The sequence below is a fragment of the Rutidosis leptorrhynchoides genome, chromosome 5, assembly GCF_046630445.1.
Source record: "Rutidosis leptorrhynchoides isolate AG116_Rl617_1_P2 chromosome 5, CSIRO_AGI_Rlap_v1, whole genome shotgun sequence".
NCBI lineage: Eukaryota > Viridiplantae > Streptophyta > Magnoliopsida > Asterales > Asteraceae > Rutidosis > Rutidosis leptorrhynchoides.
In genome coordinates this window covers 460,809,222-460,881,310 of record NC_092337.1, presented here as the reverse complement: position 1 = coordinate 460,881,310, position 72,089 = coordinate 460,809,222, and the positions used below count along the sequence as shown (strand labels likewise).

The window sequence follows — 72,089 nt, the reverse complement described above, 5'->3', positions numbered from 1 at the left end:
CCTCAACCCTGTATAGCTAACTCCAACATTCACATATAGAGTGTCTATGGTTGTTTCGAAATATATATAGATGTGTCGACATGATAGGTTGAAACATTGTATACGTGTCTATGGTATCTCAAGATTACATAATATACAATACAAGTTGATTAAGTTATGGTTGGAATAGATTTGTTACCAATTTTCACGTAGCTAAAATGAGTAGTTTTTACCAATTTTGTTTTGCTCGCCATTTCTTCGTTTCTAATCCGTTTTGAGTGATTTAAGCGGCCACAGTTTCGTATTGAACTTGACTTTATGAAACTAAAAAGAAAAGGTATAGGTTTATAGTCAGAAATACAAGTTACAAGTCGTTTTTGAAAGAGGTAGTCATTTCCGTCGAAAGAACGACATCTTGATGAGTGTTTTGAAAAACATACTTTCACTTTGAGTTTAACCATGATTTTTGGATATGGTTTCATGTTCATAAGAAAAGTCATTTTCCCAGAAGTATAGATTTTAAATCAAAGTTTTTCATAGTTTTTAATTATCCAAACCAAAACAGCCCCCGGTTGTAACTACGACGGCGTAAATCCGGTTTTATGGTGTTTATCGTGTTTCCAGGTTTTAAATCATTAAGTTAGCATATTATATAGATATAGATCATGTGTATAGTTGATTTTAAAAGTGTAGTTAGAAGGATTAACTTTATTTGCGAACAAGTTTAGAATTAACTAAACTATGTTCTAGTGATTACTAGTTTACCACTTCGAATATGATAGCTTTTTATGTATGAATCAAATGATGTTATGAACATCATTACTACCTTAAGTTCCTTGGATAAACCTACTGGAAAATAGAAAAATGGATCTAGCTTCAACGGATCCTTGGATGGCTCAAAGTTCTTGAAGCAGAATCATGACACGAAAACAAGTTCAAGTAAGATCATCACTTGAAATAAGATTGTTATAGTTATAGAAATTGAACCAAAGTTTGAATATGATTATTACCTTGTATTAGAATGATAACCTACTGTAAGAAACAAAGATTTATTGAGGTTGGATGATCACCTTACAAGATTGGAAGTGAGCTAGCAAACTTGAAAGTATTCTTGATTTTATGTAACTAAAACTTGTAGAATTTATGAAGAACACTTAGAACTTGAAGTTATAACTTGAGAGAGATCAATTAGATGAATAAAATTGAAGAATGAAAGTGTTTGTAGGTGTTTTTGGTCGTTGGTGTATGGATTAGATATAAAGGATATGTAATTTTGTTTTCATGTAAATAAGTCATGAATGATTACTCATATTTTTGTAATTTTATGAGATATTTCATGCTAGTTGCCAAATGATGGTTCGCACATGTGTTAGGTGACTCACATGGGCTGCTAAGAGCTGATCATTGGAGTGTATATACCAATAGTACATACATCTAAAAGCTGTGTATTGTACGAGTACGAATACGGGTGCATACGAGTAGAATTGTTGATGAAACTGAACGAGGATGTAATTGTAAGAATTTTTGTTAAGTAGAAGTATTTTGATAAGTGTCTTGAAGTCTTTCAAAAGTGTATGAATACATATTAAAACACTACATGTATATACATTTTAACTGAGTCGTTAATTCATCGTTAGTCGTTACATGTAAGTGTTGTTTTGAGACCTTTAGGTTAACGATCTTGTTAAATGTTGTTAACCCAAAGTTTATAATATCAAATGAGATTTTAAATTATTATATTATCATGATATTATGATATATTAATATATCCTAATATGATATATACATTTAAATGCCGTTACAACGATAATCGTTACATATATGTCTCGTTTCGAAATCCTTAAGTTAGTAGTCTTGTTTTTACTTATGTAGTTCATTGTTAATACACTTAATGATATATTTAATTATCATATTATCATGTTATATATAATATAACAATGTATTAATATGCTTCATATATATTTAGTAAGACGTGGTTATAACGATAATCGTTATATGTATCGTTTCGAGTTTCATACGTCAATAGTCTCCTTTTTAAGTATATAACTTATTGTTACTATTTTTAATGAGATACTTGATGATCATTATATCATTTTAAACATATATATTTATTCATTTATGTATCATCATGTCATATACAACTTATAGCGTTCGTGAATCAGTGGTCAAACTGGGTAATCAGACGTTTACAAAATTTCCGTTTCAATTAACCAAGTCTTAACAAGTTTGATTGCTTAACATGTTGGAAACATTTAATCATGTAAATATAGTTTTCATTAAACATATAATCATAGAAATGTTCGAAAAAGTTCGGTTCACTACACTGGTTGCCCTCACTCGATGGTTTGAGCAAACGAAAGCCGTTTTTAGCTTAAGCGGTTGCCGGGACCAAGACAAGGTCAAGTATTCCACCCACACTTTCGACGGTATCGCTCTCACACCGTGGAATACATATGTACAATCGGTGGGTACCGATGTAGCCCACACACTCTCTTGGGCCGACTTAAGAGAAAATATGATCACCGAATACTTCCCACGTGAAGAGACTCGAAAGCTCAAAAGCGATCTAAGAAGTTTAAAAGCAGTCCGAAATGACCTCAAAGCTTATAATCAACGGTTTGCCGAGCTAGCCTTAATGTATCTGGCCCTCGTGACTCCCGAATCCCTAAGGGTTGAACTCTACATGGATGGCCTCCTTAAGAGCATTAAAAATGGGGTAATGTCATCCAAACCCGCTAACCTACAAGAAGCTTTAAAGATGACCCGCCAATTGATAGAAATGGTGGATGAAATTGAAGTACTGGTACCAAAGGCCGAGGATAAATTAGGTGGCAACAAAAGAAAGTGGGAAGCCCCTCAATCAAGCAACTACAGCAACAACAACTTCACCAAGAAGCCTTTCACTTTCGACGGCAAGAAAGGTTATGACGGAAATTAACCATTTTGCAACAAGTGCCACCAACATCATTATGGTGAATGTGGCATGTCATTTTGCAACAAGTGTCAAAGAAGTGACCATGTGGCCAAAGATTGTAGAAATACCGCCCCCGTCACTCAAAAGGGGCCCATTGCACCAAAAACAGGTGTTTGTTACGAATGTGGCCAACCGGGTCATTATAAGAACGCATGCAAAAAGAAGAAATCTAACCCCAGTGCACGCGGCCGAGCTTTCAACATTAACACCGAGGAGGCCCGAGATACCACCTATAATGACCCGTCCTAATCCCTCTGGACGAATACATTACATTTGGTTACATCGCGAGGTACTTGACCTCTATATGATACATTTTACAAATATTTCATTCGTTTTTAAAAGACAAACTTTCATTACATCGAAAGTTGACAGGCATGCATACCATTTCATAATATATCAAACTATCAATGACTTAATAATAACCTTGTTGAACTCAATGACTTGAATGCAACGTCTTTTGAAATAAGTAATGAATGACTCCAAGTAATATCTCTAAAATGAGCAAATGCACAGCGGAAGATTTCTTTCATACCTGAGAATAAACATGCTTTAAAGTGTCAACCAAAAGGTTGGTAAGTTTATTAATTTATCATAATCAATCATTTCCAATAATATAATAGACCACAAGATTTCATTTTTCATAAACAATATTCTCATATCAGACATTTCGCAAACTGCATAGAGATAAAAAAATCATTCATATGGTGGACACCTGGTAACTGACCTTAACAAGATGCGTATAGAATATCCCCATCATTCCGGGACTCCCTTCGGACATGATAAATTCGAAGTACTAAAGCATCCGGTACTTTGGTTGGGGCTTGTTGGGTGTGACGACCCGAAAATTTCTGACCAAATTTAAACTTAATCTTTATATAATTCCGACTTGATAAGCAATGAATTTTAATAAATCTTGAACCTCTAAAAAGAGTTTTACACAAGTTTTTGGTCACCCTTTTATTCCGACGATTCACGAACGTCATAACTTGATTTAATTGTTTAATTGTTTAAATATTGTTTATATATATATATATGGATTTATATATATTTAACTTGAAAATATGATAATTAAATATCTCATTAAGTACATTAACAAAGTATTATATATATATATATATATATATATATATATATATATATATATATATTCATACTACTAATTTAAAGAGTTTTCAAACAATATATATTACCATTTAAACGACGTAATTAACTTATGTTAAAATGTATTTACAGGTAATGTATTACGAGTGTAAATACATCCTTACAAGTATTGAATACACTTTGTAATATACCAATACATATAAAGGATAGCTATACTCATATTTCCGTTCAATTTCCTCAAAGAATTCTACTCGAATTCATACGGTATTTTTACCCGTATTATACACAGCTTCTAGAAGTATTTACTATTGGTATATACCAATAGAAATCTGCAATTATTTGTGTAATATGTCATCCATGACCTAATCAATTTAATATGTCATTCATGACTTAATACAATTTAACTTATCTTAGATATTTTCACTAAAAGCCAAAATTATAAGCTTATAAATAAGGACCATTTTAACTCATTTTTACTCCACATTTTCTTAAACTAAAAACATACACTTGAATGCTCTCATATCATACTTTAATCTCAGCAACTTTCCTCTTCATAATCAAGGTAAAATACTTCTCAAAACCCTTGTTCAATTCCTTGTATAGTTGCTATCTTATTATACTTATAAAACTTGTAAAAACTAGAACTTGTTTTGGTGAACACCAAGCTTGTTTGAAAAACTAATCTAATATTTCTAACTTAACTCTAATAACACTTATTTATATGTATTATGATGTTATATTAAGTTAATATAAGAACTTATAACTTGTACATATGAAGAACACCTTGAAACTTAACATATATCCTTTAATCTCCATTCGGTAAAAAAACGGGCTGTTTTGGGTTGGGAATTAAAACCCTATCTTAGACTTTGAGTTTGAGGTTAAGACTTTGGAAATATGTTAATATATGTAAATAAGACTTCCAGTATTTTTTTCATGATTTTAGACAAAGTGGAAGTATTTTATCAAAAATCATATATTGGGTGGATGCCGGGATTTTTTCAAATCTGTTCACCGACACAAAAAGAGGCTAAAGCTCTAAATATTACTACTTGGGATGAACTTTTCGAATTGGTTTTATAAAATTTACTTCTTAATGAATCCATAGGAATTTTATTCTCTTTAAACAGAGTTGTAATGAATATTTGGCGAGCAAAACAAAATCTGTTAAAATTAACGTTGTATGGACGAAATTTATATTATAAAAACTATATTAACCATATCCTTGTTAACTTTTCCTATATCCTATATATATTTGGACATGTTATCAGTAGTATAACAAAATATTATAATCTTGGTTAATTCTGTGATTGTATATATATGTATAATAATATTCTTGGTACGTCCTAACACAATAAGTATACAATACGTTTTGATAAATCCTAAGACAATACGTACACAATACGTCTTAGTTAATTCTAAGACAATACGTATACAATACATCTCTGGGTTGATGCAAAGACAATACGTATACAATACGTCGTGGGGTAATTCTAAGATTATATATATATATACCAATTATTGGACTGTTGGACTTTTTGGACTATTTTGGACTACTAACAAAGGACTACTAACAATGGACTACTAACATAAAATGTTAAAAATTATTATATAAGTATTCTATGAACTTGCTTTATTTTATTCATATGTCGTATTATTATCTGAATCGTTATTATTGTTATAGGTTCGTGAATCCAAAGACGACGGTCATATTTTTAATAAGTTGAAAACTTATTATTAATATACTTTTACTACTGTGAGTATATAGTCCCATTTTTAAACTCTACAAATATTTTGGGATGAGAATACATGCATTTTATGTTTTACGCCATAGACACAAGTACTTAAAATATATTCTACGTTGAGTTGTACCACTTTGCATATTTTTCCCTAATAGCTTGGTAACTAATATTTACATGTTGTAAGAGCATGTAAGCGCGAATCCTATTGATAGATCTATCGGGTTTGACAACCCCAACCAGGCTAGTCGCTCTAGTATCATAAATGGTTGCATAGTACATCGTTTTTACTACACTTGGTACAGTGTAGGAAGATTTCATAATAAAGGGAATATGCCACATTAATGGTTAAGTATGGTTACCGAAGCGCTCAACAACTTATAGAATACTTTTATACACTTGCGAGTGTACATATATTTATAACTATGAAATCTTGTGGTCTATATTTATATCGATGATAACCCTATATATATCACCAACCTTTGTGTTGACTGTTTACGCATGTTTATTCTCAGGTCCTTAAGAAAGTCTTCCGCTGTTGCATTATCTGAGCAAGCTGTGCATGGAGTCTCATACTTTTATTTAAATAAAGTGTTGCATTCAATAAAACCTTTGTCATGTATTATATTCGACTGTTACGTCATGTGTGTAGTATTTGGAAATCGATGTATTTTGGGGATTATTTCTTAAATAATCGCCTACTTGTTTAAAACATGCATTATGTATAATAATGATGTGATTTTTATGAAACGAATGCAATATTTTCTAAAACGTATCATATAGAGGTCAAATACCTCGCTATGGGACCAATGAGAACGTACTGTATTTATAGTAATATGGACGGGTCGTTTCAGTTGGCATCAGAGCAGGGGTCTTAGCGAACCAGGTCTTGCATTAGTGTGTCTAACTGATAGATGTTAGGATGCATTAGTGAGTCTGGACTTCGACAGTATCTGCATGTCAAAAGTTTTGCTTATCATTTCTTGTCGAAAATTACCTACTTATCATCTTAAGTCTAGATGCGTCTTACTACATTTATTGCATAGATAATGTATAGACAAATTTCATATCTTAAGCATATCTATTACAGTAAACTCTGTCTAACATCTTCCATAAAATCCTCTGTAACTTATGGGATTCTAGTATTATAAATACATATGTAAATTATGTATTGAGGAATACCAAACTAGTCCTATAATTTATTTCATTTCAAAATTATTTTCCCTACTCTGTACGAGATGGATCCTTCAACTGGTTCAAGTTCATCGGATTCCGACAGCTATTCCGATATGGATATCCACCTGAGCTCCAAAAGCAGTGTAACCAGAATGGATCAACCGATTAGCCATCATATATTCTGGAAGGATTGGGGATGGGTTCGTAGCAGACTCATTCAATGGAGATGAGAAGAAGGCGATCCCTTCCATCCACCACATTTCCCTCTTGGCGAAGAACCAGAAGCACTTACCGGCGAACCTGTCCGAAACATTATTTTCTCTCTCATTTCCAGAGTATCTCGTCACGATTATATACTATCTCAAATTCTAGATCTTATTCATCCGCTCGTCCGAACCGCCAATCATTCCGGTGTACTAGAAGAAGTCAACGAGCTTCGCGCTAGAGTGGTGGCTTTGGAGAATATGATGCAGAACTTACAAGCATCACAAGCCCCACAAGCACCAACTGCACCACCCGCATCCACACCAACAGTACCATTACCACCAACAACAACATCCGCATCGCAAGCCCCAACATCACAATCTGTCCCACGAGCATCAACGTCATACGCCCTGTAGATACCAAGGAATACCAACAACATCAAACGATGAAGTATTGATTCGTAACTTCATCGGAGAAATATTCTACGGTGATTATGTAATCTCTAAAGTTTTAGAGATTATTTATTCTAATCATAACCGTATATCAAGATGAGTGGATGGATAGAGATGATAGAGGGGAGAATAGAAACCCTGACAGGAATGGTGCGTGCGTTACAAAATAGACTTGTTATACAAGCAGCACCAGCAGTACCGAAAACATCACTAGTACCAGCAGCACCTACAACATCACAAGCTCTGCCAGTTCCATAATCACCGACATCATCACAAATCAACAACGAGCATATTGTATCAACGAGTTATGAAGTATTAACTCATTCCCTCTGAAAAATTTATATGTATATATTTTATATATATATGTGTTTTTAAACCACAATATATCTTTTCGTACTAAGCTATTACGTGTGAATGTTAAAGGGTAGATACTACTCGGTTAATTCATATTACTAATATGCTATGATGTACATCCTTCGTTAATGACTTAACAATCATTAATTATAATCTCTGCTTCAACTCAATAGATTCCATTTCATAATAAACCAAGTGTATTGTTCGAGTACGTGTTAGATTTCACACTTTCATTTTCGATGTACTCGAAACTTTCTAGAAAATGTCATTCGTGTCTTGCGAAGTTCACAAGAATTCTACGAACACCAGCATCAATCACCGAAGAAATATCAATAAAAATGAATAATGAAGTATTGATTCATAATTTCATTTACGTTGAAGAAATACTTCGCAAAAATTATGTAATCTCTAAAGTTTTAGGGGTTATTCATTCTAGCTCCAGCAAAAATCAAATGAGTTTAATAGTATATTAAATCTATATTACATCTGCAGAAAATATAAAAACATATATTTTCATAAAGACTGTAATAAAAATTCTCTTGTACAAAATATTACTTGTGAAACTTTAACGGGCAGGTAATACCCGAGAATTATACAAATTCACAATTAATATGTTATACTGTACATTCTTTAATTCTGATTCAATAATCATAAACCATACTCACTACTTTTACAACAATATACATTCTTTCATAGAAACCAGAACAATCATTCTCATTCAAATTTAATTATATATTCTGGTTTTGACAGATCAGAATTCAAGTCAAGATTAAACAGATGACATCACTCTTAGATTCCTACATCCTTCAAAATCATACTTTAAATTCAAACTATACTAGAACATCACTTTCATTCACAGAACTCATAAAGATATTCGTATCATTCAAGATTCACGACGAATTCATTATACGGATATTGACGATGACAACCTGCGTCTAAACCCTTCAAAATTCTTGAAAACATCTCAACTAAGGAACAATCGAGAGAATGAACCAATCACACGATACATACGAAGAATATATGCATATAGATATGCACTCAGAGGACACTTGAACCTAAGCAAAGGTTCAACACGTATCCGTGTCAGATCCTTTAGCATTATTATTACCCAAAATAACTTTACTATCCCTTTTCAAAATAGCGAATTTTATCACAGCTCCAAAAAGACAACTTCGACTTTTCATCAGGAGTAGCCTTATTATAACCTTGATATATACGTTGTCTTTTCGCCATCGTTACTGGGGAACCTTTTATATTCCACCACATTAGTAGTAAGATTACCAGCAACTTTATTGCTCTTTGACTTAAATCTCTCTGAAAGATCACTATAAAACCTTGTCATGTACCCATCTACATCTTGTAACAATAATTGTCATACCAAACCCCAGGAAGCATCAATAATTATTCTTGAATCTCGCATCATTTCTGCATATACATATAACGTTATTTCCTAGAATTATAATTCTGAAATGCGGAATAGCACTTCAGCCTACGAATCAGTACTATGAAGTTTTGAAAAAGCTGAATGAAGCAGCAGAAACTGTAGACAACCGTAACAGTCAAAAGTTGATGATAAAGAATATTGTGTTAGCAAAGCACAGAAAAAGAGAAGGTTTGGAACTGGAAAACGGATTGAGCAAACCCTGAAGGAGGCTGTGGACAAATCACAAGTACGAAATCTACCTTCAAAGAATCCAAATGATTCGGTGTCTGCTAAAATCCTTAGCAAATACCTTGCTCCTTACTCTAAAACCCTTGCGGACAATATTCTTCATCATCCTCTTATCTTAAATATTCTAAGATATCATCGTATCTTCCATTATAAATATCCTTCATATTTCTGAAGATATTTTCATAACCATTCTTATCTGAAATCATTTATTCCTTCGCGTTATCTGTATCACATCATAAAGAAAACTTTTTTAGTTTCTAAATATCTGAAACCTCTGAGTGTAAAGTATGAATGTTTTTGAAGTAATGTTGGGAACTGAAGCATGAGTTAATATAATATAATGACACTTGATCAACGTGATTATATTACAATAAGTCATGCTGAGTTTCTAAATGGAACGTAATGATTCACAGACCATAACGTCATCATGTGCCATGTTACATGACTCTTACATTCAATCTAATCTCAAAACATATTAACAACATATTCTATTGATAGTTCTATCTTTTCCTTTGGATTCTGGTAATTTCACAAGTCAAATTGTGCTATTACAATTTCTCTCTTAGAGCGTTAGCTATGAATTCTAGACCATTATTCGCTTGACTTGAAGTCGGGAAAAGAAGACGGAAGCATGAAACTCCAAAATATAAGGAAAAATATAAGCACGAAGACAACGCAGAAATTACAAACCGTGTATATCGATGCGTATAGCAATATAAAGACACGGGAAAACTAAGAACACTATAAACCCAAGAGCATAGTATAAATTAACGGATTCCTCCGGTGGAAGATGAAAAAGAAGAATGACAGATGTGATAGTCAAGAATATATCAAGAATTAAAACTGGATGGAGCATATTGATGAATGTTTTGGAAGTACGAAGAAAGGAAGAAAGTATAAATATGGGAGATGTGGAAATAAGGAAACGTAGGAGGTTGATTTATAGTAAAATATCCGACAGAGAAATCGAGACAGATTATTGCATTAAATCGAAGAGGATCATAATTTCCTTAATCACTGAAGAATCAAATCTTATATAGATTACAAAGATTTTCTTTAATCCGGAGATCAACCCTGATGACGTCAAAAGATAAGACAAATCCCTATTTTCTCATTTCACTCTTTTACGATAGCTTCACTCATACGTTTTGAGTAATCGAATTATTTTATCCATATTTCTAAATCATGATAAAACCTTATGAATCAACTTATATTCATCATAATAACATTCTTATTGTTAGCCATGACGACCTCGATCAAATTTCGGGACGAAATTTCTTTAACGGGTAGGTACTGTGACGACCCGAAAATTTCCGACCAAATTAAAACTTAATCTTTATATAATTCCGACTTGATAAGAAATGAATTTTAATAAATCTTGAACCTCTGAAAAGAGTTTTACACAAGCTTTTGGTCACCCTTTTATTCCGACGATTCACGAACGTCATAACTTGATTTAATTGTTTAATTGTTTAATTATTGTGTATATATATATGGATTTATATATATTTAACTTGAAAATATGATAATTAAATATCTCATTAAGTATATTAACAAAGTATTATATATATATTTTCATACTGCTAATTTAAAGAGTTTTCAAACAATATATATATATATATATATATATATATATATATATATATATATATATATATATATATATATATATATATATATATATATATATATATATATATATATTACCATTTAAACGACGTAATTAACTTATGTTAAAATGTATTTACATATAATGTATTACGAGTGTAAATACATCCTTACAAGTATTGAATACACTTTATAATATACCAATACATATAAAGGATAGCTATACTCGTATTTTTGTTCAATTTCCTCAAAGAATTCTACTCGCATTCATACGGTATTTTTACCCGTATTATACACAGCTTCTAGAAGTATTTACTATTGGTATATACCAATAGAAATCTGCAATTATTTGTGTAATATGTCATCAATGACCTAATCAATTTAATATGTCATTCATGACTTAATACAATTTAACTTATCTTAGATATTTTCACTAAAAGCCAAAATTATAAGCTTATAAATAAGAACCATTTTAACTCATTTTTACTCCACATTTTCTTAAACTAAAAACACACACTTGAATGCTCTCATATCATACTTTAATCTCAGCAACTTTCCTCTTCATAATCAAGGTAAAATACTTCTCAAAATCTTTGTTCAATTCCTTGTATAGTTGCTATCTTATTATACTTATAAAACTTGTAAAAACTAGAACTTGTTTTGGTGAACACCAAGCTTGTTTGAAAAACTAATCTAATATTTCTAACTTAACTCTAATAACACTTATTTATATGAATTATGATGTTATATTAAGTTAATATAAGAACTTATAACTTGTACATATGAAGAACACCTTGAAACTTAACATATATCCTTTAATCTCCATTCGGTAAAAAGCGGGCTGTTTTGGGTTGGGAATTAAAAACCTATCTTAGACTTTGATTTCGAGGCTAAAACTTTGGAAATATGTTAATATATGTAAATAAAACTTCCAGTATTTTTTTCATGATTTTAGACAAAGTGAAACTATTTTATCAAAAATCATATATTGGGTGGATGCCGGGATTTTTCCAAATCTGTCCACCGACACAAAAAGAGGATAAAGCTCTAAAAATTACTACTTGGGATGAACTTTTAGAATTGGTTTTCTAAAATTTACTTCTTAATGAATCCATAGCTATTTGATTCACTTTAAACGGAGTTGTAATGAATATTTGGCAAGCAAAACAAAATCTGCTAAAATTAACGTTGTATGGACGAAATTTATATTATAAAAACTATTTTAATCATATCCTTGTTAACTTTTCCTATATCCTATATATATTTGGACATGTTATCAGTAGTATAACAAAATATTATAATCTTGGTTAATTCTGTGATTGTATATATATGTATAATAATATTCTTGGTACGTCCTAACACAATAAGTATACAATACGTTTTGATAAATCCTAAGAAAATACGTACACAATACGTCTTAGTTAATTCTAAGACAATACGTATACAATATGTCTCTGAGTTGATGCAAATACAATACGTATACAATACGTCGTGGGGTAATTCTAAGATTATATATATATATATATATATATATATATATATATATATATATATATATATATATATATATATATATATATATACCGATTATTGGACTGTTGGACTTTTCGGACTATTTTGGACTACTAACAAAGGACTACTAACAAAGGACTACTAACAATGGACTACTAACATAAAATGTTAAAAATTATTATATAAGTATTCTATGAACTTGCTTTATTTTATTCATATATCGTATTATTATCTGAATCGTTATTATTGTTATAGGTTCGTGAATCCAAAGATGACGGTCATATTTTTAATAAGTTGAAAACTTATTATTAATATACTTTACCTCTGTGAGTATATAGTCCCATTTTTTAAATCTATAAATATTTTGAGATGAGAATACATGCATTTTATGTTTTACGCCATAGACACAAGTACTTAAAATATATTCTACGTTGAGTTGTACCACTTTGCATATTTTTCCCTAATAGTTTGGTAACTAATATTTACATGTTGTAAGAGCATGTAAGCGTGAATCCTATTGATAGATCTATCGGGTTTGACAACCCCAACCGGGCTAGTCACTCTAGTAACGTAAATGGTTGCATAGTACTTCGTTTTTACTACACTTGGTACAGTGTAGGGAGATTTCATAATAAAGGGAATATGCCACATTAATGGTTAAGTATGGTTACCGAAGCGCTCAACAACTTATAGAATACTTTTATACAATTGCGAGTGTACATATATTTATAACAATGAAATCTTGTGGTCTATATTTATATCGATGATAAACCTATATATCTCACCAACCTTTGTGTTGACTGTTTACGCATGTTTATTCTCAGGTCCTTAAGAAAGTCTTCCGTCGTTGCATTATCTGAGCAAGCTGTGCATGGAGTCTCATACTTTTATTAAAATAAAGTGTTGCATTCAATAAAACCTTTGTCATGTATTATATTCGACTGTTACGTCACGTGTGTAGTGTAGTGACCCGAACTTTTCCATGTTTATATATATTAAATGAAATTGATATTTATAGGATTAAGTGTTTCCAACATGTTAAGCAATCAAACTTGTTAAGACTTGATTAATTGAAATAGGTATTATATAGACAATTGACCACCCAAGTTGACCGGTGATTCACGAACATTAAAACTTGTAAAAACTATATGATGTCATATATATGGATATATATAGTTAACATGGTATTATGATAAGTAAAAATATCATTAAGTATATTAACAGTGAACTACATATGTAAAAACAAGACTACTAACTTAATGATTTCGAAACGAGACATATATGTAACGATTATCGTTGTAACGACATTTAATTGTATATATATCATATTAAGATATATTAATATATCATAATATCATGATAATGTAATAATTTAACATCTCATTTGATATAATAAACAATGGGTTAACAACACTTAACAGGATCGTTAACCTAAAGGCTTCAAAACAACATTTACATGTAACGACTAACGATGACTTAACGACTCAGTTAAAATGTATATACATGTAGTGTTTTAATATGTATTTATACACTTTTGAAAGACTTCAAGACACTTATCAAAATACTTCTACTTAACAAAAATGCTTACAATTACATCCTCGTTCAGTTTCATGAACAATTCTACTCGTATGCACCCGTATTCGTACTCGTACAATACACAGCTTTTAGATGTATGTACTATTGGTATATACACTCCAATAATCAGCTCTTAGCAGCCCATGTGAGTCACCTAACACATGTGGGAACCATCATTTGGCAACTAGCATGAAATATCTCATAAAATTACAAAAATATTAGTAATCATTCATGACTTATTTACATGTAAACAAAATTACACATCCTTTATATCTAATCCATATACCAACGACCAAAAACACCTACAAACACTTTCATTCATCAATTTTCTTCATCAAATTGATCTCTCTCAAGTTCTATCTTCAAGTTCTAAGTGTTCTTCATAAATTCTATAAGTTCTAGTTTCATAAAATCAAGAATACTTCCAAATTTGCTAGCTTACTTCCAATCTTGTAAAGTAATCATCCAACCACAAGAAATCTTTCTTATTTACAGTAATATATCTTTCTAATACAAGGTAATACTCATATTCAAACTTTGATTCAATTTCTATAACTATAACAATCTTATTTCGAGTGGAAATCTTACTTGAACTTGTTTTCGTGTCATGATTCTGCTTCAAGAACTTTCAAGCCGTCCAAGGATCTTTTGAAGCTAGATATATTTTTCTCATTTCCAGTGGGTTTATCCACAAAACCTGAGGTAGTAATGATGTTCATAACATCATTCGATTCATATATATAAAACTACCTTATTCGAAGGTTTAAACTTGTAATCACTAGAACATAGTTTAGTTAATTCTAAACTTGTTCACAAACAAAAGTTAATCCTTCTAACTTGACTTTTAAAATCAAATAAACACATGTTCTATATCTATATTATATTCTAACTTAATGATTTAAAACCTGAAAACACGAAAAATACCGTAAAATTGGATATACGCCGTCGTAGTAACACCGCGGGCTGTTTTGGGTTAGTTAATTAAAAACTATGATAAACTTGGATTTAGAAGCTGTTCTTTTGGAAAACTTATTTTTCTTATGAACATTAAACTATATCCAAAAATCATGATTAAACTCAAAATGGAAGTATGTTTTCCAAAATAGTCATCTAGACGTCGTTCTTTCGACTGAAATGACTACCTTTACAAAAATGACTTGTAACCTGTATTTTTGACTATAAAATTATAATTTTTCTGTATAGATTCATAAACTTAAGTTCAATATGAAACTATAGTAATTGGATTCACTCAAAACGGATTTAAAACGAAGAAGTTATGGGCAAAACAAGATTGGATATTTTTACTTGTTGTAGCTACGTGAAAATTGGTAACAAATCTATACAAATCATATCCTAGCTAACTTATATTGTATTATACATGTATTCTAATATATTAGGCAATCTTGGGATACCATAGACACATATGCAAATGCTTTGACATATCATATCGACCCATCTATATATATTATTTGGAACAACCATAGATACTCTATATGCAGTAATGTTGGAGTTAGCTATACAGGGTTGAGGCTGATTCCAAAAATATATATACTTTGAGTTATGATCTAGCCTGAGAAATGTATACACTGGGTCGTGAATTGGGTCAAGATAATAATATATCAATTTATTTCTGTACACCTAACTATGGACAACTAGTTGTAGGTTACGAACGAGGACAGCTGACTGAAAATATTTAAAACATTAAAATGTATTAAAAAATGTTGTAAATATATTTTGAATATACTTTGATATATATATGTACATATTTGTTATAGGTTCGTGAATCGACCAGTGGCCAAGTCTTACTTCCCGACGAAGTAAAAATCTTTGAAAGTGAGTTATAGTCCCACTTTTAAAATCTAATATTTTGGGATGAGAATACATGCAGCTTTATAAATGTTTTACAAAATAGACACAAGTATGCAAAACTACATTCTATGGTTGGATTATTAAACCGAATATCGCCCTTCAAGTCTGGTAGCCTAAGAATTAGGGAAATGGGCCCTAATTGACGCGAATCGTAAAGATAGATCTATTGGGCTTAACAACCCCCATTCAGGTTATGGATGGTTTAGTACTTCGAGATTATTATACAGACGAGAGGTTCTGTTTTGGGGATATTCTATGCATTAAGTTAACGTCTGTTACCAGGTGTTCAACATATGAATGATTTTTATCTCTATACAGTTTGAGAAATGCCTGATAAGAGATGTGTTATAAAAATGAAATCTTGTGGTCTATTATTATGATTTAATATATGTAGGTTAAACCTATAACTCACCAACAATTTTGTTGACGTTTTAAGCATGTTTATTCTCAGGTGATTATTAAGAGCTTCCGCTGTTGCATACTAAATTAAGGACAAGATTTGGAGTCTATGCTTGTATAATATTGTTTAAAAACTGCATTCGAAGACTTATGTTGATGTGTAATATTATTGTAAACCATTATGTAATGGTCGTGTGAAAAATACTATATTTTAGATTATCATTATTTGATAATGGTCGTAATATTTTAAAGGTTATGGTTTGTTTTAAAATCGAATGCAGTCTTTGAAAAACGTCTCATATAGAGGTCAAAATCTCGCGACGAAATCAATTAATACGGAACGTGTATAATCAATATGAACGGGACATTTCAGTTGGTATCAGAGCGTTGGTCTTAGAGAACCAGAAATTTGCATTAGTGTGTCTTATCGAGTTTGTTAGGATACATTAGTGAGTCTGGACTTCGACCATTTTTTCTTTAAAAACGATTGCTTAACACTTTTGTTGGAAATTATATATTATTAACATGTAAATATTATGTGATATATTAACCTCTTAATGTGTTTGATATTGTATGATAAATGTCTACCACTAGTACAAATCCCATCAACTCACCTAATAATAATGAAGAGTCGAATATAATTTGGGAAGATTCACAAATTCCCGAAGAGGAACCGGAAGAAGAGGAACCGGAAGAAGAGGAACCGGAAGAAGAGGAATCAGAAGAGGAGGAACCGGAAGAAGAAGAGGTTCCAGAAGAAGAAATATTGATAATTATAGTAAATCGATTAAATAAAAGAAAATTCTCAACCAACGGACCAAAGTTAATAATGGTCAATGGTGTTTCCGCCGAGGAAGCAAAATATTGGGAAGATTATCAATTTTTCGATGAATCGGATCCCGATGAGGATTCCGATGATGTTATAGAAATTACCTCGACCCAATTTAATAAAGTGAAAGAAAATAATAAGGAAAAAGATATAAAAATAGAGAAACCCGATTCCAACCCCGATGAACTTTATATGTATCGGCAACATCCGTATTTCCTAAAATATAACAATGACCCGGGAACCTCTAAACCACCAGGTTTTTCTAAACCATTGTGGAAAATGACAGCTCGTATTAGGGGAGCATCATATATCCCTAGGAAATTAGCAAAACGAACCAAGTCCGAAGAAGAAGAAGAAACGAGTGAGTCGGATTAAAGAGTTGTAATCATGTTGTGTAATATATGTAATATAGTGTGCTTGTACTTTTATGTTCTATGTAAAAATTGTTTGTGTTGTTTGTTAATTATCTTTTATGAATCTAATCCTTGTCTATTTTATAGTACAAAAACAAAATGGACGTTAAGGGTAGACAACCGAATATTTTAGAAGACCTACCAGAGGATATGATTGAGGAAATCTTGTCTAGAGTCGGTCAGAATTCATCAGCACATTTAGTTATGGCGAAATTAACTTGTCAAACATTTGAAAGACTTTCCAGAAATGCCTTAGCTTATAAAAGGCTTTCCTTTGATAGGTGGGGTATATCACATTGGGGAGACCGTAAGTTACGCCGTGTTTTCTTTAAAGCGTTAAATGCGGGGAACCCAAATGCAATTTTACGCTACGGGTTAAGAACCTATTTTGACTCAACATATCCCAACATAGGATTTCATGAGTTAGAAAGAGATTCTAACATGCAACACAAAGAAGTATGCTTACGGGTTAATAATGTTCGCTTCTCATCAAATTGAGAAAAAGAACATTGGGTTGCAACTTTTAAATAAAACATTCCCACAAGTGATGGACTCGGTAGTTGAGATGAGAAACAAGGTTTTTAGATTATTACAGGGCTGTTGGACATTACGAAACCCTCATCCTTTTGACGACATTACAACATGCTGTCTTGTCAACGGTCACAACGGTTATGTTCCACAAGACCAAGGATGGGAAGTAGTCATAGTAAAACCAGAATGCATGACTTGTTTCTGGACGTATGAATTACGTGTCTTTATTGCCTTTGTTGAACGACTTGCGTATTAACTAGAATTGTCTTCGCAACTGTTTTGTATCAGAGTTTTTATGTGCTATATTTCATGCTATATGTAAAATAGCGGTAATGTAAGTTTGCAAAATATTGTATAAAAGTTTGAATGTGAAATAATATTATAATCAGTTTTCATATAGAATTGTAGTAGTTGAATTGTATGTTAGCTACTAAGTATGAACTTAACGGGTAGGTACTGCCCGAATTAAAACTTATAAAACGCTAATATGAAGAAAAAGCTTTTATAAATGAGTTCATATTATGCTACAGAATACTATTGACTACTCTTAATATTCTATATGATTAACTTAATTCTTTTGGCTATTTTTGAAGGAAATGACACCGACTACTCGTCAGAACTTGAACATGAGTGAGGAAGACTTCCGTGCTTTCCTTGCAGCAAATATAGCTGCAGTACAGGCTGCAATACAAAACAACAATAACTCAGGGTCTAGCAGTGGAGTTAACTCCACAGGAAACCGTGTAAGATGCTCCTACAAGGCTTTCACTGCCTGTAAACCTCTGGAATTCGATGGAACTGAAGGACCAGTCGGACTGAAATGATGGACCAAAAAGGTCGAATCTGTGTTTGCTATAAGCAAATGTGCTGAGGAAGATAAGGTAAAGTATGCCACGCATACCTTCACAGGTACTGCGTTAACATTGTGGAATACCTATCTCGAACAAGTGGGACAAGATGCTGCTTACGCACTACCGTGGTAAGCTTTCAAACTCTTAATGAATGAGCAGTACCGTCCCAGAAACGAGGTCAATATTCTCAAGGTAGAGCTTAGAGGGTTACGAACACAAGGGTTTGATATTACCACATACGAACGACGATTCACATAGTTGTGCCTATTGTGTCCGGGAGCGTTCGAAGATGAAGAAGAGAAAATCGATGCATTTGTAAAAGGGTTACCGGAAAGGATCCAAGAGGATATAAGTTCACACGAGCCCGCCTCCATACAAAAGGCAAGTCGAATGGCTCATAAACTTATAAATCAAATTGAGGAAAGGATTAAAGAACAGGCGGCCGAAGAAGCCAATACGAAACAAGTCAAGAGGAAATGGGAAGAAACTAGTGACAAGGGTCACAATTTCAATAATCAACCCAACAATCATAACTACAATCGCACCAATTTTTGCAACAACAAACGCAACAACAACAACCACCCCAGCAACAACTACAACAACCGTTTCAACAACAATAACAACCGCAACAACAACAATCCCAACAATAACAACAAGAGGCAGAAATTCTGCCAGAGATGTGAAGGATACCATCCAACTGGGCTCTGTACAGCAGTGTGTACTAAGTGTAATAGAAAGGGCCATGGTGCGACAAAGTGCAAAATCTACGGATCAATGGCTAAGGGAACAAATAATGCCGGAACAAGTTATGCAGACATTACCTATTTCGGATGCGGGAAGAAGGGCCATTACAAAAATATGTGTCCAAATCAGGGGGATAATAGTGGGCAAGGCCGAGGAAGAGTCTTCAACATTAATGCGGTTGAAGCACAGGAAGACTCGGAGCTTGTTACGGGTACGTTTCTTATTGACAATACATCTGCTTATGTTTTATTTGATTCGGGTGCGGATAGAAGCTATATGAGTAAGGATTTCAGTGCTAAATTAAGTTGTCCATTAACGCCTTTGGATAATAAGTTTATACTAGAATTAGCAAACGGTAAATTAATTGCAGCAGATAATATATGTCGGAATTGAGAAATTAAACTGGTTAGCGAAACATTTAAGATTGATTTGATACCAGTAGAGTTAGGGAGTTTTGATGTGATAATCGGCATGGACTGGTTGAAAGAGGTGAAAGCAGAGATCGTATGTTACAAAAATGCAATCGCATTGTACGAGAAGAAGGAAAACCCTTAATGGTGTATGGAGAAAAGAGCAACGCGAAGCTAAATCTTATTAGTAATTTGAAGGCGCAAAAGTTAATAAGAAAGGGTTGCTATGCTGTTCTAGCACACGTCCAGAAAGTACAAACTGAAGAAAAGAGCATCAATGATGTTCCCGTCGCAAAAGAATTTTCCGATGTATTTCTGAAAGAATTACCGGGATTACCTCCACACCGATCCGTTGAATTTCAAATAGATCTTGTAACGGGAGCTGCACCAATAGCTCGTGCTCCATACAGACTCGTACCCAGCGAAATGAATGAACTTCAAAGCCAATTACAAGAACTTCTAGAGCGTGGTTTCATACGACCAAGTACATCACCATGGAGAGCTCCTGTTTTGTTTGTCAAAAAGAAGGATGGTACATTCAGGTTGTGTATCGACTACCGAGAGTTGAACAAACTTACCATCAAGAACCGTTAACCACTACTGAGAATCGACGACTTATTTGATCAATTACAAGGCTCGTCAGTTTATTCGAAGATTGATTTACGTTCTGGGTATCATCAAATGCGGGTGAAGGAGGACGATATTCCGAAGACTGCTTTCAGAACACGTTACGGTCATTACGAGTTTATGGTTATGCCGTTTGGATTGACTAACGCACCAGCTGTGTTCATAGACCTCATGAACCGTGTGTGTGGGCCATATCTCGACAAGTTTGTCATTATTTTCATTGATGACATACTTATCTACTCAAAGAATGATCAAGAGTACGAAGAACATTTGAGAAAAGTGCTAGAGTTGTTGAGGAAAGAAAAACTGTACGCTAAGTTTTCAAAGTGTGCATTTTGGTTGGAAGAAGTTCAATTCCTCGGTCACATAGTGAACAAAGAAGGTATTCAGGTGGATCCGGAAAAGATTGAGACCGTTGAAAAGTGGGAAACCCCTAAAATTCCAAAGCATATACGCCAATTTTTAGGACTGGCTGGTTACTACAGAAGATTCATCCAAGATTTTTCCAAAATAGCAAAACCCTTGACTGCATTAACGCATAAAGGGAAGAAATTTGAATGGAAGGATGAACAAGAAAAAGCTTTTCAATTGTTGAAGAAAAAGTTAACTACGGCACCTATATTGTCATTGCCTGAAGGGAATGATGATTTTATGATATATTGTGACGCCTCAAATCAAGGCCTCAGTTGTGTATTAATGCAACGAACGAAGGTAATTGCTTATGCGTCTAGACAATTAAAGATTCACGAGCAAAATTATACGACACACGATTTGGAATTAGGCGCTGTTGTTTTTGCATTAAAGACTTGGAGGCACTACTTATATGGGGTAAAAAGTATTATATATACCGACCACAAAAGTCTTCAACATATATTTAATCAGAAACAACTGAACATGAGGCAGCGCAGGTGGATTGAATTGTTGAATGATTACGACTTTGAGATTCGTTACCACCCGGGGAAGGCGAATGTGGTAGCCGACGCTTTGAGTAGAAAGGACAGAGAACCCATTCGAGTAAAAGATATGAATATAATGATTCACAATAACCTTACTACTCAAATTAAGGAGGCACAACAAGGAGTTTTAAAAGAGGGAAATTTAAAGGATGAAATACCCAAAAGATTGGAGAAGCATCTTAATATTCGGGAAGACGGAACCCGGTATAGGGCTGAAAGAATTTGGGTACCAAAATTTAGAGATATGAGAGAAATGGTACTTAGAGAAGCTCATAAAACCAGATACTCAATACATCCTGGAATGAGGAAGATGTACAAAGATCTCAATAAACATTTTTGGTGGCCAGATATGAAAGCCGATGTTGCTAAATACGTAGGGGAATGTTTGACATGTTCTAAGGTCAAAGCTGAGCATCAGAAACTATCAGGTCTACTTCAACAACCCGAAATCCCGGAATGGAAATGGGAAAACATTACCATGGATTTCATCACAAAATTGCCAAGGACTGCAAGTGGTTTTGATACTATTTGGGTAATAGTTGATCGTCTCACCAAATTAGCACACTTCCTGCCAATAAGAGAAGATGACAAGATGGAGAAGTTAGCACGACTGTATTTGAAGGAAGTCGTCTCCAGACATGGAATACCAATCTCTATTATCTCTGATAGGAATGGCAGATTTGTTTCAAGGTTTTGGCAGACATTACAACAAGCATTGGGAACTCGTCTAGACATGAGTACTGCCTATCATCCACAAATCGATGGGCAGAGCGAAAGGACTGTAGTGACCCGGAAAATTTCGACTAATTTTAAATCAAACTCTCGATACGATATTGTATTTTCAACACGATAAGCAAAGTCTGTTAGGTTGGATCTCAAAAATTTTGAACTGTTTCATATATTCAAATGACCTTCGACCACTCCCGACGATTCACGGACAACTATTTGTAAATAGTTACATATATATTTAAATATATATATATATATATATATATATATATATATATATATATATATATATATATATATATATATATATATATATATATATATAATATTACTTGTAAATATATAATATTATATTTAGTTGTTTAAAAGAATATAATTAATATATTTATTTACTTAAACTTGTTAATTAAGATTTGATATATATATATATATATATATATATATATATATATATATATATATATATATATATATATATATATATATATATATATATATATAATGTGTATATTGAAAATGAATGATTTCGAGCCTAATTAGTAAACGTCAGTAACACTCGGTTGACGTTTCGTTAGTTTTAATATAGATATATTACATGATCATGAAGGACTAAAATAAAAGTTGAACTGTAAATCGATTATGAAGATGTTAGATTTGTTAAAAATATTTTTACCTTTTTAAGCTTAAATATTAGTACTCCGTACATATAAATTGGAACAGAAAATAAATAATTATCGAACCTTTTTTATCAGGTTTCAAACAGTTAATGAGTGAAATAATTAAATATATTTAATCTTAAAATCTGGGATTTTTAGGGACACTTTTATACGTTAACTGTTTAGCAATGGACACTATATTGCATTCCGTGACAAACTGTCGGTAGAGAAGACAAGAGAGACTGTCAACTACTTTTCTTCTTTACACGTTTTTGTTATTGAATGTTATTATTAATATTCTTATGTTAAATTATTACTATTTGATTTAGTGTGGTCCAATCACAATTATTAATCTATTGCTATATATAATATATACTTACATGTATTCAATGCATCAATCAATCTATCTATTTTGATATCACTTCTATCACTTTTATAATACATATATCACATCCACAATATACAGATATGGTAACTCATATACCTAATCAATCTCCTTCTCCATTTGACTCACCACCACTTCACGACCACCATCAAGCCACCCTCACCACCATAAACCACCACCATCATTCATCACCTAGTTGTTTCTGTTTCTTGATTCAATCGCCAACAATCACCATGGACTCACCACCTCAAACCTTTGATTACCATCAACTTAAACCGAAACCCACTTGGGTTTTTCTGCTGATCGAACAACACCAACATCACCTTCCTAATTCGATCAGATCTCACTGCTACTTCGTATTTCTGTTTTCTGTTTGGTTCAGGAGCCAACATCATAACCATCATCACTTGTTACTACCATCACTAGTTTTTGTTTTATGGTCCTGTTGCTAACACTATCACCATAATCCACTCAAGAACCATCACCATCACCTTTGCTACTCGACAACTATCGACAAAACATAAAACCGAACCTTTTCTACCATGCATCTGTTTCGATTAAACTACTGCAGCTGTTGCAGTCTCCACGCCATCAAAAACAACCATTCAACACATCAAACAACCACCACTCGTGACTCACCTTTGATGCTTAATACCTTCTGTTTTTCTGCTGTAATAAACTGTCCTAAACCCTCGCAAACCTCCATCAATTATCAACTGTTTCTGTTGTCATGTTGCAGCTGAAATCGTCACCTTGCAGCTGGCTCGTTTCTATTTTTCTGAATAAAACGACACCCCAAAACACACCCTAAAAACACACTTATGCTACTGTTAAGTTCGTGTCTACTGTTACTTTTTTAAATCTTCCCAAACCACCACGTTATGGTCACTGTTGCAGCTGTATGATGAAGATGTTAGTCATGAACAAAGAATAGTAATGAGAAGTTAAAGATGATGAAAGATGAAGAGGATATTAAATAGTTCTGGGTGTTGTTTAGGTGGAATAAATAAGAAACTGAATAAACGGGTTTTATAATTAAAAGAGGATATTAAAACAGAAAAGGCAGAATGGTGCAGTGGTCTGGTTGTGTTAGGGGTGAGCAAGAGGTTAGAGGTTCAATCCCCGGCCATGGCAAAATTATTTTTTAACTAATAGCAGATTTGTTGGGCCGAGAAATCTAATTTGTTAATTGGGCCGAGACCAAATCTAAATGGGTATATACTCACGGGTCTGGAATAAAATAGAAAGATAGTGGATGGAGCTATGGTTAAGAGTGTTTGCGGGTGAGCGAGGGGTCGCGGGTTCGAGTCCCGACTTGGGCAGATTATTGATTATTTTTTTTTAGCTTTTAGAGGTAGTTCTCTTTTTTCTTCTTCTTTTCTTTTATTATTATTATTATTATTATTGTTATTATTATTATTATTATTATTATTATTATTATTATTATTATTGCTATGTTGTTATTAAGTATTAATATTATTATTATTATTATTATTATTAGTATTATCATTATTGTTAAAATTATTGTTTATCATTATTATAGTTATTGTTATAAAAAATAATACAACTTTTATTATAGTTATTGTATTATGGATAAAATTAGTATGATTATGTTTATGATTAGGTATAACATAACAAAGGGATATAATTATATAGTATTGATAAATATAAATATAAACTTGATACGCTCATGAAAACGTGTATGACATATAAAAGTGTAAAATGATTACAATTACACTTAATAATATGATTAAAATATTAAGTATTAAGAACGAAGTTAATATTATATAAACTTGACAAAAAGGAATGTTATAAGTTATAGTCATAAAACTTAATCGTTAATATTATTAAGTATTATCTTTATTATCATTATTATTAGTACTAAAACTATTATTACTATTATTAATATACTTATTCTAATATTATTATTATTATAAATATTATTTTGCAAACAAAAGAAATGTCTATAAAGACATATTTAAAACATACGTATACTAATATTACTTAATATCATGATATAATATTATTTATATTGATATAACAAAATCTAAATTACATATCGAATAGGTATTATAATATAGTATAAGTATTAATAAAATTGTATATAAATATTAATTTTAATACATAACTAAATATATAAATTTCTCGATTACGATTATACGTTTTATTATATATATATACAAATAATATAGGTTCGTGAATCCAAGGCCAACTCTATACTTGTTCAATGTCGTCATATGTATTTTTACTACAAAATACAGTACTGTGAGTTCATTTGCCCCCTTTTACTCTTTATATTTTTGGGACTGAGAATACATGCGCTGTTTTTTACAACTGCTTTATTAAATGCTTTTGAAATACATTTTGAACTACGAATACATGAAATGCTTTTATAAATGTTTGACGAGATAGACACAAGCAAAACATTCCACAAATGAATTATGTGGACGTGATAATTGCCACCATTGAATTATGTGGACGTGATAATTGCCACAATTGATATGAATATTTTTCCCCTGATTATTATTGCTTGGTAACCTAAGAATTAGGGAACATCACTAATTTTGAGAATTAGTGCAGGCATAATTGACGCGAATCCTAAAGGTAGCTACCGGGTTTAACACCCCCACCCATAATGTTCACTAGATGGAAGGGCTAGTGGGCGTGGTGTTTAGTACTTCGAAGTTTATATGATTATTATACAGACGAGATGTTCTGTTTTGGGGATATTATTATGCGCATTATATGTTAAGGTCGGTTACCAAGCCAAGCTATGAAAGCAATGAAAAGTGAATGTTATGTATCGAGAGAATGATTTTATACACAGGTTATGTGTATGTTATTTTTGTGCACGAGATATGTGTACGGTTACTAAGATTAAAAAAAAAAGGATTTCGTGCACGAGAAATGTGTACTGTATTTAAAAGATATCGCATGTACATTACAGGTGGGTATAGAATTCGGGCTCATTTGTACCATGCAGCATTTAAATCTTGTGGTCTATCAAAATGATGAATTTTACTGTTTATGTTAAACTTATGAACTCACCAACCTTTTGGTTGACACTTGAAAGCATGTTTATTCTCAGGTATGAAAGAAATCTTCCGCTGTGCATTTGCTCATTTCAAAGACATTATATAGAATCGATCCTCGCAATGGGACCAGATGTTGGTGACTTCGTCCAGATGGATTAGGATGGGGTATGACAAGGACGATACAGACTCTTGAAGACATACTACGAGCATGTGTTATTGATTTTGGAAACGGTTGGGATCGACATCTACCATTAGCAGAATTTTTCTACAACAACAGTTACCACTCGAGTATCGAAATGGCACCGTTCGAAGCACTTTATGGTAGAAAGTGCAGATCTCCAATTTGTTGGAATGAATTGGGGGATAGACAAATTACGGGTCCGGAGATAATCCAAGAAACTACAGAGAAAATCATCCAAATTCAACAATGGTTGAAAACCGCTCAGAGTCGATAAAAGAGCTACGCGGACCTTAAAAGGAAAGATATAGAATTTGAAATTGGGGAGATGGTCATGCTTAAGGTTTCGCCTTGGAAAGGCGTTGTTCGATTTGGTAAACGGGGGAAACTAAATCCAAGATACATTGGACCATTCAAGATTTTAGATCGTGTCGGACCAGTAGCCTACCGACTTGAATTACCTTAACAACTCGCCAATGTACATAATACCTTTCACGTCTCGAATCTGAAGAAGCGCTTAGCTAAAGAAGATCTCACTATTCCTTTAGACGAAATTAAAATCAATGAAAAACTACAATTCATTGAAGAACCCATCGAGATAATGGATCGTGAGGTTAAAGGCTCAAGCAAAATAAGATACCAATTGTTAAGGTTCGATGGAATGATCGTAGAGGACCCAAGATCACCTGGGAACGAGAAGATCAGATGAAGAAGAAATACCCGCACTTATTTCCAGAAGATACGTCAACACCTCCAACTGCTTAAAATTTCGGGACGAAGTTTATTTAACGGGTAGGTACTGTAGTGACCCGAACTTTTCCATGTTTATAAATATTAAATGAAATTGATATTTATAGGATTAGGTGTTTCCAACATGTTAAGCAATCAAAGTTGTTAAGACTTGATTAATTGAAATAGGTTTTATATAGATAATTGACCACCCAAGTTGACCGGTGATTCACGAACGTTAAAACTTGTAAAAACTATATGATATCATATATATGGATATATATATATATATATATATATATATATATATATATAGTTAACATGGTATTATGATACGGAAACATATCATTAAGTATATTAACAATGAACTACATATGTAAAAACAAGACTACTAACTTAATGATTTCGAAACGAGACATATATGTAACGATTATCGTTGTAACGATATTTAATTGTATATATATCATATTAAGATATATTAATATATCATAATATCATGATAATGTAATAATTTAACATCTCATTTGATATAATAAACAATGGGTTAACAACACTTAACAGGATCGTTAACCTAAAGGCTTCAAAACAACATTTACATGTAATGACTAACGATGACTTAACGACTCAGTTAAAATGTATATACATGTAGTGTTTTAATATGTATTTATACACTTTTGAAAGACTTCAAGACACTTATCAAAATACTTCTACTTACCAAAAATGCTTACAATTACATCCTCGTTCAGTTTCATCAACAATTCTACTCGTATGCACACGCATTCGTACTCGTACAATACACAGCTTTTAGATGTATGTACTATTGGTATATATACTCCAATGATCAGCTCTTAGCAGCCCATTTGAGTCACCTAACACATGTGGGAACTATCATTTGGCAACTAGCATGAAATATCTCATAAAATTACAAAAATATTAGTAATCATTCATGACTTATTTACATGTAAACAAAATTACACATCCTTTATATCTAATCCATATACCAACGATCAAAAACACCTACAAACACTTTCATTCATCAATTTTCTTCATCAAATTGATCTCTCTCAAGTTCTATCTTCAATTTCTAAGTGTTCTTCATAAATTCTAGAAGTTCTAGTTTCATAAAATCAAGAATACTTCCAAATTTGCTAGCTTACTTCCAATCTTGTAATGTGATCATCCAACCTCAAGAAATCTTTCTTATTTACAGTAAGATATCTTTCTAATACAAGTTAATACTCATATTCAAACTTTGATTCAATTTCTATAACTATAACAATCTTATTTCGAGTGGAAATCTTACTTGAACTTATTTTCGTGTCATGATTCTGCTTCAAGAACTTTCAACGCATCCAAGGATCCTTTGAAGCTAGATATATTTTTCTCATTTCCAGTGGGTTTATCCACAAAACCTGAGGTAGTAATGATGTTCACAACATCATTCGATTCATATATATAAAACTACCTTATTCGAAGGTTTAAACTTGTAATCACTAGAACATAGTTTAGTTAATTCTAAACTTGTTCGCAAACAAAAGTTAATCCTTCTAACTTGACTTTTAAAATCAAATAAACACATGTTCTATATCTATATGATATGCTAACTTAATGATTTAAAACCTTAAAACACGAAAAACACCGTAAAACTGGATATACGCCGTCGTAGTAACACCGCGGGCTGTTTTGGGTTAGTTAATTAAAAACTATGATAAACTTGAATTTAAAAGTTGTTATTCTGGGAAAATGATTTTTCTTATGAACATGAAACTATATCCAAAAATCATGATTAAACTCAAAATGGAAGTATGTTTTCCAAAATGGTCATCTAGACGTCGTTCATTCGACTGAAATGACTACCTTTACAAAAACGACTTGTAACCTGTATTTCCGACTATAAACTTATACTTTTTATGTATATATTCATAAACTTAATTTCAATATGAAACCATAGCAATTGGATTCACTCAAAACGGATTTAAAACGAAGAAGTTATGGGTAAAACAAGATTGGATATTTTTACTTGTTGTAGCTACGTGAAAATTGGTAACAAATCTATACAAATCATATCCTAGCTAACTTATATTGTATTATACATGTATTCTAATATATTAGGTAATCTTGGGATACCATAGACACTTATGAAAATGTTTTGACATATCATATCGACCCATATATATATATTATTTGGAACAACCATAGACACTCTATATGCAGTAATGTTGGAGTTAGCTATACAGGGTTGAGGTTGATTCCAAAAATATATATACTTTGAGTTGTGATCTAGCCTGAGACATGTATACACTGGGTCGTGGATTGGGTCAAGATAATAATATATCAATTTATTTCTGTACATCTAACTATGGACAACTAGTTGTAGGTTACTAACGAGGACAGCTGACTGAAAATATTTAAAACATTAAAACGTATTAAAAAATATTGTAAATATATTTTGAACATACTTTGATATATATGTACATATTTGTTATAGGTTCATGAATCGACCAGTGGCCAAGTCTTACTTCCCGACGAAGTAAAAATCTTTGAAAGTGAGTTATAGTCTTACTTTTAAAATCTAATATTTTGAGATGAGAATACATGCAGCTTTATAAATGTTTTACAAAATAGACACAAGTACGCAAAACTACATTCTATGGTTGGATTATTAAACCGAATATCGCTCTTCAAGTCTGGTAGCCTAAGAATTAGGGAAATGGCCCCTAATTGACGTGAATCCTAAAGATAGATCTATTGGGCTTAACAACCCCCATTCAGGTTATGGATGGTTTAGTACTTCGAGATTATTATACAGACGAGAGGTCCTGTTTTGGGAATATTCTATGCATTAAGTTAACGTCGGTTACCAGGTGTTCAACATATGAATAATTTTTATCTCTATACAGTTTGCGAAATGCCTGATAAGAGATGTGTTATAAAAATGAAATCTTGTGATCTATTATTATGATTTAATAATATGTAGGTTAAACCTATAACTCACCAACAATTTTGTTGACGTTTTAAGCATGTTTATTCTCAGGTGATTATTAAGAGCTTCCGCTGTTGCATACTAAATTAAGGACAAGATTTGGAGTCCATGCTTATATAATATTGTTTAAAAACTGCATTCGAAGGCTTATGTTGATGTGTAATATTATTGTAAACCATTATGTAATGGTCGTGCAAAAAACGCTATATTTTAGATTATCATTATTTGATAATCGTAGTAATATTTTAAAGGTTATGGTTTGTTTTAAAATCGAATGCAGTCTTTGAAAAACGTCTCATATAGAGGTCAAAACCTCGCGACGAAATCAATTAATATGGAACGTTTATAATAAATATGAACGGGACATTTCATGTAGTATTTGGAAACTGATGTATTTTGGAGATTATTTCTTACATAATCACCCACTTGTTTAAAACATGCATTATGTATAATAATGATGTGCTTTTTATGAAACGAATGCAATATTTTCTTAAACGTATCATATAGAGGTCAAATACCTCGCTATGGGACCAATGAGAACGTACTGCGTTATAGTAATATGGACGAGTCGTTTCATTAGGCCCAATAGATCTATCTTTAGGATTCGCGTCAATTAGGGTGTTCGTTCCCTAATTCTTAGATTACCGGACTAAAAAGGGGCATATTCGGTTTAATAATCTAGCCATAGAATGTAGTTTCGATCACTTGTGTCTATTTCGTAAAGCATTTATAAAAGCAGCGCATGTATTCTCAGTCCCAAAAATATATATTGCAAAAGCATTTAAAAAGGGAGCAAATGAAACTCACAATACTGTATTTTGTAGTAAAAATACATATGACGACATTGAACAATGCAGGTTGGCCTCGGATTCACGAACCTATATCATTCATATATATATATATATATATATATATATATATATATATATATATATATATATATATATATATATATATATATATATATATATATATATATATATATTAACACATATATTTGTATTTGAACAGATTTATATATTATATCTTAAGTTTTATATCTTATATATTGAATAAATAATATTTTTTTATAGTTTTATATATAATTAATATTATATTAAAATCAATGATTTGTTATATGTAAATATTTATATAAATAATTTTAATATATATACTTATATGTAATATTATGGTAGTTGTAATAAATATACTTTTATATAGGAAATACTTAATTGTAATAATAATATTGTTAGTATGAAAATATTAATAATAATGATAATAATAATAATAATAATAATAATAATAATAATAATAATAATAATAATAATAATAATAATAATAATAATAATAATATTAATAATAATAATAATAATAATAATAATATTGATAATACTAATAATCTTAATGATAATTCTAGTAATAATGATAACTTTGATAAAAATTTGATAATCCTTAATAATAATAATATTTTTAATAAAACTAATAATGATAATAGTAATGATAATTTTAATAATAATATCAGTATCAATGATAATACTTATATTAACCGTTTTAATAATGATACTAATATCAATATTAATGATAATTCTACTAATGATATTAATATTAATATTAATATTAGTAATGATAATAATAATTTTAGTGATATAATGTTAATAATAATACTAGTAATTATAATAGTAATTTTATTAATAACGATAATAGGGATAATAATAATAATAATGTTAATAACTAATAATAATGGTACTAATCATAACTCTTAGGTTAATAATAATAATAATAGTATTTATAATGATATTAGTAATAATAATAACAAATATAATAATAATAACAATAATAATAATAATAATAATAATAATAATAATAATAATAATAATAATAATAATAATAATAATAATAATAATAATAATAATAATAATAATAATATTGAAAATAAGTAAATAAAAAGACTACCTCAAGAAACAAGGTAAAAATGTTGCCCATGCCCGGTTTCGAACCCTTAACCTCTCGCACACACTCAAACTCCTCTAACCATACGTCTGTTTCTGTTTTCTCTGAATAAAGCCCATTTTAATTTCTTTTATACCAGAAACCGTATTCATCTTCTTCACCATTTAAAACAGACAGACGATTTAACAACTCGTGATTGGGATTGGAATCAACCAGAGAAAAAATATATATATATATATATATATATATATATATATATATATATATATATATATATATATATATATATATATATATATATGAAGCAGAGAAATAACCCGTTATGAACTCAAAGATTAATCCAACAATTTTGAAAGTTTTAGCTCACGATCACAACATGAAAAAGGTTTTAAATCTCCCTTATAAACTTTCTGTACTCTTAATGGAACGTAAAACATAACAACAATTTTGAATTTTGGGTCGAACACATCGATTGACTTTTTCAAATTGAATTTTGACTCTGAAATTCTCAATCAATAAGAGAAATTGGATTGTGAAACTTTGAGAATAGATTGAGTGAAAGATTTCAAACAAGACTGCGTTATTACATTTTTTAAAAATATTTCAAATTCGAGTTTTCACCAAAAAGTTATATATACAGAGTATTTTTCTGTGTTCTTCAGATTTTTAATAAAATTTACCAAATTGAAAAGGTGTAATCGTGTATTTGTAAGTTAGTTGATAGTGAAAGGTTGACTGTATCGCTTATTACAGAATATGATCGTTTATATAAAGCATTACTGGTCGACAGGAAAATCTAATCAGGAATATCAAATAAATATAAAAATTTAAAGTAATCTGTAAAAGAACTAACTCTTACGATTTGATAACGATGTATAACAAAATTGGGACAAAAACAAATGCATTCCTAATCAGAGAACGATAGCAAACTGCTTTTGATTCCAAAATTGGTACGTTCAATATTACATATTAGTAATTAATAATTATAATTATATTAATAATAATTAAAATTCTAATAATATTAATAATAATAGTAATTATATAAACAATAGTAATTATATTTGTATACAACTGAATTTATATATTTGTATAGGTTTTTATATATTTATATGACCGTATTTGTATATGTATAGGTATTTATATATACATGTATCTATATATCTGATTATAAATCTATTTATATATATATAAACCTCGTAACTTATTAATTAAAAAAATGTAAATATATTAATACTATTAATAATACTTATTAATAATAATAGAAATGCTAATATTATTAATGATAATTTAATGGATTGTATTATTTTCTAATAATAATAACTATAATAATATTAATGATATTAATAATAATAATAATACAAATAAAGATAATGATAATAATAAATAATCATAATCTATAATAATAATTATTCTAAATGATAATATTTAATAATAATACTAATATTAATCAAAATGACTAAAATTATAGTTACTAATTACAATAATAATAATATAACAACTTATACTTATCAGATTTCATATATATATATATATATATATATATATATATATATATATATATATATATATATATATATATATATATATATATATATATATATATATATATATATATATATATATTATATAAAAATGATACAAACATTAATATTAATATTAATATTAATAATGATAGTAATGTTAATAATATTAATATAACAGTTATACCTTAACTTGTAATCACATATATTATATTACCCTTACATTTCATTAACTATGTAATACTTGTTTCATAATAACATATTTGAATATTTATATATTTTATATATATAACCATATACCCATAATATTATTTATACATATTACTCATATATTTATATATAGATTCATTTTAGATTACACTTAATTATTTTGTATCTTATTTTACATACTTAATTCTAATGTTTACATTATATTTTATAAATTCAATTTATTATATATTTACATATTTATTTATTTATTTATTTATTTAAATACATATTTATTTACATCCAGTTGTTCGTGAATTGTTGGGAGTAGTCAAAGGTTAACTAAATCCATCTAAACAGTTCCAAAATATTTTATGACACAACATTACAGACTTTGCTTATCGTGTCGAGATCATATAAAGATTAAGTTCAAATTTAGTTAGAAATTTCTGGGTCGTCACAACAATGAACTAGTCACGGGTACATTTCTTCTCAACAACTCTTATGTTTCTTGCTTATTCGATTCGGGTGTCGATAAGAGCTTTGTATCCAAGACCTTGACTCATTCTTTATGCACTCCACCACTCCCACTAGATACTACTTATACCATTGAAGTGGCCAACGGGAAACTATTGAGTGCCGACAAATTTTATCGGGGGTGTACGTTAAACTTAATGGGTAAAGAGTTTGAAATTGACTTGATACCTATAGAACAAGGGAGCTTCGATGTAATAATCTGTATGGATTGGTTAGCCAAAACGAAATCTCACATCCTTTGTGATCTTAAAGCAATTCAAATTTCTATCGAGAATGGTGAACCCTTGATTGTCTATGGTGATAAGAGACCGGACTCAACCTCGTTTCGTGCCTTATAGTTGAAAAATATCTTCGTAAAGGTTGTTTTGCGATCCTAGCCCACGTTAAGAAAGTCGAGACCAATGAAAACCATATCAATGATGTGCCAATTGTTAGTGACTTTTCCGATGTCTTTCCCGAAGAATTGCCGGGTCTTCCACCTCATCGACCGGTTGAATTCCAAATCGATCTTATTCCGGGAGCCGCACCCGTAGCACGTGCATTGTATAGACTTGCTCCATCTGAAATGTAAGAATTAAAAAGTCAAATTCAAGAACTACTTGACCGTGGTTTTATCCGACCTAGCCATTCACCATGGGGTGCTCCAATTTTGTTCGTTAAGAAGAAAGATGGATCCCTACGAATGTGCATCGATTAACGTGAACTAAATAAATTGATGGTTAAGAACCGATATCCTCTTCCACGCATTGATGACCTCTTTGATCAACTACAAGGGTCTTGTGTATATTCAAAAATCGATCTCCGCTCGGGTTATCATCAACTAAGGGTTAAGGGGGAAGATGTCTCCAAAATCTCTTTTCGGACTCGTTATGGTAGTTATGAGTTTCTTGTAATGCCATTCGGATTAACTAATGCACTGGCAGTTTTCATGGACCTTATGAACCGCGTGTGAAAACCGTATCTCGACAAATTCGTTATTGTATTCATTGACGATATATTAATCTACTCAAAAAGCGAAGAGGAACACGAACAACACCTCCAACTCGTGCTTGAACTCTTGAGACAAGAACGACACTATGCCAAATTCTCCAAGTGCGAATTTTGGTTGAAGGAAGTTCAATTTCTTGGTCATATTGTAAGTGATCAAGGTATTAAAGTCGATCCCGCAAAAATCGAAGCCATTAGTAAATGGGAAACCCCTACTACTCCTACTCATATTCTTCAATTCTTAGGCCTCGTCGGGTATTATCGTAGATTCATCGAAAATTTCTCTTTGGTTGCACGTCCTCTAACCGCGTTAACTCACAAGGGAAGGAAATTCGTTTGGGCAACCGAACAGGAGTCCGCATTTCAAATCTTGAAGAAAAAGTTAACCACCGCTCCTATCTTATCTCTCCCCGAAGGCAATGATGATTTTGTTGTATATTGTGATGCCTCGAAACATGGTTTTGGGTGTGTATTAATGCAACAAAATAAAGTTATTGCTTATGCCTCCCGACAATTGAAAATCCACGAATGAAACTACACGACACACGATCTCGAGCTTGGAGCCGTTGTCTTTGCACTCAAAATGTGGAGACACTATATTTATGGAACCAAAAGTACCATCTTCACCGACCACAAAAGCCTCCAACACATCTTCGATCAAAAACAACTAAACATGAGACAATGGCGGTGGATTGAAACTTTGAACGATTACGATTGTGAACTTCGTTACCATTCCGGGAAGGAAAATGTAGTAGCCGATGCCTTGAGCCGAAAAGAAAGAATGGTGCCTCTTCGTGTCCGATCCTTAAACATCACCATCCACACCAATCTCAATAGCCAAATCCGGGTAGCCCAAGATGAGGCTCTTAAAGATGAAAATATTTCACACGAACACTTGAACGTTCTCGTCTCTCGATTCAAAATTAAGGAGACCGGACTCCGATATTTCATCGGAAGAATTTGGGTGCCTAGTTATGGGGACTTACGAAGCCTTATTCTAGATGAAGCCCATAAGTCAAGGTACTTGATTCATCCCGGTACCGGTAAGATGTACCACGATCTCAAAGAACAATATTGGTGGCTGAACATTAAAAGGGACGTCGCTACTTATGTTGGAAAGTGCCTAACTTGCTCCAAAGTTAAAGCCGAACATCAAAGGCCGTCCGGATTACATCAACAACCCGAAATCCCACAATGAAAGTGGGAAAGAATAACGATGAACTTTATCACAAAACTACCAAAAATGGCGGGCGGTTATGATACCATTTGGGTTATTATTAACCGTCTCTCCAAATCCGCCCACTTCCTAGCCATGAAGGAAACCGACAAAATGGACAAACTTGCACAATTGTATATAAAAGAGATTGTATCCCGGCATGGTGTACCCCTATCGATTATTTCCGATCGAGATGCTCGTTTTGCTTCTAGATTTTGGGGTGCCTTGCATGAAGCCTTGGGAACCCGTTTAGACATGAGTACCACATACCATCCGCAAACTAACGGCCAAAGCGAACACACAATTCAAACTTTGAAAGATATGTTACGAGCTTGCTATATCGATTTCGGAAAAGCTTGGGAAAAGCATTTGCCTCTAGCCGAATTCTCTTACAACAATAGTTATCATGCGAGTATTAACGCCGCACCTTTCAAAGCGTTATATGGCCGCAAATGTCGCTCTCCTATTTGTTGGGCCGAAGTAGGTGACAAGCAAATCACCGAACCCAAACTCATTCATGAAACAACCGAGAAGATCGTTCAAATCTGAGATAGGCTCAGGATGGCCCATAGTCGTCAAAAGAGCTGCTGACATTAGATGAAAAAATCTCGAATTCCAAGTGGGTGATCGTGTAATGTTAAAAGTCGCACCTTGGAAAGGTGTAATCCGTTTTGGGAAACGTGGAAAGCTAAATTCGCGATGTATTGGTCCTTTTGAAATCTTGGAGTGTATTGGACCCGTTGCTTATCGTTTAGATCTTTCGACTCAATTGAGCTCCGTTCATCCTACTTTCCATGTATCAAACTTGAAGAAGTGCCTTGCCGAACGCGAACTCGTCATCCCTCTCGAGGAGCTTACTATTGATGGTAAACTACATTTCATGAAAGAACCGATTGAAATTGTGGACCACTCCGTCAAGACGCTAAAACAAAGCAAAATCCCGATTGTCAAAGTTCGTTGGAATGCCAAAAGGGGACCCGAGTTTACTTGGGAGAGACAAGATCAAATGCAAAGAAAGTACCCTCACTTATTCGTTGAGTTGGCAACGCAAGATCCCGAGGAGGAAGCAACGCCTACTACATCTACCTAAATATCGAGACAACATTTCTTTTAAGGAGTAGGTAATGTAACAACCCGTCTTTTTTCGTTTACTTTTCGTTTATTTATTTTAAAGTCCGTTATTAATTATAACATCTCTCGTTTACTCTACGTATTTAAGGTAATTCATTTGGTTAATTCACGCACCCGCTTTTAAACTCGAGGGACTAAACTTGCCAAGGGACCAAAGATTTGACTAGGTCAACTAGTCAAACTCTTCTCCTCCACTCATTCATTCACCTCCCCATCTTCTTTTACTTCCACTTTGCTCTCAAACACCCAAATCAAAGATTCATCATCTAAATTCGATCTTGCAAGCGTTCTTCAAAACAAATTACATATTAGGAATCCTTGCATCTTCCTCTTCAATTCCATACCAACTTCATCTCTTTTGGGTAACTTTCTAAAAGCTATAGATTCCTCGTTCTTGATATTTTTGACTTATAAAAGTGTTAGTTAGTGTCTATGGCTCGAGTCTAACATGAATATATGTTTTGTTTGCTCGTTCTTGACATTTTGTGCATATAGCTTGAACTTGAAAAGTGACTAGTTTGATCTTGAGATTTGGTTGTTTAAATGTTGTTAGATGTTAAAAGTTTATGTATTAAATGTATTACTAGCATCACTAGCTTCATTTTGATATGTAGGATGACTTGGAAAAACTCTAATAACATGATTGAAGAATTTATGATTTTTGGTTAGTGTTTGGTAGCCTTAAATGTGAATTTTGATGCATTAAATGCTCTGCAATGTTGTTTGTAAGTATTTAGTAGTATTGTATATTTAATTACCTACGAAACGGTGTATTATATGTGTGTGTTAAGTTTTCGAAACAACATATGCATTTATGAACTTGAAACATTAAATGAGGTGCATTAAATGATCATTCGATGAAGAATTTGTTATCGTAAATGTTGGATTTAGTTAATGTTATGTGTTTAGTTGTATTCCTCATTAAAATACCTTTCCAACGATGTATGACATGCGTTTTAAGTGTTTACGGTTCATTAGTTGTGTTAAAATGAAGTTTGGTTCGAGACTTGAACACTTGAAACAGTCAGGGACCAGCTCACGTGTATTGCCGCGGCGCGACCATTCCTTGGCGCAGCGCGACGTTTGCCGTGTTTGGGGGCTGTTCAATTTTCCTTTTTCACGTTTAATTCTAACTATGTAACTTGTTCTAACATGCTCATATATGATTAATTAGCTCAGAAAAATTGTCCGAGACCCGACCCGAACGTGTTGACTTTTTCGTTGACTTTGACTTGACCAAAGTTGACTTTTATTCAAACTTAATCAATACTTTGTTTAATCGTTCTAACATGCTTTTATACTTATATCTTGCATGAAACTTGACAACTTGACTCACATGCTATATATAATCGAGTCATAACGAGTCATAGGACTAATTGAACAACTTTGACCGACTTCATACCTTACCGATATTGATACAACCTATTGTTTAGGTCGAGACTAGCATTCGTTCTTGCACACGATTACTTTGTGAAGTACATTTATATTCGTGCACTCAAGGTGAGATCATAGTCCCATTCTTTTCAACGACTTTTATTCTTTAAATCATGGGATGAGAAACATATACGTTTTATACTTTTATACTTTGAACACAAGTACAAAAACAAATATTCCACATGCGAGTTAGAACAAAAAGCCTCAATTCAATTATCATTAGTTACACTTGTAGGGTGTAAACGTGAACTTATGTTGTGTGGATCCATACGGGCTTGACGCGCCCTCATTCGGACGGTTCGCTACCGTTAGCGGATGAAATATATTTTCGGGTATAGTGTAGGTTCTAACACTATGATAACAGGGTTCGTAAAACAGTTAAGTCTTGATAATTGGGTGCTCGCGAACGTACAACAACTTTGGAATGCAAACGATTTGGATAATCAACTTTATATTAAATCTTGTGGTTCAATACAATATACTTACTAAACCTATGATTTCACCAATGTTTTTCGTTGACAGTTTCTATATGTTTTCTCTGGTCCTTGAACGCTAAGTGATACATGCTTCTGCACTCTATTTTGATACTTGCTTGGATGTCGAGTATACATGCATACATGGAGCGTCTTTTGACTTTACTTTAAATTGTGTCGCATAGGTTTCATTTATACTCTAAACGTTGTAATGTAACTAATTGTTAAACTACTTTGTAAACTTTAAAACATCTTTACATTTGAAATGAATGCAACATATTTTGGTCAAACTTGGTTTTAAAGACTTATGACCACGTTACGGGACCTAAGTTGACGGCGCCGTCAATGAAAAATAAATATTGTAGCAAAAAAAAACTGTAGCACAGTAGTAGCCCCTGTGGGTCCAACTGTTTGACGCAACATACAAGTCGGTAAAGCGTGGTGGGTGTTATTATTCAGTATTTTTGATTTTAGTAATGGGATAAATAAGAATTTAGAATTTAGAATCTAGGTATAAAGTGGGGAGTTTGATTTGTATTTTAATGGAAGTTAAGGGGTTGGTTTTGTGAAAAGCGAAAATATAAATAATACTATTCATCGCATATAAGATAAATTTTGTCTAATAGATAATATACTAATCTATATAGTCATATAAAGCTCTAAATTGATGATGTCATCATTAAAATAATTACTCTTTAATTTTCATAATGATGATGTCATAATTATATATTAATTTAATTAAAAAAATAATACGAAATCTTTTATAAAAAGAAATATTAATCTCTCATATATTGTAATTTTAATTTTCTAAAAAAATTTAAAAGACATTTATTATTACTAATAATTATTATTATTATTAAAAATACAAATACTCAACTTTGAGCTAATTTTATTATTATTATTTACTTTTAATATAATAATTATAATTATAATTATTATTATAGTATTAATACTCAAATATGAATTCTTTTTACGAAATTAATTACGTTACATATGTATCTGAAAATACATGTCTCTATTTATTTGTAAAAACGACAAGTTTCTTAGTCAAACGGGTCATTAAAATAAATGACTTTAGCATTTACATTCACTTAATACCTAAAATATGTTATTAAATTGTTTCGCTTAAACAAACTCGTGATTTTACGGGTCATTTCACTAGTTACATTTCATACTCTTTTCAATTCAAATTTCACGGTACTACTATTAACAAATATCCCTATAATTACATTTCATAAATATTAAATATTAAATATTAAACTGAAACGAGTAACTCAAGTGCTTGAGGGCGCTACAGCCCCCTTTTGTCTTTACTATGTACCGCAATTGTCTATAAGGACGCCAAATACTTATTACTTATTACTCCGTGCCAGTGTTGTAAAAAATCAGATTACTCGCCGATTATTCCCCGATTAATTATTTTTAGGAGAAATTCGTTTCGATTTCCAAAAATCATTTTAATTAAACGGTCAATGTCAATTGATGGATCAAAATCGAATTTGGTAATCAAAGTCAGTCAAAGTAAAAAAATGGATAACATTTTAACAAGAATTTAAACAAGAATTTTATAGTTTTGAAGCAAAATGAACAATTTTAGACAATTATGTTAAAAATTATCTTTATATTTATGATTTTTTTCTATAGTTACACATATAATTTTTAAAATTTAATATTTAAATGTATACAGTACAATCCGATTAATCTCTGATTAATCCCCGAATTACCGATTAATCCTTTGAAAGTCCCGACCGATTAATCCCCGAATAGCGAATTTTGCAACCCAGGTTCGTGCTATTGTACTTCTCTACATGTAATGTTTTTATTTTGATGTTATTAGATAAAAGGTCCCATTAAGTAATAGTTTAAGGGTGTGTTTGGTGTTACTAGCTGGAGCTGGAGCTGGAGCTTATAGTTGGAGCTGGAGCTTATGGACTGTGACGATCGCTCCAAATCCATATGGACGAACACGTCATTCATTGATTTCATTGCGAGGTATTTGACCTCTATATGATACGTTTTGTAAACATTGCATTCTTTTGAAAAGGCACACCATAAATGAATATTTAAATCAAAGGTTTTCGACATCTGATGATTTCTACATATAGACAATCACCATAAATAATAGTTTACAATAGTACTTCCGTTGACAATGCAGTCAAAATATGATACATGGTGATGATTTGGTGAATGCAACGTTTCCTTGAAAAAATATGCCATGTAAGACTCCATGCACATAGCTTGTGTAACATATAATCAAACAGCGGAAGACTTCTAGGGAACCTGAGAATAAACATGCTAACAAGTGTCAACACAATGGTTGGTGAGTTCATAGTTTTAATGTTTCGTATAATCTGTATATAAAGGTGGATCACAAGATTTCAGTTGTTTCATCCAGAAATGTTTATCAAAATATTCTACGAAATTGAGCACCCTGGTAACTAAACTTTAACGTATATATAATTTATACCCTTTGTATAATCATCTTAATAATACACGCAAACCAACGTGTACGCTTCTCAAATAGCATACGTCCGTTAAAAGGCTAGTGCTCTAGCTCGGACGGGGATATCAAGCCCTATGGATCCATATACTACTACTCGCGCCCACCAGTTCTTATAACCGGCAGTTACTAGTTACCAAAGCTAAGGGATTTTCGGTTCAAACTCGGTGTAGAATTTAGTATGTACTTGTATCCATTGCGTTTAAAATAAAGTGCATGTATTCTCAGCCCAAAAATATAGATTGTAAAAGCAATTAAAAAGGGAGCAAATGAAACTCACCTTAGCAGCATATAAAGTCGTTCACCAAAATGTGATCGAAACTCGGATTACCAAATAATCGTAGATCTCAACCTAGAGAACATATGTTGGTCAATAAACGTCTATCAAGCTAGGTCAGGTTATAGTGTATCACAATCCTAATGCTCGAGATCGACATACAAAAGTTATCCAATGTCGTTTCAAAAAGTCAATTTTGACAGTTGTTTAACAAAACGAGACGTACCTTATATAAGGATTCATTTACTCGGTTGATAATATTCAAAAATTCAAATTATCAATCTCGTAAACGAGTTGTTTAAATCTTAATTGTAGATTCAAAAGCAATTTCAACTAACATCAATCATAATTCAGTTGATCATATATTTTAATTCGTTCATCGAAATTATTCGATATCTAAATGAAAAGTTATTGATTTTTCGCCAGCTTTTCCAAAAACATGTATATCATATACTTTTTACCAGTAATATATGTATTTAATTCGTGATTCATTATAACTGTTTAACGACGAAATTTAGCATACAAGCATATATAAATATATATATATATATACTCGAGCACTAGACATGGATACACAATTAATATATAAAAGATAAAATATGAGTGCTTACGTATAAATATTGAGATTCAATATTGTAGGAAAGTACGTAGACGTAACGGAGATGATAAACACTAGATTTGATTCACAAATATACCCCCGAACATTACCCATAACCTCCTTGGCAATAACCCATAATTTCCTTAACTCTATCCCGCTCAAAAACCCATTTTGAAGGTGACACGCTCATAACCTCGTCGTAGTATTTTAGGTATATATACTACTAATAATAATATTATAATAAGATTAATAATAATAATATTAATCTTAATAATAATAATAATAATAATAATAATAATAATAATAATAATAATAATAATAATAATAATAATAATAATAATAATATAAAAAATAATAATTCGGAGGAATGAACCGAGCTTTTATAGTATGTGGCCTGCTACAGTACCTCATGCGATCGCATGAGTTTTCAGTGTTTTTGCCATGCGATCGCATGGCCGCCTTATCCGTTTTTGTTTGCTAGTTCGTCGACATCAAATAGTGTTTTACTGTAGCAAATAGTGTTTTTTACTGTAGCAAATCAATGTAGCACTGTAGTAAAATACGGTTTCACTGTAGCAAATAGTGTTTTACTGTAGCAAATAGTGCTTATTTTTAAAAGTTACTCCAACTAGCTTCTTTTTCTAGAGCTTATTTTTTTCATAAGCTCGAAAACTTATGTCATCTAAACGATGCTACTAGCTTAAGCTTATGAAAAAAATAAGTTTAAGCTCCCATAAGTTCCAACAAGCTGCGCGGCCAAACACACCCTAAGACATTAATGGGTGTACGTCCTATATGGAGTATAAGCCTATTTTTGTTATAGTGTATTATATTATCAGTTTATCACATAGATAAAAAAAAAAACCATTCATGTTTGTGTTTATTTGTTTGTTTGATAATACCTTAAATAAGCCGCACGAATATGCTCATCCACGTTAGTTTATAAACCAATCAATAAGTCGTGTGTTTAAACCATTAATTGACATGGACTAAATGACTTTCCCATCATGAGTACGCTATAAATAGTAAAATACAGAAACATAAATAAGATATATATATATATATATATATATATATATATATATATATATATATATATATATATATATATATATATATATAGGGGCAGGATCAATGGGGAAGTAACCAATCGGGGGAAGCAAATTTTTTTTTTTCGTTTTTTTTGAATTTTTTTTTTTTCGGCATCAAGATCACACGAAAATATGAACATTTAGAAGAGACACTTCGTGATGAATGTTATTATTTAGGCGAAAAAACGATCGACAAAAATAACATTCAAGATAATATTGTTCGTGAAGAATATGAACGTTTTTTTTTTCATGTTTTGTGAAGTAAAATTTAGCCCGATTTAGAGTTTAGGGTTTAGGGTTTGGTGTTTGGTGTTTTGGGTTTATTCCATAAACCCAAAACACCAAACCCTAAACCCTAAACTCTAAACCGTTCGTGTTAAAAACTCAATCTAAATCCTAAATCTAAACCTTAAACCCTAAATTTCTAAACCCTAATATCTAAACCCTATAAACCCTAATATCTAAACCCTAATATTTAAACCCCAATAGCTAAAACCTCAAAATACGCTCGAAAAACACGATAATTGTTATATATTACTTCTTTGAGCGTTTTCCCGCCAAAATAAAAATATTTATCACAAAGTGTCTCTACTAAATGTTCATATTTTCATCTCATCTATAATGTTCGTAAACAAAGTTTTTTCAAAAAACGAAAAAAAAAAAGTTTTTGCTTCCCCCCGCTTCCCCCCGATTGGTTACTTCCCTCTTGATCCTACCACTATATATATATATATATATATATATATATATATATATATATATATATATATATATATATATATATATATATATATATATTAGAGGGATCAAATGAGAACTTTTTTGGTGTGATAACTCTGAGAACTCAAAAATACACAAAAATACACTGAAATTCGAGCAAAAAAAAGTGGAGCGCGAACAAAAAACAACGAATTCGAACAACAATGGGGAAATTCGAGAAGAAAAAAAGCGGGCGAACAAAAAATTGATAGTCGAGCAAAAAAAAAAGTGGGCGAACAAAAATGTGTTGTACATTTTTGAAATTCCAACAAAAAAATGTAGAACACATGATAGTCGAACAAAAATGTGTTTTACATTTTTGAAATTCGAACAACAAAATGCGGGCGAACAAAAAAAGTTGATAGTCGAACAAAAAAAAGGCGGGCGAACAAAAATGTGTTCTACATTTTTGAAATTCGAAAAAAAAAAATTGCTCGACTATGATTTTTTTGTTCGTCCGAGTTTTATATTTTTGCTCGAATTTCCTTTTTCTCGCGAGCGCACCTATTTTGTTCGAATTTTAGTGTATTTAAAATGTATTTGGAGTCTGTAGAGTTGTATATAAAGTCATAGGTATGTAACGTTTGATGATTGACTATTGAAGAAAAAGTTGCTGAAAAAAGCTCATTTTTCCCATCACAATTCCATTACATACATACATGATCCTCTGTCCATCACTTCCTCCTTCACTTTCAAAAAAAAGTCTCACCTTTCACACCACCATCAACTCTCACTATTTTTCCCTCAACAACTTATTAAACTTCCATTACCCAAAACACACATAAAAAAATAATAATAATAAAATGCTTCATGGTTTTCATCTCCTTTGGATGATACTAGTAACCATAATAACAATCATGTTATCCCCTGGACCAAATCTATGTTATGGGAATGCAGAAGTGAGTGTTCTTATGGAGATCAAGGCTTCTTTAGATCCAGAAAACGAACATCTCATGTCATGGACCCAAACAGCTGACCCGTGTAGCGGTTCTTTCGTCGGTGTTGCTTGTAACCAGCATCTTAAAGTGACTAACATCTCTTTACAAGGCAAAGGCCTCACTGGAAAATTGCCTCCAGCTATCTCCGGTTTAAACTCTTTGTCCGGTTTATACCTTCATTATAATTTCTTGACTGGAGAGATCCCCAAACAGATTTCAGGTCTCACCCAGTTAACGGAATTGTATCTTAACGTCAACAATCTCACCGGTGAAATACCCCCGGAGATTGGCAACGTCACTAGTCTTCAAGGTAGGTAACCATATTATACTAGTATTTTATTTTATATATGTCAATAAATAAATAATGTATTATATTACGAGTATAAGGTTAATTTATTTTAGGAAAATTTTATGAAATTACATAGTCTAGAAGTTTATTTGTTTCACTCACTCGCTAATTGATTAATAACCCATATTTTAATCGTTTTCTCTTGGCACATCATGATGTTTGAATAATTTAAGACTCGATCTTTTTATTAGATACACTATCATTACACTCCTCTTTAGACGTATAAAGTGATCGTTACTCATGATTTATTATATTTATAAATAAACTATAAACTATTGATTGATTCTAGATTTAAAATTGGGATTTGGACTTGCATTCTGTACTCGTATGACTTTATGTTTGAAGTTAGATTCCGTGATAACCAATGTAGTAATTATATTCCTTTCAAACAATACTCCGTACCATTTACGGAGTACTATTTATTTATATTAAATATATATATTTAATTAATTTATTTAAATTTGATATTGAATTTGTGCAGTCATCGAGTTGTGTTGTAACGGGTTGAACGGAACCATACCACCTGAACTCGGAACACTAAAGAAGTTAAACGTGCTAGCCTTGCAACACAACCAGTTAACCGGTCCAATCCCCCTGGCCTTTGGTGGCTTAACCATGTTACAGAGGCTCGACCTTAGCTTTAACCATCTACGTGGCACGATTCCTATAAACATGGCCAAACTTACCCAATTGGAGTTTTTTGATGTCCAAAACAACACCCTCTCAGGCTTCGTTCCATCCGGTAATTAACACACTTTATTATTAGTATTAGTATTATTATATTATATTCCGTTTCTATTTGTTACATTTTTATTAATAGTTAAGATCTATCTTGTCGTTTTGGTATAGGTTTGAAGCGATTGAACAGCGGGTTCAGTTACAAGAACAACCATGATTTATGCAATGTAGCATTTTCTTCACTAAGACCATGTACCGATCTAGATGTCGCAATGGTCAATAATATCGAACCATTTATGCCAGCACCAAACACCACCATACCTCGAAACATACCCCAATCAGCTAACATTACGCCTCATTGTAACCAACTCCACTGCACCAACTCATCGAATCTCAAAAAAGTTGGCATCATAGCTGCCATAGTTACAGTCATTGCAGCTCTAACCGTAACAGCGTTTGTAACCATATTCGTCCACCGAAGGCGAAAACAGAAGATCTGGAGTAAATCCGAAACTCCAGATCATAGATTCAGCATGCAAGAATCGTCTCGGAAAAGCGTTGATTACTCATGCCCGTGGGATCCGACGCAGAACTCACCCCAAAGTTGTGGGTTCTGTGTCGAAACAGAATCAGAATCGAGTTCACTGCAGAGGTACAACATGGAGGAAATCGAGTCAGCTACTAATTATTTCTCTGATGCTAATTTGCTGGGTAGGAGCAAATTTTCGGCCGTGCACAAAGGGTTGTTACGCGACAGATCGGTTGTTGCGATAAAGAGCGTGAGCATAAGCAGTTGTAAAGCCGATGAAGCTGAGTTTACAAAAGGATTGAGCTTGTTAACCTCATTAAAACATGAAAATCTTGCAAGACTTGGAGGGTTTTGTTGTTCAAAAAGCAAAGGTGAATGCTTTTTGGTGTATGATTTTGCATCAAAAGGTAAGTTATCAGATTATCTTGATATTGAAAATAATGGAAACAGCAACAGCAGCAGCAGCAACAACAACAATAATGTTCTTGATTGGGAAAAAAGGGTTTCCATCATCAATGGTATAGCCAAAGGTTAGTTAGTTAGCAGCATTTTTTAATGTATACAATTTTATTATTTTCTCCAAATAAATAAATTCATGAAAAGTAATAATTGTATTGGAATGTTTTTTTAGGTCTCACGTATCTACACAGAAGTGACGATGAGAAACCATCGATAGTTCATCGTAACATATCGATGGAAAAGATCTTAATCGACCAACAATACAACCCGTTGATCACAGATGCAGGCCTTTTGAAGCTTTTAGCTGATGACATTGTGTTTTCGGCACTCAAAGTGAGTGCTGCTTTAGGCTACATGGCTCCTGAGTATATTACAACAGGGAAATTTACTGAAAAGAGTGATGTTTATGCTTTCGGTGTCGTCGTTCTTCAGATACTTTCAGGTAAAAGTAATCTCACGGGATCGATAAAATCCGCTGCTGCAAATGGACAGTTTGCTGATTTTATCGATGAAAATCTTGATGGGAAGTTTTCTAAAACTGAAGCAGAAAAATTGACTAGAATCGGAGTCATCTGTGTCGATGAGGTTCCTGAGAACAGGTTAACAATGGAGGACGTGATTCGAGAACTAACTACTTCTGTTTAGTTATATATTTTGGAAGTTATTTGTATTCTATTAAACCTTTTCTTTTATTCATATTGTAAAGTAAATCATATAATGTTGTAATCCAAGTAGACAGGAAAATCGGCTTATGATTACTTACATTTACCATCTACCATCTGATTTATAATGACATAATTTATACAACATAATTAGGAAACAAACAGTTTTACACAACGGAAACTGGAGTGAGACAGTTATATAGAACGACAACTCATACCTTATTGCAATGTAACAAAAGGGTGGGGTTTTTTTTTATCAAAACAAATATTCTAACCAGCAGCTTGTTGCGGCTGATGCTCCAAAAACCACTGGGTTGGCCACCACTCGGGCCGGATAGGCTCAACTTTCACGTCTTCTTGTCCTTTAATGACTAAATTTGCTGACCCTTTAAAAGCTTCCTCAAGCCTTAGTAGCCCAAGCCCACGTGACCCAAGAGCAGTGGTGACGGTTCCTGCTTTTTTGCCCGATTCAGATGATATTACTTCTGAACTTGGAACAACCTTTTGCTCCACCTCTGAAAACATAAAATGATTTAGCAATTACAAATCTTGTCAACACATTGTACTGTATGGAATAAGAACACATTGCATACAAGACAAACAAGTTTTACCTGTTCCAGATTGATTTACAAACTTAAGTGGAAGCAAACGTTTGCGGATAACCCCACGGTGATAAGAACGAGCTATTAGTTCTTGACCGACATAACACCCTTTATCAAAGCTTATAGCATTTAAACCAGCAAGATTGTACTCAAGAGGGATTGCCTCACCTACAACACGCGCGCGCACACACACACACACAAAAAAAAAAAAAAAAAAAAAAAAAGGAATGATGAGACATTTGTTATTGCTAATTGCATCAATCTTGAAAAAATTTTATACTTAATCATATGGCCAAAGTCTTCATCTCATCCTCATAATTGTAAGTGCAAGTAGTAAAAGTGCAGAAGTAGATGTTCCCTTCATAAATCTAGTTTATTCAACCCCACAAGATAGAACACATTTATGACAATGATGAATAAGCATCATATATAAACTTGTTTAAGCCTATCATACATTTTACTTTTTATTCAGATGTTTAAAGTTTATTTAACTGTCTCTAATATTTTTTAATACGGTATTACATTCTCTAAATATGGCAAACCATACTTGTGTGCTCATCAGGCATTGTTCACTATTGTTTATTTCAGTTACATACAGTGAAATAATATAAGGGAAAAACTTGATTATTGTCAGTCATATATCTCAAGCATACCAAGGTTTGTTTTGTCAACATTCTATCCCTTTGACTATTGTCAGTCAAATCAATTATTATTTGACTATGAAATCTATATGTTTGATGATGATGATGATGATGATGATGATGATGATAATAATAATATAAGGGAAAAACTTAATGGTGTCACCAATGCATTGATGTATTTTAGGTTTTATCTTTTTATAAAAAAAACCTCATGTTTATTTTTGCAGGAAGGAGAAAATGCAGAGTTGTTTCAATCAGGGTCAAGCTTATCAGATTGCTCACCCTCGTGGCAATAATCTTGACCAATTTTGTGTACTAAATTAAAAACAACAACAAAAGATAAATTTTTTGATGCTAATTGCAACAATCTTGAGCAATTTTGTGTACTAAAATATTGCCACGGAAGTCATTTCTCCATCCCCGGGAAGAGAAATCGTTCTCCACCGCGGTTAAAAATAAAAATCAGACGGTTGATAATCTTTTAATTTTTTGGGCAAATGGCTAAAAAAATAAACAGGTCAAGCAAAACAAATTTGTAATAAAAAATGTAAAATCAAGTATGTATTACCTTTGGGGATCTCAATGGAGCCTTCAGCAACTCCCTTCTCTAATCTCCAAAGAAGGTAATTTCCTTCTTCGGTTTCTGTATTAGCCTCAACCATAGGAGCTGCAAGAATATAATCGATAGCATAGTAAACTTGTTTAGACAATTAGCACTTCGTATAAAGTATATTGAAATTGAAATTGAAATTGTTTGGAGAAGTGGGCTCACGTGTGGTGTTGGAGGGGAAGATTCCACGGGAGCCTAGGCAATCCAATCGGGGATCTTGATGCCATTGCCAGCCGATGCTATTTCCTTGTGAAGACGAGCTCCCGGTATGATCCATGGCACCACCCCACCCGACTGTAGCACCTTCGGGATCTTCTACTGATGATGATGAAGGTGTCTTCTTATGGTGGTCGCTTCCAAACCGCTGCCAACAACACAACTCTTCTCCCACATTCTCAATATCAACCTTCGACCTCAATCTATATCTGTTGTTTTTTCAAGTTTTGATCATAATCAGATTATTAGTTATGGTTGTTTGAGATTGCTTATTTTGAAGTGCAAAATATTTAGTTACTGACATGCTACGCTTTATGTGCTTATTTCATTTCAAATCTAAGCATATAAGCAGTCTTTATGCGGTCAAAATAAAAAATAACCGCAGCTATTCACATTATCAATTGGTTACGTTGCAGCTGCTCCAAAGAATAAACAAGAGTAACAATGTCAAACACGATTTTCAGTTATTTAAGTGTAGAAAATTATAAGGATTTGCTAAACATTCTGAAAGTAGTAAAACATAGTACATCATTAACATTTAATGATAGTTATTTACTTTACAATCACTTCACTTTCTGTTTATAACGAAACACATATGTACATTTGTTACTGATAAATTAAAAGCTTTTGTATACGGTGTATTAAAGCTATTTACATTAAACCAATACTTATAATAAAATATATGTATATGCTACTCCGTATTAACAAATAAAAGAATTTACAGTACTTTTTTAAGGTCTCCAGCAGCTCATCCAAGACGGAAGAATCAACATCAGCAAGAAGCACCACATTATCCGGGTCGGGTCCAGGTCTGGAACCACTTGGGTCAAGTTTCTCATCACTTCGTGGCGCCTCGTACAAAAACATGTCACAAAAAAACCTCCCTTGTGGAGTCAACAAAGCAGCATAAATAGACCGGGCCGAAGAAGCGGGAACATTAGGGGTAACCAAAGTGGACTTTTCATCCCCAACCGGTTCACCAAACCGCCGTACATCGTTTGTCAATAAACCCTGTAAGAATTTGATAGTGTCGGGTCCCCGGAACCGGACAACGGATCGGGTCTTGAGCAGAGAAGCCATTGGACCCACATCATCAAGGTGAGGTTTTTGTGAAGAAAAATGATTGATTTTAAAAATGGGTTTTAAGGATCGGATAGAGGGTTTGAAAAGCTTCATGTTTTTTTTTTTTTTTTTTTTTTAATTGAATTTTTTGTTGGTTTGAGGAATGAATTTGGGGGTTTAGGAAGGTAGTCGGTTGTTGTTGGGAATTTTGCCTTTTGGGGTGATACGTGTGATGATGACGTTGTTGGCTATAGAATACGTGGCACAGTACAATCAATCCTCAAAGTTTGGGCTTCAATTAGTTCTTGTGTTTCTAAAACAATTTTAATTTATTGATTTGATTTAAAAGCACTCAAATTTCTTACCTTGGTTATAGTTTGGCGATGTTAATCTTTCCAAAGTAACCTATGAATCCACGATGATCTTATGCGAAAAAGAATGATATTGCAAAGTGGCCACGAACGGCGGTTGGTGGTGGTGGGGGAAAATGGCGGCGATTTAAACCCATAGGTGGCGTCTGTTTTACTTTGGTCCTCTTTAACACCACTGGGCTCGCGTAATGATATGATAAGTATAATCTAAATCTATGGACTCACCTTTTGAAGCAGCCCACTAGCCCGTATATGATTATTTTTAGTCACTCAATATGTTCCATTTAACAAAGACAATTTTATGTTTTGGCTGGATAATGCCACACATTGACTAGTACATGTCATATCTCCATGTCCAAGTAGGTAATAGTATAAGGGTTTAGAATTATGTTGTTGGTGGTTTAGATAAATAAACCAGGATTAAAAAACCAAGTCAAAAGACAATAATAAGGAAATAATTGCTTTTAATACTTTTCTTCACTATCTTATTCTTTCAATATAAAAACTTATTTTACCCTAAAAACCCAATACTCCCTTTCCTCGCTTTTTACTGCCGACTTCCCTCCACTCTGGCACTGGCGGCGCTGCCGCTCACCGACCATCGTACTCCGCCAACTGGATTTTCTCCAACAACCACTAAACTACCAACCACCCTCTTCCCTCCTGTCAAACCACCGTCGCTGCCACCTACTCCACCCACATCGCCGCACATTCTATTTTCAGGTCTAGTGGCCGCCACCCTATTTTTAGAACAATTCGGGTTTTAGTATTTAAGATCTGATTGTGTTTCTGTATTTAAAGATCTGGTGCGTTTCTGGCAGTGATGATGACCGGAGATGGATGACGGTAATTGTTGGGTGTGGATGGGGTGGTGGTAGCAGGTAGATGATGTGTGAGGACCCGTCCTAATTGTGATGACCCGGGAATTTTCGACCAAATTTAAACTTTAATCTTTATATGTTTCCGACACGATAAGCAAATTCTGTAATTTTGAGTCTAGAAAATTTTGAAATTTATATTCATGTAATCAATTACCCTTTGACTATGCCCGACGATTCACGAACAATTGTTGTAAATAAATATGTGTATGTATGAATGTTTGTATATAATAATTAGAAATGTTAAAAGTATAGTTAAAACTTTAGAATCAAATATGTAAATAAAATACAAAATAATTATGATGTAATTTAAAATGAATCTATATTTAAATATATTTGATTTTTATGTATAAATATTATTATATGAGTAATATAATATATGTATATAGTGTATAAATACTCAAGTATATATATTATATAATTAGTAACTGTGATATAATTGATAAATTGTGATATTAATATATTAAATGTAATTAGAAATTAAAAATATAATTATTACACTACAAATAGTATTATTATGTATAGTAGTAAGATTTATAATTTAGTTATTATTAGGATTTTTAATAGTACATTACTAAAAACTATCATTTTCATTTATAATTTTTGTTATCATTATTTTATTACTATTCTTATTATTATTTGTATTATTTAGAGGTTAATATTATTAACCTTATTATTACTTTTAGTATTAAGTAGTATTATTATGTACATTGAGATTATTAATTATTTTTATCATTTATTACTCCTAATACTATTATTATTAGAATTTTATTAATTAATATTCAGTATTATTATAAATATATTTAATAAATTATTAATATTTAAGAATTATAAAACAGATGAATGAATCTGATAGATATAGCTGTCTGTTATTTTTTTCTCTCCTCTCGTTTCCTTTTGTGTATGACAAATAAATGATTTCAATTTATCACTACAAAACAAATTACGATCAAATCCTGTTTCTAATCTGATTATTAATCGAATCCCAGTACAGTACGATGACAAAAGCTGTTAGGAGTCGTAATCTATTTTCTATTAGTTTATTTATTTATTTATTATTTTCTCTGATTTGATTCTATATAACGATTGTTCTTCACTATAAAACAAGGGAATTACTCTGTTGCAAGGGAATAATTCAAGTCACCATCATCCTTAGCAATTACAATCCACGTTGTTATCTAATAATTTCCAACAGAAACAGAAACACAGCTCGTACCTCTGTTTGGTATTCATTTTATAAAAACCTCGAATTTGTATCAATCTTCAAAATCTGGAATTGCAATTGAGTTAGGAATAATCTATTTAAACTTACTGTGAAGTTTCAACCTTCAATTTCAATTATCCAATTCAAATTTACGAGTCAAAGATAAATTTTTTAAAAGTCAAACGTTCGTTCTTCAATGAAATTCGGTTTCAGTTTGATGTTTTCAGTTCAATCAAGAATGGAGAAAGGATCTATGAACGATTTAAAAGATATTTCATGTTGTAATTATATTGTAAAACAATCTAAAAATCATATTCAGGATTCGAGTTGTGTTCTTGCGAAAACAGTATCTGTTACTTGTAATCTATTTAATTTTTTTTTTCTTCCTTCTTTTTCTTTTAATTCCAATTCACTCAAAACCTGGTTGATTATATACCTAAACCAAAACGTTTAAAGTCACTGCAATGGTTGAAATTAAGTTTGGTCGATTTTTGTATGAGGAAGAAGATGGAATTCGAAAACAGTTTAAAATAAATAAAAACGGGATTGTAACAGAATAGCTAGAGCAGAGTGAATGGTTGAGGGTGTTCGCTTGTAGCGGGAGGTCGCGGGTTCGAGTCCCGGCCTGGGCAGATTATTTATATTTTTTGAGCTTCTAGAGGTAGTTCTCTTTTCTTTTATTATTATTATTATTATTATTATTATTATTATTATTATTATTATTATTATTATTATTATTATTATTATTATTATTATTATTATTATTATTATTATTAGTTTTTGTTATTAGGAGTAGTATTGTAGTTATTGTCATTATTATTACTAATAAGAGTTACCTTTTGTTATTATTAACCAAATTAAAAATTTCAAATATAATTAGTATTATTATTGTTATTACTAATAATATTATTGTTACTAGTATTATTAGAAAGTAATATTATTAATATTATCATTGGTATTATGTTATAAATATTAGTATTATTAGGATTGACACAAGTATTATTATTAATATTATCATTTTTCATTAATATAATTACCATAACCGATATTATATTATTAAAGATTAACATAACTATTAATAAAATTATCATTACTTTTAATCTATCATTTTGTTAAAACTACTATTAATACCATCATTATTTTTACTAGTACTATTAAAATTATTTTATTATCATTATACTTATTTTGGTACTATTATAACTGGTACTTTGTAAATAAAAGATTAATTATATAAAAAAATATACCTAATGCCCATATATTAATTATATAAATATTTTCATATATAAAACGAATAAATAATGAAGTAGCTAAATTAGAATATAAAAATTATATCACAACTAATAATATATATATAATTATTCGATTACAATTACGTGTGTTAATATATATATGAATGATATAGGTTCGTAAATTCGAGGCCAACCCTGCATTGTTCCGTTGTTCAATATAGTCATATGTATTTTTACTACAAAATACATTAGGTGAGTTTCATTATTCCCTTTTTAAATACTTTTGCAATATATATTTTTGGGACTGAGAATACATGCGCTGTTTTTATAAATGCTTTACGAAATAGACACAAGTGATCGAAACTACATTCTATGGCTGGATTATTAAACCGAATATGTCCCTTTTTAGTCTGGTAATCTAAGAATTAGGGAACAGACACCCTAATTGACGCGAACTCTAAAGATAGATCTATCGGGCCCAACAAGCCCCATCCAAAGTACCGGATGCTTTAGTACTTCGAAATTTATATCATGTCCGAAGGAGGATCCCGGAATGATGGGGATATTCTTATATGTATATTGTGAATGTCGGTTACCAGGTGTTCAATCCATATGAATGATATTTTTGTCTCTATGCATGGGACGTATGTTTATGAGAAATGGAGATATGAAATCTTGTGGTCTATTAAAATTATGAAATGATTATTTATGTTAAACTAATGAACTCACCAACCTTTTGGTTGACACTTGAAAGCATGTTTATTCTCAGGTACGAAAGAAATCTTCCGCTGTGCATTTGATCATTTTAAAGATATTACTTGGAGTCATTCATGACATATTTCAAAAGACGTAGCATTCGAGTCGTTGAGTTTATCAAGATCATTATTAAGTCAATTATAGTTGGATATATTATGAAATGGTATGCATGTCTGTCAACTTTAGATGTAATGAAAGATTGTCTTTTCAAAACGAATGCAATGTTTGTAAAATGTATCATATAGAGGTCAAGTACCTCGCGATGTAATCAACTATTGTGAATCGTTTATAATCGATATGGACTTCGTCCGGATGGATTAGGACGGGTCCTTTCAGTTGGTATCAGAGCGGTGGTCTTAGCGAACCATGTCTGCATTAGTATGTCTAACTGATAAGTCGTTAGGATGCATTATTGAGTCTGGACTTCGACCGTGTCTGCATATCAAAATTTTTGCTTATCATTTTGTGTCAAAAATTACCTGCTTATCATTCTTAGAGAATCACTTGTTTATCATTCTTAGTCTATACACGTTTTACTGCATTGACTGCATGAATAGTGTATAGACAAAATTCATATCTTAGCGTATCTGTTACTGTAACTTTGCCTGACAACTTCCGTAGATTCCTCCGTAACTTATGGGATTTTAGTATTATATATGCATATGTAAATTATGTATTGCAGGGTACTAATCTACATCCTATAATCTATTTCTTATCAAAAATCCTTCATCTGATCGTACGAGATGAATCCTGCAACCAGTTCGAGTCCCTCAGATTCCAATAGCTATTTCGATAGTTATTCCGACAGCTATTCCGACATAGATGTTCACCTAAGCTCCGAAAACAGCGTCATCGGCATGAATCAACCAATCAGCCATTATCAATTCATCTGATCGGTTCGTAGTCGACTTAATTAATGGAAACGCGCAGAAGGTAATCCCTTCCACCAACCGAATTCACCTCTTGACAATGAACCTGAAGCGTTTACCGGCGAACCTGTTCGAGACACCATTTTTTAGTCTCATTTTTGGGGTAACTTGAAAAGATTATATTCTATCCACAATTCTGAACCTTCGTTCCGACCGAAAATCATCCTGGAGTAATAAGTCAACAAACTTCGCGCTCGAATAATCAATTCGGAGAATATGGTGCAAAATGTACCAGCTTCAGCAACATCACCGGCACCAACAGTACAATCAATAACAGCACCAGTACCATCAACAATCCATGCTTCAATATCATCATCTGTACTTTGAGTATGATCTTCGTTCGACATGTCGAATATGTAATCTCTAAAGTTTTAAAGATTATTTATTCTAGTTCCAACCGAAAAGCAAATGAGTTTAATATTATATTAACTCATTAAATCCATGAATACATCTGAAGAAAATATATATGTATATATGTTTTCATAAAGATTGTAACTAAAAATTCTCTTGTACAAACTGTTAATGGTGAAAATATTTTAACGGGTAGGTAATACCCGAGGACTATTTAAATTTCACATTAATAAGTTACATTGTACGTTCTTCGAATCTGTTTCAACAGTCATATACTATCCTACTTACATCCACCGATATACAAATCCGTTCACCACAGAATAACCATATTCATCCAATTACATATTTGGATTTTGACCTATCAGAATCCAACAAGTGGCATAATGAAGAAATAATGGACACAATAAAAATTGATTAGAAACAGATTAATTAACAATATGAAATTCTATTAAGAATCCACGCTAACAAAATCCTAGCTAACTGTTCCTAGCTAACTGTTAATTCCGTATTACCATTTAATTATCGCAATTTATTTATCGCAGTTTATTTATCGCAATTTACATTCTCGCAAATTTTATTTATCGTCATTTAATTTCTGTTATTTACTTTACGCACTTTATTTATCGTCATTTAATTTTTGTTATTTACTTTACGCACTTTATTTATCATCATTTAATTTCTGTTATTTATTTTACGCACTTTAAATATCGGGACACGTATACAAGGTTTTGACATATCATATCAACGTAGCTATATATATTATTTGGAATCACCATAGGCACTCTATATGTAGTAATGATCGAGTTCTCTATACAGGGTTGAGGTTGATTCTCAAATAATATATATACTTTGAGTTGTGATCGAGTCTGAGACATGTACACGGGTCATGATATTTAGTAATTAATTCGAATATTATATATTAAACTATATATAAATTATTAGACTGTTAACTGTGGACTATCGACTATGGATTAATAACATTGGACAATTAAAATAAATTAAAAATATTGATTATAATATATGAAACTAAACAATTCTTCAAGTTTGCCACTTGATTTCATCTTAAACCTCATTTGTATCTTGACAATTACAAATCTGCGTTCAAACCTTTCATGATTCTTGAAAACACCTCAATCGATAGGATGAATCAACCGCACTTCATCTACGGAAAGAAAGATTTATGCATATAGTTATGCACCTGAGAAACTCTCGGCAACTGAGTAAAAGTTTAACACGTAGCCGCGTCTGATCCTTTGGTATTTATTAGCAAAAATAACTTTACAATCTCTTTTCAAATTAGCCAATTTTGTCACAGCTCCAGCAAATCAACATCGACTTTTCGTTCGAATAAACTCTATTATAATCTTGATATATAAGTTTGCCTTTCATCAACGTTACCGGAGAACCATTTATATTCCACCACATTAGCAGTAAACTTGTCAACAACTTCATTAATCTTTGTCTCTCCGAAGAACCATTATATTTGTTCGTTAAAATATATTCATATACTCATCCAAACCTTGTAACGAGAATTGCCATACCAATTACTGGGAATTAGCAATCAGTATTTCGAATCTTTCAACGTTTCCACATCAATAGTTATATGTATTCAGATAACATTTATCTCTTAGAACTATGATCTTCCATTCTGAAATTCTGAAAAGCACCCAGTCTACAAATCAATACCACAAATTCTGAAAAAGCTGAATACAATAGCACCAACTGTACACGACCTTAACCGTCGAAAGTTTGATGATAAAGAATGGAGTATTGGAAAAATTCAATAGAAAATTTAGTACCGAAAAGCGGATTATGCGAAAATATGAAGGAAGCCGTGGATAAATTACAAAGAATAAGTTTGACTTCAAAGAATCCAAATGATTCAAAGCCTGCTGAAGTCTTTAGTGAATATCTTGCTCCTTACTCTAAACCCTTGCGGACAATAGTCTCCATCATCCTCTGATCTTAGATATTCAAAGATACTATCGTATCTTTCATTATAAATATCCTCCATATTTCTGAAGATATTTTCATAACTATTCTTATCTGAAATCGTTTATCTCTTCGTGCTATCAGTGTTACATCATATAGAAACTGTTAGTTTCTATATTCTGTAAACTTTAAAGCTTAAAATACGAATGTTATTGAAGAAATGTTGGGAACTGATGCATGAGTTAGTATTATATAATGACACTTGATCAACGTGATTATATTACAGTAAGTCATGCTGAGTTTCTAAATGGAATGTGATAATTCACAGATCATAACATCATCATGTGCTATGTTACATGACTCTTACGTTCTGTCTAATCTATAAACATATCAAGAACATATTTTTCTTGATAGTCCTATCTTTCCTTAATTCTGGTAATTTGACAAGTCAAATTGTGCTATTACCGTTTCTTTCTTAGGACATTAACGATGTTCATTCTGAAAGTTATATCTGCGAATTCTGGACCATTACAAGAGATGCCCAACCACAAGAAGAAGAAACGAAGGGACAAAGCTCCGAGATAGAAATTGGAGTATAAATCACAACAAATAGGGGGAGTATTAACTGGGAATGACAATGATTATAGAAAAACAGAAGCAAGGACTTCGAAGTATAAGAGAAAATATAAAGCCCAATGACAACACCGAAATTACAAACTGTGGATGTCAGTGCGTATAGCAATATAAAGACACGGGAGAATTATAAATACAATAATCCCTAGAGCATAGTAGAAATAAACAGATTCTTCCGGTGGGAGTTGGAAAAGAAGAACGATCATTGCGATAGTCAGAATAAGAACAAGGATTGGAACCAGATTAAGCATTATTATAATCTTTTGGATATATGAACTAAGAAAGAAGGTATAGAAGTGGTGGAAACTAATGGAACGGAAAAAGGTAAATTTATAATGGAAATATCAGACAGAGTAATCGAGTCAGATCACCGTATTTAATTATAGAGATCTTAATTCCCTTATTCGCCGAAGAATCAAATCTTTTAGATTTCGAAAATTTTCTTAAAATCCCTTGAATTCCGGAATTCAACCAAGACAACGTCAAAAGTTAAAATACATCTTATTTTCTAAATCCAACCATGACTTGTTAAAAGTTATGATGAAACTAGTCTTTCTCGTTTCACCATTTAGTGATAGCTTCATTAGTACTTTTCGAGTAATCGAATTGTCTTATCCATATTACTCTATAGTAATAAAACTCTTTTTATCAACTCATATTCGCCAGGAAAACATATTTATTGTTAGCCATGACGACCTCACTCAAATTTCGGGACGAAATTTCTTTAACGGGTAGGTACTGTGATGACCCGGGAATTTCCGACCAAATTTAAACTTTAATCTTTATATGTTTCCGACACGATAAGCAAATTCTGTAATTTTGAGTCTAGAAAATTTTGAAATTTATATTCATGTAATCAATTACCCTTTGACTATGCCCGACGATTCACGAACAATTGTTGTAAATAAATATGTGTATGTATGAATGTTTGTATATAATAATTAGAAATGTTAAAAGTATAATTAAAACTTTAGAATCAAATATGTAAATAAAATACAAAATAATTATGATGTAATTTAAAATGAATCTATATTTAAATATATTTGATTTTTATGTATAAATATTATTATATGAGTAATATAATATATGTATATAGTGTATAAATACTAAAGTATATATATTATATAATTAGTAACTGTGATATAATTGATAAATTGTGATATTAATATATTAAATGTAATTAGAAATTAAAAATATAATTATTACACTACAAATAGTATTATTATGTATAGTAGTAAGATTTATAATTTAGTTATTATTAGGATTTTTAATAGTACATTACTAAAAACTATCATTTTCATTTATAATTTTTGTTATCATTATTTTATTACTATTCTTATTATTATTTGTATTATTTGGAGGTTAATATTATTAACCTTATTATTACTTTTAGTATTAAGTAGTATTATTATGTACATTGAGATTATTAATTATTTTTATCATTTATTACTCCTAGTACTATTATTATTAGAATTTTATTAATTAATATTCAGTATTATTATAATTATATTTAATAAATTATTAATATTTAAGAATTATAAAACCAGATGAATGAATCTGATAGATATAGCTGTATGTTATTTTTTTTCTCTCCTCTCGTTTCCTTTTGTGTATGACAAATAAATGATTTCAATTTATCACTACAAAACAAATTACGATCAAATCCTGTTTCTAATCTGATTATTAATCGAATCCCAGTACAGTACGATGACAAAAGCTGTTAGGAGTCGTAATCTATTTTCTATTAGTTTATTTATTTATTTATTATTTTCTCTGATTTGATTCTATATAACGATTGTTCTTCACTATAAAACAAGGGAATTACTCTGTTGCAAGGGAATAATTCAAGTCACCATCATCCTTAGCAATTACAATCCACGTTGTTATCTAATAATTTCCAACAGAAATAGAAACACAGCTCGTACCTCTGTTTGGTATTCATTTTATAAAAACCTCGAATTTGTATCAATCTTCAAAATCTGGAATTGCAATTGAGTTAGGAATAATCTATTTAAACTTACTGTGAAGTTTCAACCTTCAATTTCAATTATCCAATTCAAATTTACGAGTCAAAGATAAATTTTTTAAAAGTCAAACGTTCGTTCTTCAATGAAATTCGGTTTCAGTTTGATGTTTTTAGTTCAATCAAGAATGGAGAAAGGTTCTATGAACGATTTAAAAGATATTTCATGTTGTAATTATATTGTAAAACAATCTAAAAATCATATTCAGGATTCGAGTTGTGTTCTTGCGAAAACAGTATCTGTTACTTGTAATCTATTTAATTTTTTTTTCTTCCTTCTTTTTCTTTTAATTCCAATTCACTCGAAACCTGGTTGATTATATACCTAAACCAAAACGTTTAAAGTCACTGCAATGGTTGAAATTAAGTTTGGTCGATTTTTGTATGAGGAAGAAGATGGAATTCGAAAACAGTTTAAAATAAATAAAAACGGGATTGTAACAGAATAGCTAGAGCAGAGTGAATGGTTGAGGGTGTTCTCTTGTAGCGGGAGGTCGCGGGTTCGAGTCCCGGCCTGGGCAGATTATTTATATTTTTTGAGCTTCTAGAGGTAGTTCTCTTTTCTTTTATTATTATTATTATTATTATTATTATTATTATTATTATTATTATTATTATTATTATTATTATTATTATTATTATTAGTTATTGTTATTAGGAGTAGTATTGTAGTTATTATCATTATTATTACTAATAAGAGTTACCTTTTGTTATTATTAACCTAATTAAAAATTTCAAATATAATTACTATTATTATTGTTATTACTAATATTATTATTGTAACTAGTATTATTAGAAAGTAATATTATTAATATTATCATTGGTATTATGTTATAAATATTAGTATTATTAGGATTGACACAAGTATTATTATTAATATTATCATTTTTCATTAATATAATTACTATAACCGATATTATATTATTAAAGATTAACATAACTATTAATAAAAGTATCATTACTTTTAATCTATCATTTTGTTAAAACTACTATTAATACCATCATTATTTTTACTAGTACTATTAAAATTATTTAATTATCATTATACTTATTTTGGTACTATTATAACTGGTACTTTGTAAATAAAAGATTAATTATATAAAAAATATACCTAATGTCCATATATTAATTATATAAATATTTTCATATATAAAATGAATAAATAATGAAGTAGCTAAATTAGAATATAAAAATTATATCACAACTAATAATATATATATATAATTATTCGATTACAATTACGTGTGTTAATATATATATATGAATGATATAGGTTCGTAAATCCGAGGCCAACCCTGCATTGTTCCATTGTTCAATATAGTCATATGTATTTTTACTACAAAATACATTAGGTGAGTTTCATTATTCCCTTTTTAAATACTTTTGCAATATATATTTTTGGGACAGAGAATACATGCGCTGTTTTTATAAATGTTTTACGAAATAGACACAAGTGATCGAAACTACATTCTATGGCTGGATTATTAAACCGAATATGTCCCTTTTTAGTCTGGTAATCTAAGAATTAGGGAACAGACACCCTAATTGACGCGAACTCTAAAGATAGATCTATCGGGCCCAACAAGCCCCATCCAAAGTACCGGATGCTTTAGTACTTCGAAATTTATATCATGTCCGAAGGAGGATCCCGGAATGATGGGGATATTCTTATATGTATATTTTGAATTTCGGTTACCAGGTGTTCAATCCATATGAATGATATTTCTGTCTCTATGCATGGGACGTATGTTTATGAGAAATGGAGATATGAAATCTTATGGTCTATTAAAATTATGAAATGATTATTTATGTTAAACTAATGAACTCACCAACCTTTTAGTTGACACTTGAAAGCATGTTTATTCTCAGGTACGAAAGAAATCTTCCGCTGTGCATTTGATCATTTTAAAGATATTACTTGGAGTCATTCATGACATATTTCAAAAGACGTTGCATTCGAGTCGTTGAGTTTATCAAGATCATTATTAAGTCAATTATAGTTGGATATATTATGAAATGGTATGCATGTCTGTCAAATTTAGATGTAATGAAAGATTGTCTTTTCAAAACGAATGCAATGTTTGTAAAATGTATCATATAGAGGTCAAGTACCTCGCGATGTAATCAACTATTGTGAATCGTTTATAATCGATATGGACTTCGTCCGGATGGATTAGGACGGGTCCTTTCACTAATCCATCCGAACAACGTCCATATCGATTATAAACGATTCACAACAGTTGATTACATAGCGAGGTACTTGACCTCTATATGATACATTTTACAAACATTGCATTCGTTTTTGAAAAGACAATCTTTTGAAAGTTGACGGCAGGCATACCATTTCATAATATATCTAACTATAATTGACTTAATAATAATCTTGATGAATGCAACGACTCGAATGCAACGTCTTTTAAAACATGTCATGAATGACTCCAAGTAATATCTCTAAGATGAGCAAATGCACAGCGGAAGATTTCTTTCATACCTGAGAATAAACATTCTTTCAAGTGTCAACCAAGAGGTTGGTGAGTTCATTAGGTTATCATAAATAATCATTTCATAATTTTAATAGACCACAAGATTTCATATTTCTATTTCTCATAAACATACGTCTCATACATAGAGACAAAAAAAAATATCATTCATATGGATTGAACACCTGGTAACCGACATTCACAATATGCATATAAGAATATCCCCATCATTCCGGGATCCTCCTTTGGACATGATATAAATTTCGAAGTACTAAAGCATTCGGTACTTTGGATGGGGCTTGTTGGGCCCGATAGATCTATCTTTAGGATTCGCGTCAATTAGGGTATCTGTTCCCTAATTATTAGATTACCAGACTAAATAAAAAGAGGCATATTTGATTTAATAATTCAACCATAGAATGTAGTTTCGATTACTTGTGTCTATTTCGTAAAACAGTTATAAAAGTTGCGCATGTATTCTCAGTCCCAAAAATATATATAAAAAGGGAATAATGAAACTCACCTAATGTATTTTGTAGTAAAAATACATATGACTATATTGAACAATGCAGGGTTGGCCTCGGATTCACGAACCTATAACATTCTTATATTTATTAATACATATAATCGTAGTCAAACCAATATTTATATTATTATTAATGATGTAGTTTATATATTTAATATTTTATAAGTTTTATTATTAGTATTTACATATTTTCATTTCATATATAAAAATATTAATATAGTTAAGTGGTACGTATTAAATATACTTATATACAAATATCATTTATTTTATATATCTTACTTATTATAAAAAATAATAATAGAGTTAAGTTATATATATTAGATATATTTTTATGTAACTAATATTTATTTGGTTAATATAATACTAATAAATAAAAAATCGTAATATCTTTATAATAATAATATCAGTAGTTATAATAATATTAATACTCATTTTAAAAGTAATGATAATAATAATACTGATAGTTTTAACAATAACTTTAGTAAAATTTGATAGTAATGATAATAAATTTTAATAATAATAACAATACTAATAATGTTAATCATAATAATAAAAATGATAATTTTAGTGATAATACTTATAACATAACAATAAATATGATAAATATGATATTAATAATTATAAATGTGTTGATAATACTAATATTTCTTAAGTGATATTACTAGTAATAACTATGATAATATCATAAGTCACATTAATAGTAATAATGATCATATAATTAATGTTAATAACTAACATAATAATAGTATTTATCAATAATAATTATAATTAATAATAATAATCATAATCATAATAATAATAAAAATGAATAAGTAAAAGAACTACCTTATGAAAATCAGGTTTCAAAAAAAAAAAACGTCTCAGTTAAGATTTGATTCTCCAACCACATGCTTAAACACAAACATCCTAACCATTCAGCTATCCAAGATTATCTGTTTTAAAGCACTTATATAGATATATATATATATATATATATATATATATATATATATATATATATATATATATATATATCCAGTAACTATCATCATCTTCTTCATCCAGATGCAAATTGACCAGAGTTATACCATATACAAGATAATTTTTACCTTATTAGTTTTTGAATTCTTAAATAATATAAAAACGTTTAGATACCAATTCAAGTAATTAAAACAGGAAGGAAATAAAAAAAAATTCGGTTACAGCTCATATGAACATCGTTAGAACTCGAAATCAAATTCAACTTTTCAGAACGTTTTAGCTTTTACTTAAAACATGAAAAGGGTTTTAAATCATCATTTAAAACTACCTGAACCTTTAATTTAACCTGAAACACAAAATTGAACTCTAATTTGTCGATGAACATATCTGTTGACTTTTAAAATCATACTTTGACATCAGAAATTCGTAATCGATAAGGAAGTTTGGCACTTGAAAATTTACAGAAAGCTTAAACGAAAACTTTAGAAGAGAATTGCATTAACACTTTTTGAATTCGTTTGCAAAAATTGAGTTTTTAAAAATTAATTTAAGAACAGAACAGAAGCGTACAGTACTCTCGGTTTTTGTTTGATTTTTCTGTGTTTTCCATCCAATTGTATTAGTAAATGATTATATGGAAATTAACAGGTGTGAATACAGCTAAATTGATTACGTTTACCTTTGTTTGTAGTGTGATTCTGTCGACACAAGATATTCCCATTGGTACGAATAATATATAAAAAATAAACAAATAAAGATGGATTCGATTGATAACTGTCTGGTACGAACGATTTGGATGATAAATAATTCAGGAGACTCTAACAAAGTTAAATAAAGTGGTTGATAACAAGAAAACAAAATTACAGAAGTTTGATGTTGAGTTAAATGGATTCTGCACTAGTTTGCATACTTTTCCAACTAACAAATATAATAATAATACTTTTAATAAAGATAATAATAATTTTAATAATAATAAATAATAATAATACTGAATATTATTAATAATAACATAATAATAATATAATTAATAATAATTATCCTAATAATACTAATATTTATCATAATAATGATATTTTTAATAATAATTGTATTGTTTTTTTATAACAATAATAATAATAATAATAATATATAATAATAATAATGGTTCTTAATGACAAAACATAATAATGTTACTAGTAATAATAAGTTACATATTTCAATTTTTATATCTATATATTATATATATTAAATTATTATTAACAATACAGTTATTAATACTAATAATAATATGAGAGTAATACCTATAATATTGATTTAACAAATTATGCTTATCAATCTCATATTCATATATTATATATTAATTTAATAATATTAATAATACAAATATCAATATCAATGATGAAAGTAATATAATAACTATATTTTAACTTGTAATTAAATTATAATAATAATAATACATTTTATTAATTATGTAATACTTATATTATATCATAACATTTTTAAATATTTAATATTATATATATATATATATATATATATATATATATATATATATATATATATATATTACAACAAACATACAACATTAATTATGTACATATTTCATATATATATATATATATATATATATATATATATATATATATATATATATATATATATATATATATATATATATATATTTTAATAACAACTTACTTATTTTGTATATTACTCTACATATTTAATGTAAGTGATTAAATGGCATTATCTTAATTCAAATTAATATATACACTTATTTTTATATTTACATATATATATATATATATATATATATATATATATATATATATTTACTTACATATTTATTCACACACAATTGTTCGTGAATCGTCGGGATTAGTCAAGGGTCAAATGTATTCAGAAAAAGAAAAAAAAATAGTTCAAACATTTTGGGACTTGGTTTAATAGACTTTACTTATCATGTCAGAATTTTATAAAGATCAAGTTTAAATTTAGTCGGAAATTCCTGAGTCATCACAGTACCTACCCGTTAAAGAAATTTCATTCCGAAATTTGAGTGAGGTGGTCATGGCTAACAATAAAAATGTTTCCATGAACAATATGAGTTGATAATTAGAGGTTTATCATCATTGAATAATAATGATAGAATAATTCGATTATTCTATGAATACGAATGAAGCTATCGCAAAAGAGTGAATTGAAGAAAATAAGATTTTTCTTAAATTTTGACGTAAACAGGTTTGAATTCCGGAATTCAAGGGATTTATAGAAAATCTTCGAAATCAAAAAGATTTGATTCTTCGATGAGTAAGGAATTTAAGATCTCTATAATTAAATACGGTGATCTGCCTCGATTACTCTGTCTGATATTTTCATTATAAATTTAGCTCTTCCGTTCCATTATTCTCACCATTTCTATACTTTCTTTCATAGTTCATACATCATAAAGATTGTGAAAATGCTTAATCCAGTTCTAATCCTTGTCCTCATCCTTACTATCGCAGCAGTCATTCTCCTTTTCCAACTTCCACCAGAGAAATCTGCTTTCTTCTACTTCGCTCTTGGGATTATAATGTTTTTAATTCTCCCGTGTCTTTATGTTGCGATAAACATTGATATACACAGTTTGTAATTTATGTGTTGTTATCGGGCTTTATATTCTTCCTTATATTTCAAAGCTCTATGCTTTTGTTTTCTCTTCTCGACTTCAAGTCAAGCGAATAATGGTCCAGAATTCGCAGATATAAGTTTCAGAATGAACATTGTTAATGTTCTAAGAAAGAAACGGTAATAGCACAATATGACTTGTCAAATTACCAGAATTCAAGGAAAAGATAGGACTATCAAGAATATATTTTCTTTGATATGTTCGGAAGTTAATCAGAATGAAAGAGTTATGTAACATGGCACGTGATGACGTTAGGATCTGTGAATCATCACGTTCTATTAGAAACTCAGCATGACTTACTGTAATATAATCGCGTTGATCAAGTGTCATTATATTATACTAATTCATGCATTAGTTCCCAACATTACTTCAATAACATTCATATTTTAAGCTCGAAATTTTACAGAATATAGAAACTAACAGTTTCTATATGATGTAACACTGATAGCATGGAAAGATTAATGATTTCAGATAAGAATAGTTATGAAAATATCTTCAAAAATATGGAGGATATTTATAATGAAAGATACGATAATATCTTTGAATATCTAAGATCAGAGGATGATGGAGACTATTGTCCGCAAGGGTCTAGAGTAAGAAGCAAGATATTCGCTAAAGACTTCAGCAGGCATTGAATTATTTGGATTCTTTGAAGTCAAACTTATTCTTTGTGATTTATCCACGGTTTCCTTCATAGTTTCGCATGATCCGCTATTCGGTACTAAATTTTCTATTGAGTGTTTCCAATACTCCATTCTTTATCATCAACTTTTGGCTGTTGAGGTCATTTACAGTTTTTGTTGCTTCATTCAACTTTTCAAAATTCAGAGCATTAATTTGCAGACTGGGTGCTTTTCAGAATTTCAGAATGAAAGATCATAATTCTAAGAGGCAAATGTTATACATATATCTGTTGATGTAGATATGCTGTGAGTTTTCAAAGTACTGATTGCTGATTCTCGGTAATTGGTATGACAGTTCTCGTTATAATATGCGGATGAGTACATGATGAGATTTCAATAGATAAATATAGTGATTTGTCGGAGAGATTTAAACCAAGGAGCGACGAGGTTGCTGGTGAAAGGACCCGTCCTAATCCATCTGGATGAAGTCCGTATCGATTATAAACGATTCACAATAGTTGATTACATCGCGAGGTACTTGACCTCTATATGATACATTTTACAAACATTGCATTCGTTTTTGAAAAGACAATATTTCATTACATCGAAAGTTGACGGCATGCATACCATTTCATAATATATCTAACTATAATTGACTTACTAATAATCTTGATAAACTCAATGACTCTAATGCAACGTCTTTTGAAATATGTCATGAATGACTTCAAGTAATATCTCTAAAATGAGCAAATGCACAGCGAAAGATTTCTTTCGTACCTGAGAATAAACATGCTTTAAAGTGTCAACCAAAAGGTTGGTGAGTTCATTAGTTTATCATAAATAATCATTTCATAATTTTAATAGACCACAAGATTTCATATTTCCATTTCTCATAAACATACGTCCCATACCTAGAGACAAAAATATCATTCATATGGATTGAACACCTGGTAACCGACATTCACAATATACATATAAGAATATCCCCATCATTCCGGGATCCTCCGTCGGACATGATATAAATTTCGAAGTACTAAAGCATCCGGTACTTTGGATGGGGCTTGTTGGGCCCGATAGATCTATCATTAGAGTTCGCGTCAATTAGGGTGTATGTTCCCTAATTCTTAGATTACCAGACTTAATAAAAAGGGGCATATTCGATTTCGATAATTCAACCATATAATGTAGTTTCAATTACTTGTGTCTATTTCGTAAAACAGTTATAAAAACAGCGCATGTATTCTCAGTCGCAAAAATATATATTGCGAAAGCATTTAAAAGGGATTAATGAAACTCACGCATATAAATATTGTAAAACAGTTATTAAAATAGTGCATGTATACTCAGCCCAAAAATATAAAGGGTAAAAAGGCAAATGAAACTCACGCATATAAATATTTTAAAACAGTTAATAAAGCATTTGCATGTATTCTCAGCCCAAAATGTATTTAAAAGGGAATAATGAAACTCACTGTACTGTATTTTGTAGTAAAAATACATATGACGACATTTAACAAGTGTAGGGTTGGCCTCGGATTCACGAACCTATAACAAGTATATATATTGACACATTTAATATTAATCAACTAGATTATATATATCTATATATATTATAATATATTAAGATTTATATATAATTCTGTGTAATATTATGATACTTGTAATAAATATTTTCTTATATAGATAATATTTATTTGTTAGTATGAAAAGTAGTAATAATAATGATAATAAATTTAAGAGTTATATTATTTTTTTTATAACAATAATAGTAATAATAATAATAATGATGAATAAAATAATAATAATACTTTTAATAATAATAATAATAATAATAATAATAATAATAATAATAATAATAATAATAATAATAATAATAATAATAATAATAATAATAATAATAATAATAATAATAATAAAAATGATGATAATAACAAATAAACTACCTCAAGGAGTAGCCCTTAGACAAAAAAAAATGTCCAAGTCCGGGTTTGAACCCGCGACGTCCCACTAACCCGATAACACCTTCAGCCATTCAACCATTTCTATTCTTCTTGAATTTAATTACTCCTAAATTATATTTAACCCGATTTATTTTTATTTCTGACTAACCAGAAACATGGCAGCCCATCTATCGGTCCAAGAAGCAGTCCATAGTTTCATTTAAAGTACGGATAGCCCAACAGGCCCAAACTTTCAACACAGCCCAGACAGCCTTTCCTGATAATTAAAAAAAAGTTGTATTGGCCTGGGATCGAACCCAAGACCTCACGTTTTATCAGTTTCCTTCCAACCTTTCCTCCACCTATTACTTTCTGATTTAATTATCACCTTAAATTATTTTAAACTATCTATGCCTGATGCCCCCTTCAAAACCCATTTAATAGCCTCATCATCATCATATAATTATCATTACCTTAACATCTTCATCACATAATCATCATCATCAAAACCCTAACAACATCATATCCTCTCCATCATCATCATATCGTT

General features: G+C 31.1%; 2 protein-coding genes across 2 annotated transcripts; one reads left to right on the top strand and one right to left on the bottom strand.

Moving 5' to 3' along the window:
• Positions 1-46,099: 46,099 nt before the first annotated feature.
• LOC139846768 (cysteine-rich receptor-like protein kinase 21) lies at positions 46,100-49,019 on the top strand. The gene is made up of 4 exons (XM_071836281.1): positions 46,100-46,556; positions 47,077-47,337; positions 47,445-48,332; positions 48,434-49,019. The coding sequence occupies exons 1-4, from the start codon at positions 46,112-46,114 to the stop codon at positions 48,904-48,906; spliced, it is 2,067 nt and encodes a 688-aa protein (XP_071692382.1). The 5' UTR covers positions 46,100-46,111; the 3' UTR covers positions 48,907-49,019.
• Positions 49,020-49,036: 17 nt separating this feature from the next.
• LOC139846769 (putative transferase At4g12130, mitochondrial) lies at positions 49,037-52,184 on the bottom strand. Its single transcript, XM_071836282.1, has 5 exons — positions 51,720-52,184; positions 50,939-51,201; positions 50,735-50,833; positions 49,535-49,693; positions 49,037-49,438 (listed from the first exon to the last, which is right to left on the bottom strand). Exons 1-5 carry the CDS (start codon positions 52,166-52,168, stop codon positions 49,194-49,196), a joined length of 1,215 nt encoding a protein of 404 aa, XP_071692383.1. The 5' UTR covers positions 52,169-52,184; the 3' UTR covers positions 49,037-49,193.
• Positions 52,185-72,089: the final 19,905 nt, after the last annotated feature.

Coding starts and splice junctions, on each gene's coding strand:
- LOC139846768 (XM_071836281.1), top strand. CDS start 46,112: ATGCTTCATGGTTTTCATCTCCTTTGGATGATACTAGTAACCATAATA. Junction 47,338..47,444: donor CTCAGGCTTCGTTCCATCCG/GTAATTAACACA, acceptor GTTTTGGTATAG/GTTTGAAGCGATTGAACAGC. Junction 48,333..48,433: donor CATCAATGGTATAGCCAAAG/GTTAGTTAGTTA, acceptor ATGTTTTTTTAG/GTCTCACGTATCTACACAGA.
- LOC139846769 (XM_071836282.1), bottom strand. CDS start 52,168: ATGAAGCTTTTCAAACCCTCTATCCGATCCTTAAAACCCATTTTTAAA. Junction 50,834..50,938: donor CTTCCCCTCCAACACCACAC/GTGAGCCCACTT, acceptor ATATTCTTGCAG/CTCCTATGGTTGAGGCTAAT. Junction 49,439..49,534: donor TGTAAATCAATCTGGAACAG/GTAAAACTTGTT, acceptor TTATGTTTTCAG/AGGTGGAGCAAAAGGTTGTT.